Source organism: Oryx dammah, unplaced genomic scaffold, assembly GCF_014754425.2.
Source record: "Oryx dammah isolate SB20612 unplaced genomic scaffold, SCBI_Odam_1.1 HiC_scaffold_8, whole genome shotgun sequence".
Classification (NCBI taxonomy): domain Eukaryota; kingdom Metazoa; phylum Chordata; class Mammalia; order Artiodactyla; family Bovidae; genus Oryx; species Oryx dammah.
Window position 1 is genome coordinate 15,799,379 of NW_024070192.1, and position 72,089 is coordinate 15,871,467.

At 36.2% G+C, this 72,089-nt stretch overlaps 1 protein-coding gene and 2 long non-coding RNA genes across 3 annotated transcripts; all 3 read right to left on the reverse strand.

Moving 5' to 3' along the window:
- Positions 1-25,438: 25,438 nt before the first annotated feature.
- Positions 25,439-27,625, reverse strand: LOC120866981. Its single transcript, XR_005721788.1, has 3 exons — positions 27,528-27,625; positions 26,697-26,750; positions 25,439-25,546 (listed from the first exon to the last, which is right to left on the reverse strand). It is a non-coding gene; the product is annotated as an uncharacterized LOC120866981 (long non-coding RNA).
- A 1,321-nt stretch (positions 27,626-28,946) lies between these two features.
- LOC120866983 lies at positions 28,947-30,865 on the reverse strand. The gene is made up of 3 exons (XR_005721790.1): positions 30,814-30,865; positions 29,563-29,667; positions 28,947-29,001 (listed from the first exon to the last, which is right to left on the reverse strand). It is a non-coding gene; the product is annotated as an uncharacterized LOC120866983 (long non-coding RNA).
- Positions 30,866-32,864: 1,999 nt separating this feature from the next.
- LOC120866570 lies at positions 32,865-43,291 on the reverse strand. The gene is made up of 8 exons (XM_040244361.1): positions 43,285-43,291; positions 40,713-40,817; positions 40,075-40,128; positions 39,394-39,498; positions 35,486-35,539; positions 34,736-34,840; positions 33,610-33,663; positions 32,865-33,064 (listed from the first exon to the last, which is right to left on the reverse strand). Exons 1-8 carry the CDS (start codon positions 43,289-43,291, stop codon positions 32,865-32,867), a joined length of 684 nt encoding a protein of 227 aa, XP_040100295.1.
- Between the last annotated feature and the right edge of the window lie 28,798 nt (positions 43,292-72,089).

Sequence of the window (72,089 nt, forward strand, 5' to 3'; positions counted from 1 at the left end):
TCAAATTCTTAGCTAGACTAACCAAATAAAAAGAGATAAGACAGATCAAAATCAGGAGACCAACACTAACTTTGCAGAAACTAACAGGATTATAAAGAAACACTATGAATAACTTTATGTCAACAAATTAGACAATTTAAATTAAATGGGCAAGTTCCTAAAAAAGGCACAAATTACCAAAATAACTCAACAGAAAGAAGGCTAAAACTCTAACGCCTGGTTTAAGGTTCTAGTCTTGGCAGCTTTCCTTTTCAGCTTGTTTTCTGCAACTTTATGACATGAAGTGTATATCCTGCTGCTGCTGCTGCTAAATTGCTTCAGTCATGTCCAACTCTGTGTGACCCCATATCCTAGCCATAGAGAAATTCTTGTTAGTTCCCTAACCATGTGATTTTGCATGATTTTATGCTTTTTCATGCACTGCTTTCCTCATCTAGGATTTTTTTTTTAATGAAGAATTCCTACACACCTGATAAGTTTTCTTTGATCTTTTTCTTGGCAAACTTAGCTTTTCCCTCCTTTAGAATCTTAATGAAAACATTTTTATTATTATAACACAACCACATAGCCATTATGAGGACTTGTTAACATGCAAGCCTTTTTACTAGACTGTGAACTTTTAGAGGACACTGTCACTTTTATATTTCTAATAGCTTATGTATAGCACCCTTCATTTTTATATTTTTAATAGCTGAATTGATGCTTTTGAATTGTGGTGTTGGAGAAGACTCTTGAGAGTCCCTTGGACTGCAAGGAGATCCAACCAATCCATTCTGAAGGAGATCAACCCTGGGATTTCTTTGGAAGGAATGATGCTAAAGCTGAAACTCCAGTACTTTGGCCACCTCATGCGAAGAGCTGACTCATTGGAAAAGACTCTGATGCTGGGAGGCATTGGGGGCAGGAGGAGAAAGGGACGACGGTGGATGAGATAACTGGATGGCATCATGGACTCGATGGACATGAGTCTGAGCGAACTCCGGGAGATGGTGATGAACAGGGAAGCCTGGTGTGCTGCGATTCATGGGGTCGCAAAGAGTCGGACATGACTGAGCGACTGAACTGAACTGAACTATGTATATTAGGCACTCAGTAAGGTCCACTGCACAAATTGATGCATTCTTGAGAACTGGGCCCTTATCTATTGTTTTTTAGTATATCTGCACAGCTTTAAATATACTCTCAGCAATTCTCATATATGAATCAAAAGTTTCACCAGGAGCAGCTCACCATCCACGGGCAAGTTGTTTAGCAGGTCTTTATGTTCTTCTTCTTCAATCTTAAAGCCCATATTTTCCATGAAGGAGTCCAGCTTATTAACATTAAGATCCACTCCTTAGGTAAAAATAAAATGGGAATGAGAAAAACAAACAATGATGACAAAGTGAAAAGTGCTAGACATATCCATGCATTAATTAGAGAGTAAAAAAATCAAAGGAACAATAAAGTTATTTAAGAATCAAGAACAGAATTTATGCCTCATTTTTGTCCAGAGGATTTGATTATAGTTCTTATGCAACATTTATAAGGAAGAAATTAAAAAATTAGGCAAATCTGGTGAATTCTGGTAAGAAACTGCCTTTATAGTTACATTCAGAAAATAGAACTTGAAATGCAGTGATAGAAACAAAAATAATTTCTTCAAAGCTAGTTATGTTCAAAGCAGTAAACAATGAGACAAAAACACTTGATAAATGAACATGTTAGACTGACAAATTTGTTACCACCAAAAAAATAAATACGATTTTTCAAAAAAGCAAGTGAAAATCGTGAGGAGTCCCAATTTCACCTGCGTTTTCGCCCACCTTTGAGAGACTTTATGCCATCCAAGAGCTTATGTTTGTACAGCTTTCCAGCAGCTGGAACATAAGGAACAATACAGTAACTGATGAAATCAGCTGAACTAATTCAAAAATCCTGGCAATTTAAAAAAGAACATTCTTATAATTTTATTCATTTTTTCTATTTATATGCCAACTAAGAGACAAATGGGGAAAAACTTTTAAGATAGTAAATCGACTCACTTTTCTTTTTTTGGCAAATGAAACAATTATTAGTGTTACCTTGCCACAACTTTCTCATCTCTCGCTCTCTTTTTTCATCTGATTTTTCCTTTTCTATTCCTCTGCTTAAGCTCAAGCATATTAATGTTCCCAAGGATAGCATCAGATATTATGAGACTTGTGAATGAATGAATAGTAGCTGATTCCTGAGCTAAAACAACTGATGAAGACAGGCTGTCTTTGAATGGTAGTACTGAACATTTCTCCATATTTTCATGTGACATCAAATGGATATTGTTTTAGATATTTTCATTGACAAGCCAATGAACATAAACTCTTCTGCAAAGAAATCCCTAGTGAAACGTCATCTGTTATCATCACAGGCTTCATATGTTACATAAATTCAAAGATTGATTTCTATTTTAGATGGGGAACTAGCATGGATATCTGACACCCTCTCCAGAAATCAGCCCTGGAAAAAACTGAAATAAGAGTGAAAAGTGGATTTTAGGAACTAAATGAAAAGTCACAGCAAAATCTCTTGGAAAATGGAAAAGTGTACCGGTGTGTGTGTGTGTGTGTGTGTGTGTGCGTGTGGGTTTTACAGCCTACATTGGAAGGCCTACTAGAGGTGACAGTTAAAGGACCAATGGGTGAAACATTAAAAATGTCTGTCCTTGTCTTTATTATGATTCTTAAGTTATCATTGTCTACCCCTTTCACCACAGAAAGCAGCAGGAAAAGCCTAGACTGCAGGTGAAGGATCTAGATGGTACTATCAGGGCAGTACATAGACTTATAGACTTTAGGAGAGAGGATCTAATGTACACAGGTGAAGATGGACAATTTGCCTTCAGATATTTAATCATCCTCTTCTCAGCCTTGAGGGCTGATGGACTGCAATCTAGATAGACTTTCTTCCAATTTTGTTTCTTTCTGAGTTTAAAGATGAAACTCTGACCAGAGGTGCTGCTTGAAAGTGTCAACTTGGGAATATGATCAACAATGTCTGGGTCTCTCTGCCCTGGGGTTCATCCATTCCCTTCTCTTTAAACCCAACAGAGGCTAATATAGACTGGAGCCTAACCTTAGACCCTTACTGAAGGTGCATTTCCAAACACATAATGATACTCCAAGAGAGAAAGAACTTATGGGACCAAAGTAAGTAGCCTTCTGAGATGTACAACTACTTCAAAAGAAAACAAGTTGGATAACATATACCATTTGAATCAGAATTATTGGAATAAAAGGACCAGGAATTTAAAGTAAGTGTGGCAAATATACTTAAGGAAAGAAGATATTAAATGAAATAATAAGAATAATAAAGTATAAAAAGAATCAATGGAAATACTAGTTATAAAAGATTAGGTACAAAACATTTAAATACAGAAATATAATAGATGAGATAGAGTACAATGAAAAGAGCTGAAAAACTAATCAGTGGGCTGTCCAACCAGATTGAGGAACCCCCAGAAGGTAGCAAGGAAGGATAAAAAGGTAGAAAATGGAAAGTTACAAGATATGAGTATAGAAGTAAGAGTGCTAATCTTTGGGTAATAGGCATTCTGAAAGAAGAGAAAAAAAATATAGCAAAAGGAAATTATTTGAAGAAGTAATGAATTGAAATTTCCAGGATCAGAGAGAGATTAAAGACCTTATATTAGAAGGACTCATACAGGTTAAAATAGAGGAGATAAGGAAAGTCCCAATCTGAACACATAATCAGTTCGGTTCAGTTCAGTCACTCAGTCGTGTTCGACTCTTTGGGACCCCATGAACCACAGCATGCCAGGCCTCTCTGTCCATCACCAACTCTCGGAGTCCACCCAAACCCATGTCCATTGATTCGGTAATGCTATCTAACCATCTCATCCTTTGTCGTCCTCTTCTCCTCCTGCCCTCAATCTTTCCCAGCATCAGGGTCTTTTCCAATAAGTCAGCTCTAGCATCAGGTGGCCAAATCACTGGAGTTTAAGCTTCAACATCAGTCCTTCCAATGAACACCCAGGACTGATCTCCTTTAGGATGGACTGGTTGGATCTCCTTGCAGTCCAAGGGACTCTCAAGAGTCTTCTCCAACACTGCAGTTCAAAAGCATCAATTCTTTGGTGCTCAGCTTTCCTTATAGTCCAACTCTCACATTCATACATGACCACTGGAAAAACTATAGCCTTGACTAGACAGACCTTTGTTGGCAAAGTAATGTCTCTGCTTTTAAATATGCTGTCTAGGTTGGTCCAGGAGCTGACTGTGGCTCAGATCATGAACTCCTTATTGCCAAATTCAGACTGAAATTGAATAAAGTGGAGAAAACCACTAGACCATTCAGGTATGACCTAAATCAAATCTCTTATGATTATACAGTGGAAGTGAGAAATAGATTTAAGAGACTAGATCTGATAGACAGAGTGCCTGATGAACTATGGACAGAGGTTCGTGACACTGTACAGGAGATAGGAACCAAGACCATCCCCAAGAAAAAGAAATACAAAAAAGCAAAATGGCTGTCTGAGGAGGCCTTACAAATAGCTGTGAAAAGAAGGGAAGTGAAAAACAAAGGGGAAAAGGAAAGATATACCCATTTGAATGCAGAGTTCCAAAGAATAGCAAGGAGAGGTAAGAAAGCCTTCCTCAGCGATCAATGCAAAGAAATAGAGGAAAACAATAGAATGGGAAAGACTAGAGATCTCTTCAAGAAAATTAGAGATACCAAGGGAACATTTCATGCAAAGATGGGCTCAATAAAGGACAGAAATGGTATGGACCTAACAGAAGCAGAAGATATTAAGAAGAGATGGTAAGAATATACAGAAGAACTGTACAAAAAAGATCTTCATGACCCAGATAATCACGATGGTGTGATCGCTGAACTAGAGCTAGACATCCTGGAATGTGAAGTCAAGTGGGCCTTAGGAAGAATCACTATGAACAAAGCTAGAGGTGATGGAATTCCAGTTGAGCTATTTCAAATCCTGAAAGATGATGCTGTGAAAGTGCTGCACTCAATATGCCAGCAAATTTGGAAAACTCAGCAGTGGCCACAGGACTGGAAAAGGTCAGTTTTCATTCCAATCCCAAAGAAAGGCAATGCCAAAGAATGCTCAAACCACCGCACAATTGCACTCATCTCACACACTAGTAAAGTAATGCTTAAAATTCTCCAATCCAGGCTTCAGCAATACGTGAACCATGAACTTCCTGATGTTCAAGCTGGTTTTAGAAAAAGCAGAGGAACCAGAGATCAAATTGCCAACATCTGCTGGATCATCGAAAAAGCAAGAGAGTTCCAGAAAAACATCTATTTCTGCTTTATTGACTATGCCAAAGCCTTTGACTGTCTGGATCACAATAAACTGTCGAAAATTCTGAAAGAGATAGGAATACCAGACCACCTGACCTGCTTCTTGAGAAACCTATATGCAGGTCAGGAAGCAACAGTTACAGCTGGACATGGAACAACAGACTGGTTCCAAATAGGAAAAGGAGTACATCAAGGCTGTATATTGTCACCCTGCTTATTTAACTTCTATGCAGAGTACATCATGAGAAACGCTGGGCTGGAAGAAGCACAAGCTGGAATCAAGATTGCCAGGAGAACATATAATAGTGACTTTAAAAATATTGAATAAAAATAAAATAAAGAATAAAATTCTAAAGTCCTTCAAAGAGAAAAATAATTCATCTATAAAAGAATAAAAATCAGATTTCTCAACAGTAATTCTAGATGCTGAAAGGCAATGGAGCAGTTATTATTTGAAATATTAAAAGAACTTTGAACTTACAAATGTTACTTAAGTGTAAGGGCATAATGAAAAAATATTCTCAGGTATTCAACGTTTAGTATTAATCCTACAGAGACTCATATTGAAAATAGTTTTTAAAGTAAGCTCTCAATAAGTAAAGCAAATGTAGGAGAGAATACAAGAGGTATGGGAAGAAAAAAATCTTTAGATATTTTGGTTAAGTCTGTTGCAGATTTACAAAAAATCTAGGTACAGATTGCTTCCCTGGTGGCTCAGGTGGTAAAGAATCTGCCTGCAATGCCAGAGACCTGAGTGTGATCCCTGGGTTGGGAAGATTCCCTTGGAGGAGGAAATGGCAATCCACTCCAGTATTCTTGCCTGGAGAATCCTCATGGACAGAAGAGCCTGGCGGGCTACAGTCCACGGGGTTGTAAAGAGTCAGACATGACTAAGCAACTAAACTCAGCTAGGTACAGAGGAAAAGGAGAAAGAATATTATCCATAATAACTGACTCTTACACATCCTGGATAAATATCAATATGATTGGGATAGGAAGCAAGTTAAGTTGACAAATCGGTCATGAAAGTGTGCTAAATCTTTGTCTTAACTGGGGGAAGATATAGATTGACAAGTTTAAGGAATCATTAGGGTAAATGGCCATGAATATGTCTCAATAAGGACAACCACTATAACTTTTCAACTTCCAGAAGAAGATTCAAGGAATATAATGGAAATTATAAAAGTTGAAAAAAGTAACAAAAATACTGCAAACTATGAAATATGATAGCAGAACTATGTCCTATGTTACAGTAATTATAATAATCATAAATGAGTTCAACTCAACAATTACAAAACATAAACTGTCAGAGTATGCTGAAAAACAAAATCAAATTATATGTTGTCTACAAGAGACACAGAGTAAAAAGACATAGAAAAGTTGATAACAACAGCATGGATATGAACCAAGACAAAGCTGGGGTAGCAATCGTCTTACCTAAATAGGAATTATGGCAAAATACCTCAAAGGATAAAGAAGGATGTTATTTATCTATAAAAGGATCAATAGAACAAAATATATTTTCACCATAAATATGTACACACCTAACAATGAGGCCTGCAACTATTAATATATAAAGCAACAACTGACAACTGCAAGGAGAAATAGTATAATTATAGTTGGAGGTTTTTTGCATCCCTATTTAGAAACACACACCAAGCCAACAAAAATAAAATACATATTGAAGATTTGAACAATGCAATTAATGTTTAAGCACACTTACTAACAGAATGTATATATTTTTGGAAGAACACATAGAATACTAAAGAAAACAGACTATGTTTTCAGTAATAAAGGTACCCTAGAAAAATTCCCAAGGGATCAATATCACATATAATGTATTTTCTGACCAGAATATAATAAAGTTAAAATTTAATAACAAAAGAATTGCTAAACACTAGACATACCTCAAGAAGATAAGAGTGTACATCTTTCACTCAGTCCATTAAAAAAACTTTGTGTCCTTACCTCACAAAACCTCGAAAGTAAAAAAAAAAACCCAAATCTTGAAAGTACAAGGAACTTCAAACAAGCCTTTCTCTCTTTGGTCTGTCATTACTAATGACCTGAGTCTGCTTCTTCTTCTTTTTTTAAATTAATTTATTTTTAATTGAAGGATAATTGCTTTACAATATTGTGTTGGTTTCTGCCACACATCAACATGAATCAGCCATAGGTATACATATGTTCCCTCCTCCTTGAACCTCCCTCCCACCTCTCACCCCATCCCAACCCTCTAGGTTGTCACAGAGCACTGGTTAGAGCTCCCTGATTCATACAGCAAATTCCCACTGGAGATCTATTTTTAAATATGGTAGTGCCTCTCCATTTGTCCCAACTTCTTCCCACTCCCACTGTGTCCACAAGTCTGATCTCTATGTCTAAGTCTCCACTGCTGCCTTGTAAACAGGTTCATCAGTACCATCTTTCTAGATACTGTACATATGCATTAATATATGACATTTGTTTTTCTGCTGAGTCAGTTTCTTGCTTTTAGACTTTCACACGAGAATCAGTCACTAGCCTTTGATATTACCCAACGGTCTTTCTTCTGTAAAATGTGAGATTTTTTTGTCTCTTCCCCCCCCATACTTTTGCCCTTTCTTGTTTTTCCATTATGATTAAATGACACTTTTGGGGGGGGGTTGGTAATTGAGATTAACTGCTCATTATTATGACTATATAAATATTATAACTAAGCCACATAATGGATACTTCCCATTCCATAATAGGTTATAACTATTAATACATTTCCTTTCATATTGAAATTTTTGTCTTTCTTGCAATTAACGATTGACTTTTTTTCCAGTTTTTTTATTGGCGTAAAATTAATTTACAATGTTGTGTTAGTGTCTGCTGTACAACAAAGTGAATCAGCTATAGGTATACAGATATATGCTTTCCCTCTTGGGCCTCCCTCCCACCCCTCATTCCACCCATCTAGGTCATCACAGAACACTGGGCTGAGCTCCCTGAGCTATTATACAGCAGCTTCCCACCGGCTAGCTACTTCACACAGGGTGGTGTAAATATGTCAATGCTACTCTTTCAATTGTCCCACCTTCCCATCCCCGCCCCTCTCCAGTCCACAAATCTGTTCTCTACTACTGTGTCTCTATTTCTACCCTGCAAATAAGTTCATTAGTGACGTCGCTCAGTTGTGCCCGACTCTTTGCGACCCCGTGGACTGTAGTTTATAAGGTTCCTCTGTCCATGGAATTTTCCAGGCAAGAGTACTGGAGTGGGTTGCCATTTCCTTCTCCAAGGGATCTTCCCGACCCAGGGATTGAACCCAGGTCTCCCGCATTGTGGGCAGACGCTTCACTGTCTGAGCCACCAGGGAACAATGTCTTATTTTGCTTAGTTTCCAATGTGTCTATGTAGTTAATCTCTAACTCTCAAACAGAACTGAAAAATCTCCTCTCAATATGTTCAAATAATGTTAGATAGTCTATCAGTCCCTAGACTACCACTTTTTTTGGAGACAATATTCTTCTGCTCTAAATTAAACAATTTCTCTCATCTTTAAAAAAAATAATTTTTATTGGAATATATCTGCTTTTCTATGTTGTGTTAGTTTCCATTGTGCGGCAAAGTCAATCAAGTATACATATACATATATCTTCTCGCTTTTGGATTTCCTCCCTCCAGTTTAGGTCATCACAAAGCACTGAGTAGAGAGCCCTGAACTATTCTGTAGGTTCTCTTTGGTTATCTACTTTATACTCTCCCTAGTCTCGATGCACAGCTGTTATGTTGAGATTTTCCTTTATCATTTTCCTGAAAATTCTCTTAATTTCACTCTTTTTTATACTTATTTCAGCAAAATATTTTATTTTATTATTTTTCAAATTGACATATAATTGCTTTATAATGTTTCAGGTGTACAGCAAAATGATTCAGTTTGCATACATATATACTTATATATTCTTCCCAGATTTTTTTCCTTTACAGGTTATTACAAAATATTAAATATAGTTCCTTGTGCTATACAGTAGGTCCTTGCTGTTTATGTATTTTATATATAGTAGTGTGTATCTCTTAATCACAAATTTCCAATTTATCCTTTCCTCTCCCTTTCTCCTTGGTAACCACAAGTTTGCTCTCTGTGTCTGTGAGTCTATTTCTGCTTTGTAAATATGTTCATTTGCATAATTTTTAAATATTCTATATTTAAGTGATATGATTGGTCCTCTGTCTGACTTACTTTACTCAGTATGATAATCTCTAGTTCCATTCATGTTGCTGCAAATGGCATTATTTTATTCTTTTTTATGGTTGAATAATATTCTATTGTGTGTATATATATATATATATATATATATATATATATATGCACTACATCTTCTTTATCCATTCATCTGTCAATGGACATTTAGCCTGCTTCCATGCCTTGGCTATTGTAATAAATAGTGCTGCTATGAACATTGTGGTGCCTGTATCTTTTCGAATTAAAGCCTTCATCTTTTCTGGATATATGCCCAGGAGCAGGACTGTAGGATCATATAGTAAAATTCTATTTTCAGTTTTTTAAGGAACCTCCATAGTGTTTTCCATAGTAGCCGAACCAACTGACATTCCCACCAACAGTGTAGGAGGGTTCCCTTTTCTTTACATCCTCTCCAGCATTTGTTATTTGTAGACTTTTAATGATGGTCATTCTGACCCATGTCAGGTGGTACCTCTCTGTAGTTTTGATTTGCATTTCACTAATTAAAAATCTAATAACTAACATCTTTATTATATGTTTTAAATACTTTAAAGCATTTTCATATTTTCACAGCCATCATTTTATCTTTACCATCATCACTGTACAGATGGATTATATCTGAATTATTGATTTGAGTTAGCCAAATTAACAAAGTATTTCTCCACATAATGTGAATACACTGTGTTTTCTATACTATATCAACATGGGATTTTACATGGTCAGTTGTACCTCTTTGTTCTTTTTTTAAAAAATAAATTTATTTATTTTAATTGGAGGTTAATTACTTTACAATATTGTATTGGTTTTGCCATATATCAACATGAATCTGCCACAGGTATACACGTGTTCCCCATCCTGAACCCCCCTCCCTCCTCCCTCCCCGTACCATCCCTCTGGGTCATCCCAGTGCACCAGCCCCATGCATCCAGTATCGTGCATTGAACCTGGGCTGGCGACTCCTTTCATATATGATATTATACATGTTTCAATGCCATTCTCCCAAATCATTCCACCCTCTCCCTCTCCCACAGAGTCCAAAAGACTGTTCGATACATCTGTGTCTCTTTTGCTGTCTCGCATACAACACTTTCAGATTTTGTTACCTTCTACTATCAAACCTTTCAGCACTGTGTGAACTGATATACACACTGTGAAGAGTCTCCAAGAATAGTTGTTCAAAATGTCCTTTGTACTTCCACAGCAGTGCATACTTATGAACATAGAGCACTTACCATTGTGTATACTATTTGTTTCTTTTCTTTGTTTTTTTTTGGGGGGGTGGGGCGTATGTGCTCTCTCTACCTTGACTACTTTTAGGAACTGGACTTTTGTTTTATTCATCTCTGTGACTCAGAGCCTATTATAATGTCTAGTACCTAATGGCAACCAATTCACTTTCACTGAATGGATGAATACTTCTTTGGTAAATTAAATGCTCACCATCGAGTGGCAAACTTTTCCCCAACACAGAATTCTCCTTCAGTTGGTCTCTTAACCCTATGTCTTTCAGAAGATTTCCCAGATCGTTATGGTCAAGTACCTCCCCTTAAAAAATAAAACAATGATAAAAGGTCAAACTTTAAATAATAATAATAGTAATAAAAATACAAATAATACCACTACTACTACTAATATCAACTGTTTGTGTAGCATCATCCACAAATATAGGATAAAAAGCAATGGAAAGATTAAGTATTGTTTAATTACTTAGAATTAGAAGGGGGATTCAGAAATAGTTTCTTTCTGGTAAAATGGAGTTCTTCAGTGTTAGGAACAAGTAACAAACACAGCACGCAGAAAACCAGTATTTCTGTAACAGCTCATTAAATTTTCTGGTGCAAATAATTCTGCCAGCATGTAGTATTTGCTCTATTGTTTTATTTTTGCCTGAATTATGAGCTTCTTCTCAGTGGTCATATTACCTACATGTGTAATTGGCCTTGTCATTTTGCTTTTAGAACAGCAGGAAAATAATAATATTATTGAGAAAAACCAAGGCATAAAAGGTTTATTGTTGAGGCATTATACTTTAGCCTTTAAAATAAGAAGTAGGTAACAATTAATTATAATAATGAATAACATTTAGCTTATAAAGCTGTCTTTTCAGTTATGTATACATTACCAATTAAAACAGATGTAGTAGCAGGATTAATATGTCATGGACAGGCTAACAGAAAATACTTTAAAAATAACTTCTTTTGTTAAGTATTGAGATTTTAAAAATTATTCCTTATTATTTCTTCTCACTCACCAAGAAGTTCTTGTACTGCATCTAGAAGTCTATCCAGTTTAACTTTTCTCTCAACTACAAAATAAAACAAAATTTAGATATAATCCTGCTATGACCTAAATCATGTCCCCTTAATTTCATATGTTGCAGCCCTACTCCCCAGTGTGACTGTATTTGGAAATAAAGTCTTTAGGAGGTAATTAAGGTTAAATGAGGTTGTAAGGGTGGAGCCCTAATCCAATAGGACTGTGGCCTTTTAAGAGGAAGATTTTTTTTTTTCTCTCCACTCTGCCATGTGAAGACACAGTGAGCAGGCAGCTGTCTGCAAGCTAGGAAGAAAATCACCAGAAACCAAATAAAATGACATGGTGATCTTGGATTTCCCTGCATCCAGAACTTGGAGAAAATAAATTTCTCTTAAGTCATACAGACTATAGTATTTTGTTATGGCAGCCTGAGCAGACTAATACAGGTCCCAATTATATAAAATTCTTAAACTGTGGAGTAAAATGGAAGAATTTTGCAGTTGCCAAGAGCTTTTTTTTCCTTCTAGTTAGATGTTTTATTTGACTCTTTGCATTCCTATGGACTGTAGTCCGCAAGGCTCCTTTGTCTGTGGCATTTTCCTGGTAAAAATACCAGAGTGAGTTGCTATGACCTCCTCCAGGGGATCTTTCCAACCCAGGGATCGAACCCATGTCTCTTATGTCTCCTGCATTGGCAGGTGAGTTCTTTACCACTAGTGCCACCTGGGAAGCCCTATATAAGCATAAGCTTGGGGGAAAAAAGACTCTAAGTATGACGAACACATTTATTCCATTTCTTCACCTTTTACTTTTTGTATTCCTCACTCACTAGACTGGGAGAGAAAAAAATTCTTCCCTAGTTTTGTCTTGTTTTCTATTTCAGCTTTATAGCTGACCAAATTGTAAGACATTAAAACTGTACACTGTGATTATTTTATATATATACATTGTGAAAAGTTGCCCCCATCTAGTTAGTTAGTATCTCTCACTATATAATCTATCCATCTATTAACTATCTATCTATCTATATGTTTTTGGTGAGAACATTTAATTCTCTTAGCAAATTTCAATTAAGCAACACTCTGTTATCAACTACAGTAACCATGTTTTACATTAGATCTGTTGATCTTATTTATCTTACAGTTGAAAGACATTTCCTGGAGAAATTTAGGCAGGAGAAACAACATGATTAGTTTCTTGTTTTAACAACAGCACTGCTGGGACTTCCTGGTGATCTAATGACTGAGACTCTGAGCTCCCAATGCAGGGTGTCCAAGGTTCCATTCCTGGTCTAGACTAGATCCTGCATGCCACAACTAAAGATCCTGCCTGCTACAACTAAGACCCAGCACAGCCAAATAAATAAACTTTTTTTTTTTTTAAAACAATATATCTCTGGTTTTCAGGATTTGCTCTCTATAGGCTTCTGGCTTTTTCCAAGAAATTAACAAGTATACTTCAGATATTTCTACAGAGAAATAAAAAAAAATTTTTACAGGGCACTGGGTACTTGAAGTGCTTACCATCAATTGGCAGGTGACTGCATAGTTCGTCAATGTCTTCCTCATCAAGTAGGAATCCCATGTTCTTAAGAGCATCATCTATTTTGTTGATATTAACCTTTCCTCCTTATGAAAAAAAGGGATAAAGGAAATTTGTGATTATGTTAAAGAGGAAAAAATGCCTGGTCATATCAATCAATCAACATAAATGGAAGCAAAAAGTAACAACACCATAAAACTCTTGAAGTGATTAAAAAGAATTAGTTGAGGAATTAGAAATAGAAAAGTTCTTTTCAGTGTTCCAGGAAACACTGTTACAGCAATTTACAAGGTGAATTTACCTAGAAGGAAGAGATGAGTATTAAGACTAATGAATTGGGGTACACGTGTCTCTTTCAATTCTGGTTTCCTCGGTGTGTATGCCCAGCAGTGGTATGGGGAGGGAGGTGGGAGGGGGGTTCAGGATTGGGAACTCATGTACACCCGTGGCAGATTCATGTTAATGTATGGCAAAACCAATACAGTATTGTAAAGTAAAATAAAGTAAAATTAAAAAAAAAGACTAACAAATTATAGCAGAGACAATGCACATATTATTACCATTTAGTAAAATTCGAAATTTGCCACACTGACAAAATAATGTAGCTATTTCTTTAGATTGTGTACAACTAAGAATGTCAGCTCATTAAAAAACTAGACTAATACAATTAGCAAACCAATCAGTGAGAAATAAAAGAGATTGTAGAAAAGTAAATGCGAAAGCTTGAAGATCTATTTTCTCTTTTTGGCAGTCTTCTCACTCACCTCTGTATTTCTTTACTCCATCCATCAACCTGTTTTTATACACCATTTGATTTTCTGTAAGATAAGAGTCAATTTAGTTCATAAATAAGTGGCAACTCAGAAAGTACTATTTGTTTGTAAATTTTTATAAATTTTTAATTAGTTAAAATCCCAAGAAGGAAACAAAGAAGTGAATAAGATTCTCAAGGTTAACTATGCATTCTCTGGCATCTGATGTACTTTTAGTGAAACTCTAACATGTAAACAGATTTTTTTTCTTTTTTTTTTCTACAGTGTACCTTCCTTCCTTTCCTCAACTCTTCTGATTACCACCTTTCCCTACTTTTAGTTTTAGAGTTGTTATAGATGTTGGTTCTAACATTTAAAGCTATTTTTCCGTAACAGCAGTACCCCACAAAAGAGCATTACATTCCAAGTAAGGATTTAAATGGTAAGAACTGAATATTATATATTATAATAGGTACTTTTGACATTAATTTTTCTCTTAATTAAAAAATGAGATATAAATGAAACAGGGCATTGTATAAGTTTAAGGCATGAAACATACTGATCTGATACATTCATATTGCAATATGAGGGCCATTCTATAATTAGCTAACACCTCTGTCATTTCACATAGTTATCATTTCTTCTTGTGCTGGGAACAATTAAGATCTTTTTTATAATACAGTTTTGTTGTCTATAATCACTATACTGTGTATTAGATCTCCAGGACTGATTTATCTACTGGTTTCAAGTATGTATCCTTAAATAATATTTCTCTCATCCTTCACCCCCAACCAGCCTCTGGTAACCACCATTCTACTTGCTCTTTTTTGAGTTAGTTTTTCTAAAGATTTCACATAGAAATCTTTTGCATTTCTCAGCATTTGCATTTCTCAGACTTAATCTCACTTAGCATAATATCTTCAGAGTCTGTGTTGTTGCAAATGGCAAGATTTCCTCTTTACTCATGACTGAATAGTACTCCATTGTATATAATATATTTCCTTTAGACATTTATTCACTGATGACTACTTGTTTCCGTATCTTAGATATTGCGAATAATGCTGCAGTAAGTATGGCAGTGCATATATATCTCTTTGATAACCTGTTTTCATTTCCTTTGGATATATGCCCAGAAGTGGGATTGCTGAATCATATGATAGTTCTATTTTTACTTTGTTGAGGAACTTCATATTGGTATCCATAGAGGCTGAATCTGTTTATAATCCCACCAACAGTGTACAGGGTTCCCTTTCTCTACATCCTTGAACACACTTGTTGTCTCTTGTCTTTTTGATATAAGCCATTCTTATAGGTGTGAGATAATATGTCATTGTGGATTTGATTTGCATTTTCCTGATTAGTGATGATTACCACTTTTTCATGTACCTGTTGGCCATCTGTATGTCCTCTATGGAAAAATGTCTAATCAGATTCTCTGCCCAGTTTTAAGTTGGATTTCTTTTTTGTTATTGAGTTGTATGAACTGTTTATGTATTTTAGATATTGAAAGTGAAAGAAAGTGAAGCTGCTAGGTCATGTCCGACTCTTTGCGACCCCATGGTCTGTAGCCTACCAGGCTTCTCCCTCCATGGGATTCTCCAGGCAAGAGTACTGGAGTGGGGTGCCATTTCCTTCTCCATTTTAGATATTAACCCCTATCTGATCATGGTTTGCAAACATTTTCTCCCATTTCACAGGCTGCCTTTTAATTTTGTTGATTGCTTCTCTTTCAGTGCAGAAACTTTTAAATCTGATGTAGCCCCATTTGCTGAGTTTTTGTTGTTGTTGTTGTTGTTTGTGCTTTTGGTGTCATATCCAAAAAAATCCTTGCCAGGAGCAATGTTGAGGAACTTCCTCCCTAGGTTTTCTTGTATGAATTTTATGGTATTAAGTTTTAATATTTCATTATTTGACCCATTTTGTGAAGTGTGTAAGGTCGGGGTCCAATTTAATTCTTCTGTATGTGGTTATCCATTTTCCCCAACATCATTTGTTGATGAGATAATCCTTTCCCCATTTGATACTCTTGGCTCTCTAATTAAATATTAGTTGACTATATATGCAAAAATTTAGTATTAGGCTCTCTATCCTGTTTTGTATATGTCTATTTTTATGCCAGTACCATACTTATTTAATTACCTTAGCTTTGTGGTAGCTAGTGGTCAGGAAGTGTGATGTCTCCAATTATGTTTTTCTCTCTTATGATTGCTTTGGCTATTTGGGGTCCTCTGTAGTTCCATATAATATTTAGAGCTTTTTTTCTATTTCCATGGAATAGAAATTTCAATTTAAATGGAATTTTGATGGGAATTACATTTAATCTATAGATGGCTTTGCTGCTGCTGCTAAGTCGCTTCAGTCATGTCCGACTCTGTGCGACCCTATAGATGGCAGCCTACCAGGCTCCCCTGTCCCTGGGATTCTCCAGGCAAGAACACTGGAGTGGGTGGCCATTTCCTTCTCCAATGCATGAAAGTGAAAAGTCAAAGTGAGTAGCATGGAATTTTTAACAATATTAACTTCCAATCTATGAACACAGGATGTCTTTCCTTTTGTTTATGTCTTCTTTGATTTCTTTCAATGAAGTCTTGCAGTATTGTACAAAATTTTCATGTTCTTGGATAAATCTATTCTTAAATATTTTATTGTTTTTGATGCTATCATGAGTGGGATAGTTCTCTTTACTTCTTTTCCAGATGTTTTGCCATTAGTGTTTAGAAGTGCAATTGATTTCCGTGTATTGATTTTATATCCTGCAATGTCACTGAATTCATTAATTAAATTCAATAGTCTTTTAGTTGAGATTTAGTTGGGATTTTCAATACACTGGATCCTTGAAAAATACAAGGTTGAACTGCATGGGTCCACTTACATGTGAATTTTTCTTCTTTTAAACTAGTGCTTCCCTACTGGCTCAGTGTAAAGAATCTGCTTGTCAATGCAGGAGACATGGGTTCAGTCCCCGGGTCAGGAAGATCCCATGGAGAAGGATCGTCTCCATGTATTCTTCTCCAGCATTCTTGCCTGGGAAATCCCATGGACAGAGGAGCCTGGTGGGCTACAGTCTATGGGGGGTCACAAAGATTCAGACATGACATAGTGACTGAACAACAATAAAACAACACACATCTACTACAATACTACATGATCCATGGTTGGTTAAAACTGGGGTTTGGAACTGTGGATTTAGATTACCACTGGTAAAATTAGTTTTTTCAACTGCAGGGAGGGTTGGTGTTCCTAACTGCCATGTTGCTCAAGGGTCAACTGTATGTATGTATGTATGTATATATATGTATCATATACCTATAGGTATATATCATATACCTATAAATAACAATTTTCTTTCTTTCTATCTTATTTGGATGGCTTTTATTTGCTTGTCTCACTTGATTGCTCTAGCATATTCATCAGGGATATTGGCCTATAGTTTTATTTTACTGTAATGTCTTTATATGGCTTTGCTATCATGATGCTGGCCTTGTAGGATGACTTTTTTTCTTCCTTCCTCTTCAATTTTTCAGGCAGCATTTGAGAAGGATTGGTGTTAATTCTTATTTAAACATTTCACAGAATTTGCTAGTGAAGCCATCTGGTCTTGTGGTTTACTTTTTTGAAAAGTTTTCTCACTACTGATTCAATAGGTTTACTTGTTATTAGTCTTTGGATTTTCTATTCAATATTTCTTCTTGATTCAGTCTTGGTAAGTTGTATGAGTCTAAGAAGTTATCCATTTCTTCTAAGGTATCTAATTTGTTGCACATAATTTGCTTCTGGTAGTTTCTCATGATCCTATGTATTTCTGTAGTGTCAGTTGTAATTTCTTTTTCATTTCCTTTTTATGAGATGTTTTTCAATTTTTCTTAGATTTGCTAAAGTTTTACTGATTTTTGTTTATCTTTTGAAAATCCAACTCAGTTTCATTAATATTTTTTATTGTTTTTATGGTCTCCATTTCAGTTTTTCACTGTGATCTCTCTTATTTTCTCCCTTTTGTTAACTTTGGGCTTGTTATTTTTCCCCTAGTTTCTTGAGGCATAAATCTAGGTTGTTTATTTTTGATCTTTATAATGTCTTATTACATGTGTCTGTCACTCTAAAATTCCCTAACAAAAGGTTTTAGTATGTAGTGTTTCCATTTTCATTTATTTCAATATATTCTTTGATTTCCCTTTTGATTTCTTCTTTGACCCAAGAATATGTTGTTTAGTTTCTACATATTTGTAGATTTTCTACCTCCTCATGTTGTTGCTTTTTAGTTTCCTATCATAGTGTTTATACAGTGCATTTGCTATAATCAAAATCATCTTAAATTTTAAGAATTGTGTTCAATCATATGATTTAACCTTGAGAATGTTCCATATGTACTTAAGAAGAATGTGTATTCTGCTGTTTGATAGAATGTTCCATAGATGTCTGTTAGGCCCATTTGGTCTAAAGTATGGTTCAAATCCATTGTTTCCTTTTTGGTTTTCACTCTGGATGATTATCACTCTGGATATCTACCCATTGTTTAAAGTAAGGCATTCAAGTCCCATAATATGTTAGTAGTATTACTGACTGTTTCTCTTTTCAGATCTCTTGGTATTTGGTTAATATATTTCAATGCTCTGATGCTGGATGTATACATATTTCTGATTGTTATATCTTCTTAATGAATTTACCGCAATTATGCATCATGACTTCCTTCGTCTCTTGTTATGAGTTTTGGCTTAAAGTTTATTTTGTTTGATACAAGTATGACTACCTCCACTTTCTTTTGGTTTCTGTTTGCATGGAATATCTTTTTACATTTCTTTACTTTGAGTCCATGTGTGTCCTTAAAGCTGAAGTGAGTCTCTTGTAGGCAGCAAATAGTTGGGTCTTGTTTTTAATCCATTCAGCTACACTTTGCCTCTTAATGGTGAATTCAATCCATTTACATTTAGAGTAACTGATGATATGTAAGGATTTACTAATGCCATCTTATTCATTTGTTTTCTGGGTATTTTTCAGTCCATTTTTTTCCCCCTCTGTTTCTGTCTACCTTTTAAAATAGGTTATTTTCTGTAGTGATATGCTCTGTTTCCCCTTTGACTGTCTATCATGGGTCTACTCTAGGTTTTTGCTTTGTGGTTACCATGAGACTTCCATAAAACATCTTATAGATAACAGTTCATTTTTGACTCTCAGCAACTTACCTCTGATTGCCTGCAAAGACTGCAATCTTTTACATTTCATTCTCTCTTTTACATTATTAATGTCATAATCTACCTCCTTTAAAATATGTATATTTGTTAACAATTTATAGTAGCTATAGTTATTTTTGGGGGGCTTCCCTGATGGCTCAGATGGTAAAGAATCTGCCTACAATGTGGAAGACCTGGCTTCCATCCCTGGGTTGGGAGGATCCCTGGGGGAGGGTATGGCAACCCACTCCAGTATTCTTGCTTGGAGAATCCCCATGGACAGAGGAGCCTGGTGGGCTACAGGCCACGGGGTTGCAAAGAGTTGGACACAACTGAGCAACATAAGCACAAGCACACCATAGTTATTGTTTACTATGCTTTCTTTTAACTTTTCTACTATAGTTCAGTGCTTAACACACCATGCTATTTTGAAGAACTGGTTTTCTAAGTCTGACTGTATATTTTTCACCTTAGTGTGTTGTGTACATTTGTGTGTTTTCATGTCACTGAGTAGTATGTTTTCCTTTCAGCTTGAAGAACTCCTGTTAGCATTCCTTGCACGGCAGGTTTAGTGGTGATGGACTCTCTCAGCTTTAGTTTGTCTGGGAAAGCCTTTATTTCTCCTTTGTATGTGAAGGATAACTTTACCAGATAAAGTACCTTTGGCTGAAATTTTTCTCTTTCAATACATTGCATATGTCATTCTACCCTCTCTTGGCTGTAGTTTCTGCTGTGAAATCCACTGATAGCCTAATTTGGAGGGGGGGTCCTTTCCCATTTTTTCCTGCTGCCTTTAAGATTTTTTTATCATTAAAAAAACTGAAATATAATTGACAGAAATTTATATTACTTTTATGTACAACCTAATTTGATATTTGTATATACAGCTGACCATTAAACAACATGGGTTTGAACTGCACATGTGTGCAAGCTCAGCTGCTCAGTCGTGTCTGACTCTTTGCGACCCCATGGACTGTAGCCTGTCAGGCTCCTCTGTCCATGGAATTTTCCAGGTAAGAATACCAGAGTGGGTTGCCATTTCCTTCTCCAGGGGATCTTCCCCACTCAAGGACTGAACCCACTTTTCTTACGTCTCCTGCATAGGCAGGTGGATTCTTTACCACTGAGCTATGTGAGAAGCACCTGAACTGCACAGATGCACTTAAGTGTGGATTTATTTCTTCTTTATTTTTTTAAATTGTGAAAGTATGATAATACATTTATAGGAGACTTGAAAAACATAGAACAAAGCTACGTACAGCCCCACTATATATTACAATTATTTTTTAAGTAGATAAATTAGGATTTTTAGTTGGAGTTTCAATATCAAACTCTCAAAAATTAATGGAATGAATAGACAGAAAAATAGGATACAGTAGACCTAAAAAACACTATGAGCCAGTTCAATATAACTAAGATTTACACAGTTTTCACACAATAGCAGGATATGAATTCTATTCAAGTTCCCATAAGCTATAAAACCAGGATACGCTGGAACATATTCAGGGACATAAAACAAGGTGCAAAAATTTCATGGTGTACAGATACTGAAATCATTCAGAGTCTGTTCTCTTATCACTGTGGAATTCTTATAAATAAATATCAAAAGATACTGCATGTGGATTTTTTTCAATAGGAAATATTACAGAACTACATGATCCATGGTTGATTGAGTCCCCTGCATATATGGGGGGCTAATTATAAATTATACACAGATTTCCAACTGCATGGAGAGTTGGGGCCCATAACCCTCATATTGTTCAAGAGTAAACTCTGTGGTGAAAAGATCATCACAATAAGTCTAGTTAATATCATTATTTCTGATAGTTTCAATATGTGGCTTGGAGAAAGTCTCTCTTCAGTGAAATGATAGGGTGATCTATTAGCTTTGTGGACTTGTATGTGCAAGTCTTTCTCCAGGTTTAGGAAGGTTCTCAGCTATTATTTCTTTAAAGAAATTTTAAAGAAATTTTTAATTCTAATATTAGTCTTTTGATGGAATTCCATAGCTCACATAGGCTTTCTTTGCTCTTTTAAAGTCTTTGTTCTGTCTTCTCTTCTCTGTTATTTCAAAATTCCTGTCCTTCAAGTCATTTTTTCCTTTTCTCCATCTGGTCTGCCATGCAACTGATGCTTTCTACTACTTTCTTCATCTCATTCACAGAATTCTTCAGCTCCAGAATTTCTTTGGTTCTTTTTTTATAATTGATTCTTGGTAAAGAGCTTATTTTGTTCATATATTTGATTGCTGATGTTATTGAATTTTCTTTCTGAGTTTTTTTGGTATGAATTTCTTCAAAATAACTTTTGAATTCTTTAAAATCAATTAGATTGCAATATTCATGGTTTTGAGCTTGGCTGCTTGAGAATTACCATTTTTCTTTGTAAAGCTATATTCCCTTGGTTTTTCATTATCCTTTTAGTTACGTGTTGCTGCCTTTGAATTTGAAGTAGAAGATATCGCCTTAACTTTTCTTTTTTTTTTAAATTTATCTATTTTTTATTTTACTTTACAATTCTGTATTGGTTTTGCCATACATTGACATGAATCCACCACGGGTGTACACTTTTCTTGTTACCTTCAGATGGGGTATTATGTTCTATGGTGTTACTATCTGAGTTTTTCCATTGTCTTTGTGAAGGTATGCAGGCTTCCCTCTTGTGGCCAAATTTTGGCAAGAATACACAGAAGATCTGTACAAAAAACAGCTTCACGACCCAGATAATCACGATGGTGTGATCACTCACCTAGAGCCAGACATCCTGGAATGTGAAGTCAAGTGGGCCTTAAGAAGCATCACTAAAACAAAGCTAGTGGAGGTGATGGAATTCCAGTGGAGCTATTTCAAATCCTGAAAGCTAGTGGAGGTGATGGAATTCCAGTGGAGCTATTTCAAATCCTTAAGAAGCATCACTAAAACAAAGCTAGTGGAGGTGATGGAATTCCAGTGGAGCTATTTCAAATCCTGAGCTATTTTGCTGTGAAAGTGCTGCACTCAATATGTCAGCAAATTTGGAAAACTCAGCAGTGGCCACAGGACTGGAAAAGGTCAGTTTTCATTCCAACCCCAAAGAAAGGAAATGCCAAAAAATGTTCAAACTACCGCACAATTGCACTCATCTCACATGCTAGTAAAGTAATGCTCAAAATTGTCCAAGTCAGGCTTCAGCAATACATGAACCATGAACTTCCTGATGTTCAAGCTGGTTTTAGAAAAGGCAGAGGAACCAGAGATCAAATTGCCAACATCTGCTGGATCATGGAAAAAGCAAGAGAGTTCCAGAAAAACATCTATTTCTGCTTTATTGACTATGCCAAAGCCTTTGACTGTGTGGATCACAATAAACTGTGGAAAATTCTGAAAGAGGTGGGAATACCAGACCACCTGACCTGCCTCTTGAGAGACCTATATGCAGGTCAGGAAGCAACAGTTAGAACTGGACATGGAACAACAGACTGCTTCCAAATAGGAAAAGGAGTCCGTCAAGGCTGTATATTGTCACCCTGCTTATTTAACTTATATGCAGAGTACATCATGAGAAATGCTGGGCTAGAAGAATCACAAGCTGGAATCAAGATTGCCAGGAGAAATATCAATAACCTCAGATATGCAGATGACACCACCCTTATGGCAGAAAGTGAAGAAGAACTAAAGAGCCTCTTGATGAAAGTGAAAGAGGAGAGTGAAAAGGTTGGCTTAAAGCTCAACATTCAGAAAACGAAGATCATGGCATCTGGTCCCATCACTTCATGGCAAATAGATGGGGAAACAGTGGAAACAGTGTCAGACTTTATTTTTTGGGGCTCCAAAATCACTGCAGATGGTGATTGCAGGTATGAAATTAAAAGACGCTTACTCCTTGGAAGGAAGTTATGACCAACCTAGATAGCATATTGAAAAGCAGAGACATTACTTTGTCAACAAAGGTCCGTCTAGTCAAGGCTATGGTTTTTCCAGTGGTCATGTATGGATGTCTCGAGAGTTGGACTGTGAAGAAAGCTGAGCGCTGAAGAATTGATGCTTTTGAACTGTGGTGTTGGAGAAGACTCTTGAGAGTCCCTTGGACTAAAAGGAGATCCAGCCAGTCCATTCTAAAGGAGATTAGTCCTGGGTGTTCACTGGAAGGACTGATGCTGAAGCTGAAACTCCAGTACTTTGGCCACCTCATGCGAAGAGTTGCCTCATTGGAAAAGACTCTGATGCTGGGAGGGATTGTGGGCAGGAGGAGAAGTGGACGACAGAGGATGAGATGGTTGGAAGGCATCACCGACTCGATGGACTTGAGTTTGAGTGAACTCCGGGAGTTGGTGATGGACAGGGAGGCCTGGCGCGCTGTGATTGATTCATGGGGTCGCAAAGAGTCGGACACGACTGAGGGACTGAACTCAACTGAACTGAAAATTCACCTGGCCGGCTACTGTAAATCTTTTGTTTCCCAGGAGGTGGCGCTATAGCTCTTGTGGTTTCTCCCTTGCTCACAAGCTGTGATTCCTGGTCGCACTGGGGACAACCTTCCTTCAATGCACTAGAAGCCGGCAGCAGACTGCAGGTAGGAAAAGACTTTAGTACTTAGACCTTGGGGATGCCTGAGAACCCCGTAGAGAGATCCCTGGGTGTGGTACTCCCAGAGGCTCATGGGTAGACTTCCTCCTGAGCTCAACTCTTTTAATTTTTGAAACCCTTTTTTGCCTTTTCCCCAATAATCTCCCCCAGAGTCACAGAGCTCCTGCTTAGCACTAGTGAGTCTAGTGGGGAATAGCGGATTTCTCTGGTGGTCCTGCCTTGCTGGAGTAGCCAGGTACCCACACAAACCTTTTTTTTTTAATATAAATTTATTTATTTTAATTGGAGGTTAATTACTTTACAATATTGTATTGGTTTTGCCATACATCAACATGAATCCGCCACAGGTATACACGTGTTCCCAATCCTGAACCCCCCTCCCTCTTCCCTCCCTGTACCATCCCTCTGGGTCATCCCAGTGCACCAGCGCCAAGCATCCAGTATTATGCTTCGAACCTGGACTGGCAATTTGTTTCTTATATGATATTATACATGTTTCAATGCCATTCTCCCAAATCATTCCACCCTCTCCCTCTCCCTCAGAGTCCAAAAGACTGTTCTATACATCTGTCTCTTTTGCTGTCTCACATACAGGGTTATCATTACCATCTTTCTAAATTCCATATATATGCGTTAGTATACTGTATTGGTGTTTTTCTTTCTGGCTTACTTCACTCTGTATAATAGGCTCCAGTTTCATCCACCTCATTAGAACTGATTCAAATGTATTCTTTTTAATGGCTGAGTAATACTCCATTGTGTATATGTACCACAGCTTTCTTATCCATTCATCTGCTGATGGACATCTAGGTTGCTTCCATGTCCTGGCTATTATAAACAGTGCTGTGATGAACACTGGGGTACACCTGTCTCTTTCAATTCTGGTTTCCTCGGTGTGTATGCCCAGCAGTGGGATTGCTGGGTCATAAGGCAGTTCTATTTCCAGTTTTTTAAGGAATCGCCACACCGTTCTCCATAGTGGCTGTACTAGTTTGCATTCCCACCAACAGTGTAAGAGGGTTCTCTTTTCTCCATACCCTCTCCAGCATTTATTGCTTGTAGGCTTTTGGATCGCGGCCATTCTGACTGGCGTGAAATGGTACCTCATTGTGGTTTTGATTTGCATTTCTCTGATAATGAGTGATGTTGAGCATCTTTTCATGTGTTTGTTAGCCATCTATATGTCTTTTGTTGTTGTTGTTCTATCCAGTGATGTGCTGGGGTTTCCCTTCTGGAAAGCTAGACTTCTGCAAGTATGCTCCTGTATGTGTGCCTGCGTGGCTCAACACTCACCCGATTTTTGCCCAATTTTGACAGTGGTGAGAGGGGTCTATGCAATTTTGCTGTTTCTGTTGGTTCTACGGCCCAGACAGAGGTTGTCCAATGGGCAAGACTCTTCCAGGGTCCTTGGGAGTAATGTGCTAGGTGCCAAAATGCCCACAAAGGCATTATGGTTCATGCGTGGATGTCTAATTCATTGGTTAAAAAGGGGAGATAAACGGAGGAATGATTTACATGCCACACTGCTGATGTCACCTCTTAACTTTTAATATGATGTTAAACAATTATACTTCTAGAATTTAATGCACATAATGCATAACTCTATGATTCTCCAAAATTCACTGCAATGTCTGAAATGCTTACCATCCAATGGCAGTGTGTCCAATAGCTCCTGACTTTCGCTCTTTGTTAATTCAATACCTATATTTTCCAGATAAAGTTGTGTGTCCTTGGCATTAATCTTATTACCTTTAAAATGATGGGAGACATGATAAGTGAACAGTTTCATATATAACAATTCTAAATTAAAAAATTATAATAAAACAACAGTATCTTAACTTGCTACAGATGTAACTGCAGAGGAGAAAGGATACAATGAAGCTTTTGTAACTGCAGAGCATCACAAGAAGGAATTAAAGTAGATGTTTCCTTTAAGCCTTGCCAAAAGAATGCTTCAATTAGTGCTCTTAAAACAATGAGGGCAAGCCAGCCAGCTTATAATAAAATAGATTTCTTTTTAAAAAATGATACTTCTAAAACTGTAGATAATAATAAATATATATATACTTGAAAACAAACATCAATATATTGGTAAAATGAGATGTGTGTAATTTCAGAATATTCAGTTCAGTTCAGCTCAGTCACTCAGTCGTGTCCGACTCTTTGCGACCCCATGAACCACAGCACACCAGGCCTCCCTGTCCATCACCAACTCCCGGAGTCCACCCAAACCCATATCCATTGTGTTGGTGATGCCATCCGATCATCTCATCCTCTGTCGTCCCCTTCTCCTCCTGCCCTCAATCTTTCCCAGCATCAGGATCTTTCCAAATGAGTCAGCTCTTCCCATCAGGTGGCCAAAGTACTGGAGTTTCAGCCTCAGCATCAGTCCTTCCAATGAACACCCAGGACTGATCTCCTTTAGGATGGACTGGTTGGATCTCCTTGCAGTCCAAGGGACTCTCAAGAGTCTTCTCCAACACCACAGTTCAAAAGCATCAATTCTTTGGTGCTCAGCTTTCTTTATAGTCCAACTCTCACATCCATACATGACCACTGGAAAAACCATAGCCTTGACTAGACGGACCTTTGCTGGCAAAGTAATGTCTCTGCTTTTTAGTATGCTGTCTAGGTTGGTCATAACTTTCCTCCCAAGGAGTAAACATCTTTTAATTTCATGGCTGCAATCACCATCTGCAGTGATTTTGGAGCCCAGAAAAATAAAGTCAGCCACTGTTTTCACTGTTTCCCCATCTATTTGCCATGAAATGATGGGACTGGATGCCATGATCTTAGTTTTCTGAATGTTCAGAATATTGGAATATATAATTAAAATATGATATGTACATATGGCAAAATATCTTGATTTTATATCTTTTCATCATCACTTCTCACTCACCAGAAAATAAACTTGCTATATTCATCAAGGAGTTCAGAGGAACTTTTCCATTATCTGAAATACAAAGGATAATCAGATATAGACAAAATATTTATTGCTATTAGGTTTAGGATCACTTTTTCCATGAAATTTTCTAAGTTGTCATTATTTACATAGAAAAATTTTGTTGATGTTTAAATGTTTTTCTCATATCCAACTATCTTATAGAATTCTAAAGAAGGTGTTTTAACATGCTAAATCAGATCTTTAACGCTTTTCCTAAATGGTCTTTTTAATCTAAAAGATATCTCTCTGCTGCCATATTATTGGTCTCAAACCAGATATCACTGACTATTTCAACCTGATACTCGTATTTGCTAAATGGAAATATGATCATCTCTCTTTGTATATTACCTGTCAAACAATTCCAAATCCTGTTTACCTTCTTTGTCAATCTCCGACCCTTTTCAACATCTATTTCAGTAGCTTCTGCTATTTTTTCCTGAAGTGTTTCTTTGTTTTTCCTAGTTGAATCTTAATCTACCAATGACCCTTATTGGATCTCTGACAATACTGAGAATAATAATCAGAAGCCATATTTCTCCTCCTTGAAAATCATAACTCTATAAGAATTTCTTACTTTCTAAGTAAAATTGAACAAGTATACTGGGGTTTAGACATGCTTGCTGATTTAAGAAAGCCCTGTGGGGCCTCCTGCTTCCCTACATCTGAACTGGCTGCCCTGGCTGTCTGGGATGTGATGCTCGCTCACCAGATCTCGCTCTGGGATGCTACAAGAAGACTTCAAAGGCTCGTCTGAAAGGAGTCACAAGTGGTAAATTAAATACTCACTGTCAATTTCCAAATAGTTACGTAGATCATTTAATTCTTTATTTTCAAGTTCATAGTTCAGGTTTGTCAAAGTGGTTCCTAGTTTATTTTCTAAAACATGTCCTCCTTGATTAAGAGATGAAATGAGAAAAGATTAAAATTATGCCTAAAATAAAAATGGTTTAGTTAAGTGTTATGCACCAAACCCTAATGGGAGGGAGAAAAGCAAAGTTGCAATGCAGATGTTTAAGGAAAATAGAAAACCAAGGTGGCAGAGGATAGGGTGGGGACTGTGAAGAAAAAACACCTTCTTTACATGTTATGAGGCATTCTGCTAAAATTTGTCATAAACATCTAAAGCAAATGAATGAGACTTATTAGTCATCATTCATTTATTATCAATAATAGAGAAACATGTCTGAAATGCTAGCCATAATTTTGGCTACTGAGTTTGAAACTTGTCATTATAATAGTAAATTATCTCCCAGGAAGTAACCTAGTGGTTATCTAAACTTGAACTGTAAGTCATAAAGGGGAATAAAAAAGATTAATAACCTAACTGTTCAATATAATAGTGTGGTTAAGAAAGTGAAAGTGAAGTTGCTCAGTCATGTCTGACTCTTTGCGACCTCATGAACTGTAGCCTACCAGGCTCCTCTGTTCATGGCGCTTTCCAGTCAAGAGTTCTGGAGTGGTTTGCAATTTCCTTCTCCAGGGGATCTTTCCATCCTCAGTCATGTCCGACTCTTTGCAACCTCATGAACTGTAGCCTACCAGGCTCCTCTGTCCATGGGGTTTTCCGGGCAAGAGTTCTGGAGTGCCTTGCCATTTCCTTCTCCAGGGGATCTTCCCATCCCAGGGATTGAACCCAGGTCTCCCGCATTGTAGGCAGATGCTTTACCATTTGAGCCACCAGGGAAGATCCCCTGTTAAGGGAGCAGTTAAGAATGTAGGTTCAAATCATGATCCTCCCAAGTTCAAATGGAGTGACCTTAGGCAAGTGAGTTAGCATCTCTCATCTGTAAAATGGTACCTAACTTAGGAAAAGTACCTAGTGTGTGTGCTCAGTCACTCATTTGATCTGACTCTTTGCAGCCCCATGGACTGTAGCCTTCCAGACTCCTCTGTCCATGGGATTCTCCAGGCAAGAGTACCGGAGTGGGCTGCCATTTCCACCTGCAGGGATCTTCCCCACCCAGGGATTGTGCATTCCCTGCATCTCTTTACCACTGAGCTACCTGGGAAGCCCCAAATAAGCTAACTTACAGATTTCTGTGAGGCTTAAATGAGTTAGTAGATGTAAAGTATTTAGAACAGTGGTTGGCACTACACTCAAGAAAAATTAGCTATTACTACCATTAAGTAATTAAAAGGACTTCCAAAAGGAAATACAAAGGTCAAAAACTTCATTTTCACTTGACTTATTATTCTTAACACTCACCTTGGAAAGCCTTTAAACCCTGTAGCAACCGTTTTTGATAGTACTTTCTGTCATCTACAAGAGAAGTCATTATTGTTAACAGAGAAATGTGATACAGCAATTCACAAGAGAATAGATTATTTTATAAAGACAATAATGTTACATGATTTGCCTTTTAGATTTATCTAATTTTCCATCCACACATCCTTATCTCCCTTGGTTTTAAGAATAAAGTTAAAGGGTAGAGAAAGTTCTAAACTTTCTTTACTAGGCTGAAACTTTCAGTCTCTCTGATTTGACCCTTTTTAACCTGACTTCCTCTTTTTCCCCCTTATTTTTTTATTAGACATTTCAAGATTAAAATCCTAAATTAAATTTAAAACAATCAATTTAAAAATCTCTATTCATTTATGATGTTCTCAAGCTCAATCCCAATGGAGTAAGCTCTATCTCTGACAATAGCCTCCATGAAAGCAAGAACTTCTGTCTTTAATTCTATAACCTAAGAAGTGCTCATTAAACATGTTGAATATAAATATACACTGAATAAAGGTTTAATGATTCCTACCTACCCCAACAATAAATACGCTCACACTAAGCTCCTCTGAGGACAAAAACAGTATCATAAATACTCACAAGTAAGTGGTAGAGTTTTAAGCAGCTTCCAGCGTTCCTTGGGTGTGAGTTCTATCCCTATGTTTTTCAAAACACCATCTACTTCATCAGCATTAATCTTGGCTCCTTGGAAAAGATGAAAATAATGACTGATGAAAAACTTAAGCATGATGAATGAGTCTAAATTATGAACATCATCTAAGTTTAATTGCAAGATTAAGAACAGGGTTGGCCAATGCTAAGTCAAGACTAAGGAAATATCAGATAGAACTCAATCTTAATTCTAGAGAGACAAGTTTTTTGAATACGCTAATAAAAATGGGATAAATCGACACTCTGAAATGGTAGCTGTATAGAGGCCTAAAACAACTAATATAAATGGCTATAGAAATAATTCTGTAATGACAGTGTTCATATTACTTTTAATTTGCCCATGTGATAAAAAAAAAAAAGTTAAAAGTGTTAGCTGCTTAGTCATGTCCAATTATTTGCAACCGCAGGGACTGTAGCCCACCAGACCCTTCTGCTCATGGAATTCTCTAGGCAAGAATACTAGAGTGGTAGCCATTCCCTTCTCCAGGGGATTTTCCTGACCCAGGAATTGAACCTGGGTCTCCTGCATTGTAGGCAGATTCTTGACTGTCTGAGCCACCAGGGAAGTTCCTGTGTAATGTTATTCATAAAAAGATGTATGCCAATGTTTTTTTCTGCCACTTATTGTGATAACATAGATTTCTGGCTGTTTAAACGGAGAAGGCAATGGCACCCCACTCCAGTACTCTTGCCTGGAAAATCCCATGGATGGAGGAGCCTGGTAGGCTGCATGCAGTCCCTGGGGTTGCTAAGAGTCGGACACGACTGAGCAACTTCACTTTCACTTTTCACTTTCATGCATTGGAGAAGGAAATGGCAACCCACTCCAGTGTTCTTGCCTGGAGAATCCCAGGGACGGGGGCGCCTGGTGGGCTGCCGTCTATGGGGTCACACAGAGTCGGACACGACTGAAGCGACTTAGCTTAGCAAATGATGGAAAAGTGATATGCATTATTGAAAAAATTCAGAGAATACAGGATATTTTACCAAGACATGATAAATAATAGTTGTGCTAAAAAGTATACACCCTAAACTAATGTGGATCACAGAATGAAAGATACCATTAATATACTAAAAGAACTAACAATGTCAGTATGATAGGAATAAAATATTTAAAAGCAAAACAGAAAAGCATCAGCATATTGTTATAATGATTTTTCTGTATAAACTTTCACTCACCTTTGAATGACTCAGCATTTTCCATAAGAGTATTTGGTTTAACCTTTTCTTCTGTAGGATAAAGTACAAGTAAGACACAGATTTTTCATTAGACCCAGAAAATGTTACAAAGACCTTATATTGTGGAACAAAACACTGAAATTCAGAAGTTTACCCTGAGTTGTTCTATAAATAAACCCCAGCTGAGCATGGAATTGAAGAATTAAGTTCTATAAATGATAAATATATAGAATAGAAGACAAAATTATAGTATAAAATATTAAATTCTATACACAATGGTGATAGGAAGTTTTAAAAACATTGCTTGACTTACTTTCCACTTGGTCTATTCTACTTTAGAATCTAGGAGTACTATGATGCTTGACCACCTTACTGTTAATATTACAGGATTCATACACAATAAAAACTGCCTAAAATATTGTAGCTGGCTACTTCCACATGCAACCCTTACACAGCACTTTCTTCATGTTTCCAACTCTACACCCAGCAAAACTTCCAATCTTTGCTGACTCCTTCATCTAATTTGTGTACTTTTGTAGTTGTTTGGTCGTTCAGTCATGTTCGACTCTTTGTGATTCCATGGACTGCACACCAGGCTTCACTGTCCTTCACCATCTCCCGGAGTTTGCTCAAACTTATGTTCATCGAGTCAGTGATGCCATCCAACTATCTCATCCTCTGTGGTCCCCTTCTCCTGCCTTCAATCTTTCCTAGCATAAGGATCTTTTTCAATGAGTCAGCTCTTTGCATCAAGTGGTCAAAGTATTGGAGCTTCAGCTTCAGCATCAGTCCTTCCAATGAATATTCAGGACTGATTTCCTTTAGGATTGGCTGGTTTGATCTCCTTGCAGTCCAAGGGACTCTCAAGAGTCTTCTCCAACACCACAGTTCAAAAGCATCAATTCTTTGGCACTCAGTTTTCATTGTGGTCCAACTCACACATCCGTACATGACTACTGGGGAAACCATAGCTTTGACTCTATGGACCTTTGTTGGCAAAGTCTCTCTGCTTTTTAATATGCTGTCTAGGTTTGTCATAGCTTTTCTTCCAAGGAGCAAGAGTCTTAACTTCATGACTTCAGTCACCATCTGCAGTGATTTTCGAGCCAAAATAAACATAATCAAGTCTATTACTGTTTCCATTTTTCTCCTCATCTATTTGCCATGAAGTGATGGGACCAGATGCCATGATCTTAGTTTTCTCAATGCTGAGTTTTAGCTAGCTTTTTCATTCTCCTCTTTCACTTACCAAGAGGTTCTTTTGTTCCTCTTTGCTTTCTGCCACAGGGGTAGTGTCATCTATAGATCTGAGGTTATTGATACTTCTCCTGGCAATCTTGATTCCAGCTTATGCTTCCTCCAGCCTGGCATTTCTCATGATGTACTTTGCATATAAGTTAAATAAGCAGGGCGACAATATACAGCTTTGACCTATTACTTTCCCAGTTTTGAACCAGTCGTCGTTTCATATCCAGTTCTAACTGTTGCTTCTTGATCTGCATAAAAATTTCTCAGGAGGCAGGTGAGGTGGTCTGGTATTCCTATCTCTTTAAGAATTTTCCACAGTTTGTTGTGATACACACAGTCAAAGGCTTTAGTGTAGTCAATGAAATAGAAAGTAAAAAGTGAAAGTGTCAGTCACTCAGTTGTGTCTGACTCTTTGCTACCCCACGGGATTTTCCAGACAAGAATACTGGAATGGGTTGCTGTTTCCTTCTCCAGAGGATCTTCCCAACCCAGGGATCAAACCTGGGTTTCCCACATTGCAGGCAGATTCTTTACTGTCTGTGCCATCAGGGAAGCCTTAATGAAGCAGAAGTAGATGATTTTCTGGAGTTCTCTTGCAACTTTATGGTGATTTAAGAGACTTTTACATTTTTTTTTTCTGACTCGTTTTTAAATTTCTTCTTTGGCTTTTTTTTCTTTAAAGTGCTCCTCCGTTTCATTTCTCTACCTGCTTCTTAGGTCTGTCAATTTTCTCACTGCCATCAAAATTTAGCCCTTCATGTGGGAATCACTGTTTAACAGATTACTGATCTTTGATTTAAACATTAATAATCAGAGATAATAAAATTCCCCAGATGAACACATCTGCAAGTTTTATGAGAGGAGCTCAGTTTCCCTAAAGCCATGACTACATGCTCACCATCAACTGGCAGGTGGTTCCTCAGATCCTCAACTTCCTCATTTTCCAGGTCATAACCCAAGTTTTCCAGGATGGTTTCCAGTTTAGAGACATGACACTTCCCACCTTAAGAAAGAATGAAGTGATAAAAAAATAGGAACTGGTATTTTTAAAAAATGCTGGTTATATTCATGCACCAATTGCAACTAGATGAAACAAATCCATTATTGCATAATGACCAAAAAAAAAAAAAGAAAACTGTTTATGGTTACATGTGAAATGTCTTCAACACTTTCCACAATAAAGACTTACTGTGGAAGTCAAGAATATATTTGTGGTTCATTTCAGGGGCCCTTTCTATAGTTTTCAAGAAAGGTGTATTTAGAAGGAACTTAATTATATATTATGTAAATTATATACAATTTTATTTATATATTAATCCCAAATGCTATTTTTATGTATTATAAGTTGCACATGTATATATGAAACTTATTGTGTCAGAGAACTATAAATGATCACATTAGATGTAATTCCATCTAAAGGAGACCTATAGGTTAATGGGATAATAAGATCAATGATCTAATTATTGTGGAATGATAAGCCTTTTGAAAATTAAGGTAAAATCTGCAAGTCTTAGTTTTACTTTCCTTCTTATTATGATTTTCACTTACCAGGAAAAGCCTTGATATGATTGAGCAAATCATTTTTCTCTACCTTTTTATCATCTGTAAAATAAGACATATTTAAGGTAAAATAGAGTTACATGGACAGTAAAAAAAAAAGGTAGTAAGAACATAATTTCATAATTACATACTTTAAAAATTTGTCTTAAGTTATATTCCTACATTTTCTACATCCATGTTCTTCACGGAAACAGATGTTACCTCTTTCCTCACTCTGAGTTCTCCTTTTTCTTTCTCTGTGTATGCTAAGTTACTTCGGTCATGTCTGACTCTTTGCGACCCTATGGACTGTAGCCTGCTAGGCTCCTCCGTCCATGGGATTCTCCAGGCAAGAATACTGGAGTGGGTTGCTATGCCCTCCCTCCAGGGGATCTTTCTGACCCAGGAATCCAACCCATGCCTCCTGAGTCTCCTGCACTGCAGACGGGTTCTTTACCATAAGCACCACCTTCTTGCTAATTTAGACTTTTCTTTCACATTGCCCTATTAATGCATCATTCATTTCTGAGTAATATTTAAAAAATTTTTTAATTTATTGAAGTATAGTTGATTTTAAATGTTGTGCTAATTTCTGCTGTAGAGCAAAGTGATTCAATTGTACATATATATATTCTTTTTCATATTCTTCTCCATTATCAATTATTACAGGATATTGAATATATTTCCCTGTGCTGTACTGTAGGACCTTGTTGCTTATCCATTCTGTATGTAATAGTTTGCCTCTGCTAATCCCAAACTCCCAATCCATCCTTTCCCCTTTGTCACCTCACCCTTGGCAACCACAGTTTGCTCTCTATGTCTGTGAGTCTGTTTCTGTTTCATAGATACATTCATTTGTGTTATATTTCAGATTCCACAGATATTAGTGATGTCATATGGTATTTGTCTTTCTTTTTCTGATTTATTTCACTTAATGGCAGGACTCAGGTTTGATGCTATAGCTTTTCAAAATGAGAAACCTAAATGTTAAAGGCCTAATTTCTTTATAGCTAAAGATTGGCATTTTTGTGTTTTAGATTTTTATACAAAACTAGAATGGCCCATTTTTATGAAGTTCTCACAATGAAGTTTATACAAGCACAGAGATACATACACAGATACATCAAATACCTACCAGCAAATGGCAACATTTTCAACAGCTCCCAGATTTCCCTATTTGTGAGCTCTATTCCCAGGTTTTTTAGTGTTTTGTGTATGTCCTTGGCTTCAACTTTTTCTCCTTTAAAAGATGGGAATGGTTACAGATGAGAATTGTTTACTGACTCCAAATGATGAACTGTCTAAAGCTTGTACAGGGTTTTCTACGGTTTTTGGAAGTTATTTCTTTAATTCTAAATAAAATACTTATTTCTAATGCTCTTAAGGACCTCAAAGAAGTTAACCCAACTCATGGTAAAGGGATAGACAGGAGGCAAAGTGATCTAAGTTATGTACAGGCAGTTACCTAATCTAAATTGTATTAACCATCAGATAGAATTTGTGTTTCTCTAACTTTGTCTGAATTATAAGATGAATTATCTTCATTAACCGCATTATTTGTATTACTATCAAAATTTTACTTTAACATTTACTGGGTTACAGTAGATGTGAGATAAGTATTTTGAATGAATGAATAGGTGAGTTGGCCACTGAAATAAATCACAAAATAAAAAAGTTTCAGAGAATACAGAACTTGTTATAGAGAAATAGTGATATGTTTTGCTAAAACATAATCCAATATAATCTTCATGTCATTAGAGTCAACTTTGTTACAAAAACAGAAGTTAAAAATCAATGACAAAATAAGAAAACAGCTTTACATCTGTATGTAAACATGGAGTATTTGCATTTTAGTTTTATAACTTTTCACAAAATGTATGCTCACCTGTTATTTTCTTTATTTCTTTTAGCAGTTTATGCAGATCAGTCTTGCCAAACACTAAAAAATAAGCCACAATTTAGACAGACACAATTGTAGACTGATTTTAAAAGATTATTAAAATATTTAAGATTAATTTCATTATTTATTCTCTTCTCCCTCTTATCTCAGTCTCTGCGTGCATGCATATGAAAATTTCCCTTCTCAGGTTTGTTCTTGTGGCTTTACACAATCTACTATATCAGATTCCAGCAACAAGAGTAAAAACTTTCAGTTTGGAACTTTAAGTCTACCTGTTTCCCCACTTAACACTATCCTATACTATCATCCCCAAGTTAGCTTAATCTACTGCATTTTTTTGTAGTAGTAATATTCATTACATAATCAAAGAATTGAGAGTCTTTAAATTAAAAAATATGTCTATTTATTCTGTATCACATCCAGACAAGTTAGGGTTGCCCATAGTAATATTAAACACTTTCAAATTAAACAGTAGAATGGAACATAATGAGAATTATCTCTTCAATCAGCATAATTTCCCAGAATTGCAGATGTAGTACATTTGTAGGCCAAGAAAAAAAAAATCTAGAAACTATGCACATTATTGGTATTTTCTTACCAAAAAAACAGTATGCTATTTATTATTATGGAATCTTATTCTTCCTTTGGGGTAGTTTCCAGTACATTCTCCCCATACATTTAGTTATCAGATTTATGCTTTGGGGTCTCTTGCTACATATAGGACAGTGTAATTTTACATTAAATTTCCCTGTTGATGATAACAGTCAGCTAACACCTATTGATTAATACAACTGAAAATTCTTGCTGAGAGTCTTGAGTAGTTGCTAAATTAACATATTATCTAGTTAATTCTATTTCTCATCACTCAACAAGTATTTATAGATGTCAAAGATCTGCACTCATTGTGCTAGTTACTGAGGGATACAATAGCCCATGGGGTTGCACAGAATGAGACACAACTGAGTACACACACACACACACAACGGTGAGCAGCATAGAAATGGTTCCTGTCCTCACAGAGCCTTCATTTATTACTGATTTCAATAAGTCTAGGTGAGAAAAAGGTTTTGATTTTTCTTTTAGCTTTCCTATCAGAGAGAGCAAGGAAAATGTGTTCTGGTTTCACAGATTCAACACCAAAGGTATAACAACTAATTATGTATAGAAAGATAATGTGATTCATTGAAGAAAATAGAATACTATCTGGGTTTACAAATGCTTATCTTTGCTCTTTATGTACATAATGAGGGTGTCTCTAGCCTGAGGATTAAAAAGCTTTACACCTTTCAATTTTTGAATGGTAATCTCAGCCTGCATTCAATTATTTAAATTTGATCAATTAAATTAAGTAGGATGGCTTTTCAAAATGCTTTTACTACCCACAAGTATTTATTTCCTCCTCTCCTTGAACTTCACTAAAATGATAGGAAAGTAATAATAAATGTACTCAAAAGACATTTATGGGAGACGAAATCTTCATGAACAAGAGATTTCACAAACATTTGAAAATTAGAAAGCAAGTAGGAGAGTGGTAACTAATTCAGCAGAACTGAGGAAGAAAGAAAGTGAAAGTGAAGTCGCTCAGTCGTGTCCGACTCTTTGCGACCCCATGGACTGTGTAGCCTACCAGGCTCCTCTGTCCATGGGATTTTCCAGGCAATAGTCCTGGAGTGGATTGCCATTCCTTCTTCAGGGGTCTTCCCAACCCAGGGATCAAACCCAGGTCTACTGCATTGTAGACAGACCCTTTACCGCCTGAGCCACCAGGGAACTTAAAAGCCTATGAGGGTTATCGTTACCATCTTTCTAAATTCCATATGTTGATGTATGGCAAAACCAATACAATATTGTAAAGTAATTAACCTCCAATTAAAATAAATAAATTTATTTAAAAAAAGCCTATAAGGGGACACTAATGAAAAGCGGCATAATTCACAAAGAAGAATCCTAAAAAGTTTCAAGATACAGAGTATCGGGTAAGGTGTAGAAATGAACATCAAGGGGACTGCTAGCAAGTTAGTACACACAGGCAAATTAACAACATTCCCCTCCTCTGCTAGTTATTACCCTTTCTTTTATTCCCATTTTGTCCAAATTCCACTCCACCATCACTTCTCCTCTCGGCCCTCTGACCATTCCCTAAAAACCAGAAATTTATTCTCTAGAGACATGGACACAAGAAGTTCTGGACTCTGGGAAGGTAGGCACAGTAAATGTTAGGCAAGAGGATTAAAATGGGGCATTATATGAATGTTAATAAACTGAAGTGGAAGGGAGGGAGGCTCAAGAGGGAGAAGATATATGTATACTTATGCTTGATTGGGGCTTCCCTGGTAGCTCAGCTGGTAAAGAATCTGCCTGCAGTGCAGGAGACTCTGGTTTGATTCCTGGACTGGGAAGATCCCTTGGAGAAGGGAAGGCTATCCACTGCAAAATTCTTGGGCTTCCCTGGTGGCTCAGACAGTAAAGAATCCACCTACAATGTGGAAGACCTGGGTTCGATCCCTGGATTGGAAAGATCCCCTGGAGGAAGGCATGGCAACCCACTCCAGTATTCTTGCCTAGAGAATCCCCATGGACAGAGGAGCTGGTGGGCTACAGTCCATGGGGTCACAAAGAGACGCAATTAAGCTACTAAGCACACACATGCTTGATTCACGCTGTTGTATAGCAGAAACCAACAGAACGTTGTGAAGAATTATTCTCCATTAAAATAAATAAATAATAAAAAGAGTACTTCCCTGGTGGTCCAGTGATAAAGAATCCACCTCCCAATGCAGGGGATATGAGTTTGATCCCTGGTCTGGGAAGATCCCACAGGCCATGGGGAACTGAGCCTGCAAGCCACAACTACTGAGCCGGTGCTCTAGAGAGCCTGTGGTGCTCAAAAAGAGTAGCCACTGCAATGAGAAGCCTGCGCACCATAATAGAGAAGCTCCTGCTCACAGCAACTAGAGAAAGTCTGAGCACAGCAACAAAGACCCAGCACAGCGACAAGTCAGTAAATAAAATGAAGATAAAATATTGCTGTTTAAGGTTCTTAATGTAGACAGAGATAAGGTCAGGAATGAATAATGTGAGCGCGTGCCAAAACACAGGGGAAGGGATAAGGAAATTGGTAATTTGCAAGTGTATAAAGGAATTGTTGATTTGAAACCTAAGGAGCTTCCCAGGTAAAATCTGAAACCAGCCACCTGTACACTGAGGGCAGGGGGAGACCAAAGCAAGAGCAGACCACTCCAGACTGGTGGCTGAAAGGTTTCTAAGCAAGGAAACTTACATATGAGGCTTGCCTTTGATGACCACAAGACAAGTAGATCTCTGCACTGCCCTCCAGAATCTTAAAAGTTTATATAGAGACTTTAACTGGGTTTAGTCATGTATACTGTCCAGATGGGATTCAACAACACATTGCTCTCTCAAGGCTCTTTCCTTGAACACAACTCTCATTGTGGGAACAGTGGACACGGTAGATGTTCTAAGTACAAGGGAGGTGGTGAGGATCCTCCAATTGTCTTGAGTCCAGTTTGCAGGTCAACTGGCAGTCATGTTCTCTCAATTACCCCCTCCAACAGGAATGTATAGCTTGGTGACATGATTTTTAAAATAAATTTAAATCATATACTTAATCTGAAATTAGCAACCTCTTCTCTGTGGGTAATAAGCCCTTCTTCAGCTTCTTTCAAGTAAAGGGTTAAACTCCCTACCATCATGCATACTGAGATCACTGAAAACACACTAAGTCAAAACAGTCTCTTATGTTAGGACTGGGCTCTCTTCAAAGATTTAAAAAGTGATATTATCACCAAACAGATTTAGTGCCAGAAGTTTTCAAACATAAGATTATAAGTCTAAATTTCTTTAAAAGGTCTAATATCATCTGTGATGCTCACCATCAACTGGTAGGTTTTGTGACAAATCTTTGAGCTTGTTATCTGGGAATTTGATTTTCATTTTTCCCAAAACCTTTTCCAGATTACTGACATCAACCTTCCCACCTAAGGAAACATTTGGGAACACAAGGGAAATTTAATGACTTCTCCAATAGAGAACATTTCAGTCAATTTCCATACAACCAGGACTATCCGCAAAAATATCACTGGTTCAAAATGTTCAAGTGTACAATGTGAACAAAATAGAATTAGAATTGTAATTTCTGCTTGGTCTTGAGGACAATCTTAACAAGGTACAAATTCATTCTCCAGTGAGTTACAATGATGGAATGCCCAGAACTACTGCCAATTCTTTACTTCACATTTTCTATATAGACCCAACTTTAGATTTGCTTTGCAAATAAATTTAATAAAAGCCAAAGTTTACTAAGCAGGAAAGACTATTTGAAAAAAGCACATACATTCAAAACAAATAAAAAATAATCAGTTTCTCACTGGTGGAATTATAATTTGTACAAAAATATTTGGCAATATTTAATAAAGCTGAAAGTATACTTAAAAAATAATAATCAGTTTATGTGAGAGGTGGTAAGATACACAAGAGAATAATTAGACAATAATATTAATGCAAATGTAAGGCAGAAGAATCTTATTTATCTTTCTTCTCATCATGCTTCTTACCATTGAAAGATTTCACACCATCTAGCAATCTATTTTCATATATATTCCCATCATCTGTAAGAAAAGGCACAATGGACATCACAGATAAAGGGATATAGAAATTGAAACAAAGGTATAATTTCACAAAAATGCTTTAAAGTGATTTGTCTTAGAAATAACTTTGATTTTTGCCCTCCAGTGATTTTGAAACTATGGACAAAGAAAACTCTCAGAGTTCTGTGTCTGGCTGTATAACCAATAATTAGCGGCAAACACCTTAACTGGAACATCAATATGTCTTTCCTTCACTTTTCTTTGACTTTTTTCTTCATTCTCCTACTCTTCTATCTCTCCCATCCTCACTTTCTTCCTTACATCTCTCTTTAACTTTTAGTTCTGAGGGTGGAACCAAATATAATAAAAGGAATTTTTGTATCCAATGGCAGGATTCAAGAAAATAGACTTGGTATTTAGAGTTTCCCAAAGAAAGAATTACATTTTCCAAAGGAAGGACAAAGTCACACTAAAATTTTTTACATTCTTTTTGCTGTGGTTTTTTAAATTAGGATATCTAGTAGGTATAGTTTTTTTTTTTAAGTTATTTTAAACACCTAAGACTAACCTTTCTCAAAAGTTCTAATCTTGTTTGAAATGCTTACCATCAACTGGCAGATTTTTCACCAGTTCCGAGTATTCTTTAGGTGTGAATTCTATCCCAAAGCCTTCCAGAATATTTTTCAGATCTTCTACATTAATTTTTTCTCCTTCAAAAACAGAAATGGTGAGTACAGTTGACAATATTAATAACTATCTAACTACTTAAAGATATGAAATAAAATTGTTCATGTTCATACATCATTATCCCCAGCTGCTAGGTAAAAGATAAAGGCACAATAAAATCTGCCTAGTGGAGTCAAGAGTGGGCAGAGAATTAGAACTTATACCCCTTAAGGAAAGACTTGCTTTCATAACACTGAGAGTAAGAAACCACAGTTCTCAGTAAACTGAAGATTTAGATAGTTGCTTTGCAAACTAGAATGGAAAGTTAACCTAATTTTGCTCTGCTTTTCCCAAAATTGCTAAAGTGTTTGACCATTATCCTAATTTTTATCATTTCACACAATGGCTATTTAGCACTGCTGCTGCTGCTGCTAAGTCACTTCAGTTGTGTCTGACTCTGTGCGACCCCATAGACAGCAGCCCACCAGGCTCCGCCGTCCCTGGGATTCTCCAGGCAAGAACACTGGAGTGGGTTGTCATTTCCTTCTCCAATGCACGAAAGTGAAAAGTGAAAGTGAAGTCGCTCAGTCGTGTCCGACTCCTAGCGACCCCATGGACTGCAGCCCACCAGGCTCCTCCATCCATGGGATTTTCTACAACAGTGGAATTGAGTAGCTGCAACAGAGACTATATAAGCTACTCAATTCTGCTGTTGTAAGCTGCCATCTATGGGGTCGCACAGAGTCAGACACAACTGAAGCGACTTAGCAGCAGTAGCACTAAAATAGCCATTGATAATGAAGAAGACTGTAACTGTGTTCTAGCTAAACTTTCTTTATAAACAGAGGGCTAGATTTGGTCTATGAGCAGTAGTTTGTTTATCCCTGATATTATTTTTTACTTTTCAGTGGTGAACATCTGAAGTATATCATTATTAGAAAATATTTTATAAGATATAGGAATTGCTACTAAGAAATGAAAAAAATTAATACCGATAATACAGACTGACTTTGGACAACTAGACACAAACTCTTAATAATAACAATAAACTGTGGAAAATTCTGAAAGAGATGGGAATACCAGACCACCTGACCTGCCTCTTGAGAAATCTGTATGCAGGTCAGGAAGCAACAGTTAGAACTGGACATGGAACAACAAACTGGTTCCAAGTAGGAAAAGGAGTACATCAAGGCTGTATATTGTCACCCTGCTTATTTAACTTATATGCAGAGAACATTATGAGAAACGCTGGGCTGGAAGAAGCACAAGCTGGAATCAAGATTGCTGGGAGAAATATCAATAACCTCAGATATGCAGATGACACCACACTTATGGCAGAAAGTGAAGAAGAACTAAAGAGCCTCTTGATGAAAGTGAAAGAGGAGAGTGAAAAGATGGCTTAAAGCTCAACATTCAGAAAATGAAGATCATGGCATCTGGTCCCATCACTTCATGGGAAACAGATGGGGAAACAGTGGAAACAGTGTCAGACTTTATTTTTTGGGGCTCCAAAATCACTGCAGATGGTGATTGCAGCCATGAAATTAAAAGATGCTTACTCCTTGGAAGGAAAGTTATGACTAACCTAGACAGCATATTAAAAAGCAGAGACATTATTTTGCCAACAAAGGTCCGTCTAGTCAAGGCTATGGTTTTTCCAGTGGTCATGTATGGATGTGAGAGTTGGACTATAAAGAAAGCTGAGCGCCAAAGAATTGATGGTTTTGAACTGTGGTGTTGGAGAAGACTCTTGAGTGTCCCTTGGACTGCAAGGAGATCCAGCCAGTCCATCCTAAAGGAAATCAGTCCTGGGTGTTCATTGGAAGGGCTGATGTTGAGGCTGAAACTCCAATACTTTGGCCACCTGATGCAAAGAGCTGACTCATTTGAAAAGACCCTGATGCTGGGGAAAGATTGAGGGCAGGAGGAGAAGGGGACGACAGAGGATGAGATGGTTGGATGGTATCACCGACTCAATGGACATGGGTTTATGTGGACTCCGTGAGTTGATGATGGACAGGGAGGCCTGGTGTGCTGTGATTCATGGGTCGCAAAGAGTCGGACAAGACTGAGCGACTGAACTGAACTGAACTGAACTTGTAACAACACCCTCATAACTACCACCTAGGTAAAGAAATAGAAAAACGTTTCCCACTCCAGAAGGCTATCTTTCTCAAATCCTATTCACAGTATTATACCCTTAAGAGGTAATTATACCCTTAGTTTTTGGACAATGATTTCGTTTTTCTTTTGTTTAATATCAAAGCACAGATGACTTTATTTACATGAATCATGAACATTTTAAAGGCAATTCTATTTAGAGAAACATTTTCTTTAATCGTATAGTATATGAGAGATTTTTAGGATGGTCTCTGAAAGTGAACTCAAAGGAACTTTTGTGTAAAAATAAAATGATGGTTTGGGTTTCAGTTATTATATATCTATACCTAAACCTAGAAATCAATTTGGAAGGAAACACAAAAGTTCCAGAATTGGGTTAAAACTATTCACCTTTCATTGTTTTCCCCAAACTTGGTTTGATGTAGATTGGTCGTAAGTACTATTATGTAGCACATGGTCCCATACTTTCTTAAATGGAGGCTACTAAATATAATTTAGTATTTTTCTAGATATTCCAATGTCTTTGAAGTTAATGGGAATGACTGCATTATGCTATACTAACTATAATACAAAAAATTTTTTTTTGGAGCTATTTACTTACTTTAAAATTTTTTATTGGAGTATAGTTGATTTGCAGTATTTTATTACTTTCTGTTGCATGGCAAAGTGAATCAGTTATATATATATCCACTCTTTTTCAGATTATTCTCCTATATAGGTCATTACAGAGTTGGACAATGATTTCTTGCTTTTCTTTATGCATTTATCATCTAGTTGGCATGCTTAATCACTGTCATTTAGCTCTGTTTCTTTTCAAATCTTATAAATGAAATCATACACATATTATTTTCACTAACATATTGGGAGGATAGGGGCTGTAGGAGAGGTCCACCCTGGGAGCAGGTCATAGGGGGTATATTATTTGTAGAGATCTTAGAAATAATAATACCACCAATTAAAAGTAAGTCTACCTTTTACTATCACTTCAGGCTCACATTTCAAATAATGTCATTTTAAGTACTTTATCCTATCAGACTAGATTGTTTCCACTGCATCTTCCTATTTTTGCTTTTGTGGCTGGTTGATTTTTTTTAATTGAGATGAAATTCTCATAATGTAAAATTAACTATTTTAAAGTGTGCAATTCAGTGGCAGTTAGTATATTCACAATGTTGTGAATCAACTCTCTCTAGTTTCAGATATCTTTATTGCCTGTAAAGGAAACCCCATGTTCAATAATCATCAGCCACTGTGCCCTCCTTTCAGTTCCTAACAATCATGAGCCTACTTTCTGACGCTATGGATCTATTACCTCTTCCTATTAATGGAATCATATAATACGTGACCTTTTATGTCTGGATTATACTCCTTAGCATAATGTTTTTGAGGTTAATCCACAATATCAGTACTTAATTTCTTTTTAAGAAAAGATAGATACAACAGACGTGTTCATCTTTTTAAGTTAAAAAAAATTTTTTTTTGGCTGCTCTAGGTCTTCGTTGCTGTGGGTGGGCTTTCTCTAGTTGCCATGAAAATTGGTTACCCTTTAGTTGTGGTGCATGGGCTTCCCATTGCAGTGGCCTCTTCTGTTGAAGAGCATGGGCTCCAGGCATGTGGGCTCAATAGTGTGGTGCACAGGCTTAGTTGCTTTGTGGTACGTGGGAATCTTCCTGGACCAGGGATCGAATACGTATCCCCTGCATTGGCAGGCGGATTCTTAACCACTGGACCACCACAGAAGTCCTCATGTCTTTTTGAAGCTAAATAATATTTCATTTTATGAACCAAATTGTGTCCATTTAGTATTTATATGTTGCTGTTCTTAGTACCTTGTAATGTGACTGTGTTTGGAAGTAGGAGTCCTCTGCACTGGACTGAAGCTGATCCTGTTGTTTTGCTGTTAGTGGTAAGCCCTACTCTTCTTTATTCTTAGCTGTCTCTGTATATCTCAGTTTTGCACCTCTCTGGGTCTCTGGGTGGAATGAAAACAAAGCAAGTCCTGTGATTTTTGTTCATTTGTTTTTGTAGCCGAACCATGTGGCATGTGGGATCTTAGTTCCTGACAGGGATGAAACATGCAGTGGAAGCCTGAAGTCTTAACCACTGGAACTGCCAGGGAAATTTCCTTTGTGAAGTTCCCTGAAAGGATGGAGAAGCTAGTCATCTACCCTATTCTTCTCTTCCTGCTAGGAGAACTCTTTCTATCTGGGGAGTTCCCTCTATGTGCTGACAGTGCCACCAAGGGGATATGCTGATACAGGCAAAATCAAGTTGTTCTTACCCCTTTAACATAGTTATTCTCAGGTTTAAATTCCACTGGTTGCTTTAATTTCTTAAGTGGACTCCTGAGCTCTCCTAGAACTGCTCTGTTGGTGGATATCTAATTAACTGTTGATCTTCACGGAGGGATGGAGAGTGTGGTCCCCTACTTTATCATTTTGGTGATACCAAACTCCAAACGCAACTGATTTTTATATGTTGATTTTGCATTCTGCAACTTTACTGAATTTACTAGTTCTGACAGTTTTTGGTGGAGTCTTTGTGGTTTTTTATATATATATATATATAAAAAACAAGATCACCTCATCATCAAAGAGAGACAATTTTACTTCCTTTCCAATTGGGATCCCTTTTAATTTCATTTTCCTGCCTAACAATATAAATATTCATATACAGGAGACTGGATAAATTATGGCATATTTGCAAATAGAACATTTATATAACAATGAAAATAAATAAACCTCAATAATAAACTACAAAATCATAAATAAAAAATGAGATATAGAACTTGTTTTAGGGTTAGAATGTTATTAGGGTTAGGATTAGGGAATACTGTGCATTTATGAAAACATTTTTATAGTGTCGAATGAAGCAAAATGAAAACACTCTGTCTGTTGCATTATCACCTAGGTAATAAAGCTATGATTTTTCAAAAGAAGAATAAGCAACATAAAATTTAGGATATACCTGTCTCAAAAAGTGGGAAGGCAGTGTGATGGAACAGGGGAGTTAGGATTTTAATCTTATAACTTTTAACTTGCCTGTAACTGCCTTGATATCACTCATCACTTTTTTCAGAGGAACATTTCCATCAGCTGTAATACAAAGCATAAAAATTCAGACAATGACACAGAACTTAGAAAAACTGTGATCTAGACCACAGTGAAAGTCTATATATTCTACTAAATTATTTGTGTTCACCTTAAATTTATATTTCCTGTTGAATGATTGATTCATTATGAGTAAGAAAAACAACAGTGTTTGTCCCATGTCCTTCTAACACAGTGTCTGACCATGACAAATATATTATTCAGTTCTTAGGTCTTCTTATGCTTTCTTACAAGCGTGGTAAAAATGCCATTTATAAACAGTCAGGGTTTTTTGTTTGTTTGCTTTTTCGGTGAACCTTACATCTGGCACTGATACTGAGGTAGGGGCTTTGAATCTTCCATCTATTCTCAATCAGCTTTCCTTTAATGTTTTCAACTTATTTATCTATCTCTAAATGGTGATGACATGTGGTTGTTAGATACTTGAAGAAATATTAAGGATGTTCCACTACTCCCCATTATGGATATCTTTCTCTCAGTCATTTCTGGCTCTCTCTGTTATTCATTCATTCATTCATTAATCCCTGCTCCCAAGTTTGTTTCTCCCAGCCATTCTCTGAGCTGATAAAACCATTGTGAATATCCCCTCAAAACTATTGATAGTTGAGCAGGATGACAATTTCAGATGAATAAAAATGACAAAAGACAGGATTTCTTCATAGTTTAAGACAAGTTCTTCATGATTCTTAAAAGTGTCTTTAACTCCTCAAATCAGTCTAGTTTTAGAAATTCAATGCTTACCATCAATCGGTTGCTTTTCCATTACACTTTTAAGTTCCTTATTTCTGAGCCTGATCCCCATGCGCCCCAGAACTGGATTCAGATTATTGAGATCAACTTTTCCACCTTAGGAAAAAGACATAAATGTGCGAAAAACTCAGTAAAGATACAATAAGAAAAACACTTCTTGTCCTGATGAGTTAAACCAGCTCTCAGCTCTCAATACGTCTGGCTGCTGGTAAGAGTGTTAACTGGAATTAGCTTATTGGAAAGTGGTTTGGCAATAACCATCACAATTCTTTAAAATGTTCATAACCCTTATCCCACTAATTTCACTTTTAGAAATACAGAAAAAGCTCATGTCAAAGGGGACAGGTAAATGTTTATTATAATCTTAGTTACAATAAATGGAAAAATAAAAAAGTACCCTGAATTTAAATATCTAAAGATAAGAGATATTGTGAAGTAAACCATTGTATTTTCATTCCACAGAAAGTTACATAGCTGTAGTGTTACAAAAAATGGGTACCACAGGGAAAAAATGCTTTTTTAATAGGGTATAATTATATCAAACAATCATTTAACTTATATGAATTAAAATCACATGCCCAGTATAAATGAACAATGAAATAATTCATGTGATTCTCCCTGACATTCCAGGAGCCACAAGCACTTAAGTAGAGAAAACTCCAGATGAACATCAATTTACTGTTCCATCAGATGGACTAAATTCCACTAGGCCTATCATACTGTGAGCATCTTGACTCAATGAAATTCTAGTATGAGATATATTTTTGTATATTATGGCTCTTAGGCAAGCCAGCTAGTTCAGCTAATTGCTTAACTGTAGGAATAACAATCTATTCCATATCATTGGAAGAAAAAGTGACTATACCAGACTTATCAAGACTAGAGTGTTGGTTTTTTTAATGGAGTCTTCCAATGAGATTTTAGAGCAATTTTGACTATATGAAACTTTTGCTATTTTAACATTAAGGGCTTCAAAATATAAAGAGTGGTAATGATTCAGCAGTAGCAATATGAGTGATGATTTTTTCTTTAACTTTTATATTTACTGGGAATGACACCTTTTATACTGAAAAAGGAAAGGCAAACTAACAATTCATAGCTGTGCATTGTGATGGTATTTTCAGCACTATGAAAACTAAAACTCCAACTTGACCTACTCAAGTACACAAAAAGAGAACTGTGGAGATACTTAGGACTGGTTCCTTTGAATCTGACCTTGGGATCAAGTCTACACAGCATACACTCAAAAAACAAAACAAAACTATAGCATCAACATTTAAAAGGGGTGGCAGAGGAATCATGATCTAATGACTAGGAAAAAGTAAATACAAAGATTGAGAATCTCAGTCTTGTGTACTTTCTCATTACATTTATTACCCACCTTTAAAAGACTTCAAAGCTGCTAGCAGTCTATTCTGAAAAACTTTCTTATCACCTGTAAGAAAAGGCATAATCAGGACAGAGAATGACTCACAGATAGAACTTAAGGATCAGACTTTCCTCTGTGACTGACTTTATAAATCTATCCATTTTTACCTTCAAATTATGATGAAGTTAAGGAATGAAAAAAGTTGGCATTATGGTATAGAGTGGTAGTCTGGTGTAAAGAGTCCGGGTTCAAATTCTTGCTCTGCTACTGACTAACTTTGTGACCTTACGCAAATTACTTACCCTTTCCATGCCTCAGTTTTCTCCACTATAAAATAGGGATAAGGTGTCATCATTGTATGTGGTGAGGACAGAACTTGGCTCATCGTAATAAATTCTGGTATTATTAATAGATCTACTTACTCTTTCACATCCACAGAAACTACCAGTTTATATGCTACAGAGCTAAAACTCACCATCTTTTCCTATTCTATTATAAATTCTTTTCATTCCTTGTTTCTATCACATTTCCATTCTGTTTTCTTTACTTCTTGCAGTTCAAGTTTGACTTGTCAGTGGCCTAATGAGTAACAGCAGGAATTTGCTTCATCCTATTTTCTCTTTTTCAATAGCACTTTCTTCTCTAAAAGCAGGTGGTTATTCCTCTGTGTTCTGCATCTCGATTCACTTCCTGCAGATGTTCTCTTGTTTCTTGAGAGAGGAATCATAAACGCAGGACGGCCTCTGCCAGAAAATGTCTTCACTAAATAAAGAGAACTCTGTCCTGCAGAAATTTGAGTTTTTATATCTTCCAAACTTTTGCATAATTAACAAATCCTCTGAGAAACAGGAGAAAACCTAAAACCAGAAACACCCACCACAGACAATTCTGACCATCAAAATATCCAGGGAAATAGGTGGAAAACCTGACAACAAGGATCTGCTAGGTTAGAGAGAAGCAAAATCCTGAAATGGCCTCATACTTTTCTGCAGTTGAAGTGGCCAGGAAAGCAGACAGGAAATACTCAATCTGGTTTTTTTTTTCACTTCTGTATTTTATTTATTTTTTTTTAATTTTTATTTTTACTTTATTTTACTTTACAATACTGTATTGGTTTTGCCATACATTGACATGAATCCACCATGGGCCAATCTAGTTTTAAAGAAGAATGCCATAAAAAGTTCACATGAAAATCCTGTTGTTGCCTAAACTAAGTTGGTCAGCATTATCAAAGTCATCCTGACCCACAAAATACTCATCTCTTCCAGAAACTGAAGGGATAGTAGTTTCATGCTTGATTCTCTTGCCTTCATCATAACTGGGTAGTGTTGTTCAGTTCAGTCACTCAGTCATGTCCAACTCTTTGCGACCCCATGAACCATGGCACGCCAGGCCTCCCTGTCCATCATCAACTCACGGAGTCCACATAAACCCATGTCCATTGAGTCGGTGATGCCATCTAACCATCTCATCCTCTGTTGTCCCCTTCTCCTCCTGCCCTCAATCTTTCCCAGCATCAGGGTCTTTTCAAATGAGTCAGCTCTTCACTTCAGGTGGCCAAAGTATTGGAGTTTCAGCCTCAACATCAGTCCTTCCAATGAACACCCAGGACTGATTTCCTTTAGGATGGACTGGTTGGATCTCCTTGCAGTCCAAGGGACACTCAAGAGTCTTCTCCAACACCACAGTTCAAAACCATCAATTCTTTGGCGCTCAGCTTTCTTTATGGCCCAACTCTCACATCCATACATGACCACTGGAAAAACCATAGCCTTGACTAGACGGACCTTTGTTGGCAAAGTAATATCTCTGCTTTTTAATGTGCTGTTTAGCCAGGTAATATAATAACATGGAGGCTTTGCAAACTCAGACTCATCTTTGTACTCAAAGTATTCTGCACTCTTTGCAGAGATGCTGCTTTCAGGTGGAAGACTGTAACCTGCAGCCTGTTCAGGTTTCTTCAGGCTCTTCTTCATGATGCAGCTGCTGGTACTGGATGCTACAAAGCTCATGCTTGAAGGTGTTGTTAACTTCTGAACTGACATAATACAGAAAACACTAATTCCTTGGCAGCTGGTATAAGATTTACTTACAGGGATACATAGAACTTTGCTGAGAAGATGCTTTGTTGAGAAGCTATCAGAAAGATGTTGAGCTTTTGTACTTAAAGGAAGAAAGAAACTTTCTTCTGAGGACTTCTGTGATGCTCACTGAGAGAGACAAAATGTAAATTCCACTCCTTCCTCCCCCTTTTCAAAATCATCAGTAACATCTTACCTTCTCAACATTGATTTTTTGGAAGAGGATTCTTTTGACATTTGATCTCTGTCCTTGAGTTGGCACAGAGAAATAGAGACACTGTTCATAAAAAGCAAGAGCTGTAGGGTGGGGGCAGGTAAATATAAACACGTGACACTTCAAAGTATAAACATCATAAATAGAACCATAAAACTCAATGCTTTGGAGGTCACAGTAACCCAAATGCAGCTCACCATCAACTGGCAGTAATTTAAGCAGTTCCAGACGTTCCTTATCATTGACTTCTATCCCCATGTCTCCAAGAACATTTTTCAGATCACTGGCATTAATCTTTTCTCCTTTGAAAAGACAGAGTGTTTACAGGTGAAAACTTTAGAAATTTTATTCAATGTTTTAAAGAGGTTCACTAGAACATGATATTAGCCTATGTTGCATGTATTTTTAAAGATACATTTATAATAATTTATATGGCATCATTTCCAATCTGTGGTTAAAAAGCAGAGGCAAAATGGGATATGGAAATTCAGCGTGTCAATAGAAGTCAAAGTAAATTTGCTCTTATAATATTGAGATAGTGAGGGCTCTCTTAAAGTTGGGAATAATATGCAGAATGAAATCTAGTTATCAGATTGGATAATGAATTGCCAAAAGAAATAATTATGAGAGGAGATATTATGTGGACTTATGTAACTGTTCACACATACACACACAAAAATATATTATCTTGCACTTTCCAAGGCTTTGGCTTATTTTTTCACATGCTTACCTAAAATTTAACTTCACATGCAGGCAAAGACAGACCTATATAATACCTCTACCATAGATAGAACTTGTTATGAGAACAAAGTCTGTGGTTTCATTTTAATACATAGATAACCAGAGATTGAGTGGATTTTTTCAGGTAGAAATCTTTAATGATAATTGGGTAAATGTCAAAATTAATATGAACAATAGACTACTAGACAAGAGCCTCTAAAATATGATTTATTATAAAGCATTATGATTTCAGTGTCATAGAAACTCACCAGTAAAGTCTTTCATACTCAGTGTCACATTTTTTAGATCAACTTTCCCATCCACTGTAAGACACAAAGCATTCATATACAACAATGAGACTGTTCCTTATGCTTTCTCAACCTATGATTCCTGCCCTCAACTAGAATGTTGATATCAGCTTACATTTTAGTTCTATTCTATTACATTTTATATAATAAACAGTTACTTAGACATAAGAAAAAATTGTTTTAGTCCTTTCCTCTACTTTGTTTCATGCATCCCACTATTTCCTCCTGTATTCACACTTTTATTCTTTATGTATAAGTCTTATTTTAAATCCTACTTATAAATTCCTCTTTGTTCCCAATGTTATAAAATTTTGGGTGGGATGATTTGGGAGAATGGCATTGAAACACATATAATATCATATATGAAACGAATTGCCAGTCCAGGTTCGATGCATGATACTGGATGCTTGGGGCTGGTGCACTGGGACGACCCAGAGGGATGGTATGGGGAGGGAGGAGATAGGGGGGTTCAGGATGGGGAACATGTGTATACCTGTGGCGGATTCATGTTGATGTATGGCAAAACCAATACAATATTGTAAAGTAATTAACCTTCAATTAAAATAAACAAATTTATATTTAAAAAAATTTACAAGTATTTTTTAGGAATAAGTTGAAAAAACTTTAATCCTGCTTAGCATTCAATGGCCCCTTTCAATTTAGGACTGCAAGAAAGAATATGAAGAAATGAAATGATAATGTATGAGTAATTCTAGAGGAGCAAAGTATGTAAAACAAAATAATAAGTTGGGAAAGGGGATTAACAAAATTAAAATAATCTAAGAATTTTGCACTGTCTCGAATGAAGATAAAAGCCCAATACAAAATTGGAGTAAGATAAATTAAGGACATATATTGTAATCTCTGAAATAATCTTTAAAAAGTCCAAACTATTAAGAAAAATAATAGAAACCCAAAAGCAAAGCAAGGATGGAAGAAAACAGAATGTTGAACAGGTACAAATAAAGGCATTGAGTAGTAGATTTAAACACAAATATGTTAGTAATATCATAACTGCTATTAGTAATACAAAAATAAAAAAGATGGATTCATATTGCTAATATTTTGTTTAGGATTTTTGCACATTTGTTTATGAGAGAGACTGGCTACTGATCTTCCTTTTTTTGTGTTTTCTTCATCAAGTTTGGGTATCAAGATTATTAAGATAGTTTCATAAATCAAACCAGAAGTGTTTCCGCTTTCTGTGTTCTTTGAACAGTTGATAAAGAAGGTTACTATATCTTATTTACATGTTAGGTAAAATTCAGCAAGGAAGTGATCTAACCATCTAAAATTTAAGAATTTAAAATATCTGAAATATAAGGCAGGTATAGACCATACAAATACTAAGCAAAAACAAAGTAGTGCAGTTATATTGACACCAAACAACATGGTCACAAATACATTAAAATTGCAAAGTTAGAAGGAGAAAAAGAAAAATTCTAAATTATGGTTGGATATTTTAATATATTTCATTGAGTAGTTAATAAAATAAGCAGAGAAAAAGCATTAAGACTACAGGAAATTTGAACTACAAATTTAACAAACTTGATTTAATGGACATATAGACAACACTGTACGCAATAATTTCAGAATGCATATTTCCTTTCACATAGGGAGCATTTACAAAAATGATCATATATTGCATTGTAAAGCCAAATATCAATAATTTAAAAAGTACTGAAGGGCTTTCCTAGTGACCCAGTGGCTAAGATTCTATGGTCCCATTGCAGTAGGCCTGGGTTTGACTCTTGGTCAGGAAACTAGACCCCACATGACGCAACTAAGAGTTCCCATACCTCAACTAAAGATCCTGCATGCCTCAACGAAAATCAAAGATTCTGCATGCCTCAAGTAAGAACTGGCACAGCCAAATAAATAAATCTTTAAAAATAAAAGTAATGACAATAAACAGTCCAAAATAATATTAAGAAAACAGTTCCATCTATAGTAACATCTATAGTATTTGTTTGAAAGAACAAATCACCTATCACTGAGGAATAAATTTACAAAAAAAAAAGGGACAAAACTCATACTTCAAACACTATAAAACATTATTGCAAGAAATTGATTGACTTAAATAAAGGGAAAGACATCCCATGATCATGGATCAGAACACTTAATATTGAAACGATGGTAATAATCTCTGTGACTATCCCCCACCCTCTCTCACATGCTGAATTGATCTAGAAACACAAGAAAATTTTAATCAAATTTTAGCTGGCATTTTTGCCAAATTTTAAGAGCCAATCTTAAAATTCATATGTAAATATAAAATATCTTGAATAGCCAAAACAATCTCAGAGAAAAGAACAAAGTTGGAAGACGTACACTTCCCAATTTCAAAACTTATTAAAAAGTGATAGTAATCAGTGTAGCGAAGTACCAGCAAAAGGCTAGATATATGGATCAATGGAGAGGAACCGAGAGTTCAGAAATAAATCACTGTATTTACTATTAATTGATCTTTGACAAGGGTACCATGACAGTTCAATGAAGAAGAGGAGACTTTTCAACAAATGGTGCTGAGGCAACTATATATCCACATGCAAAAGACTGAAGTTAGATCCCTTCTTCATACCATATACAGAAATAATTTCCAATGTATCATAGACTCAAAATTAAGAGCTAAAATTATAAAACCTTTAGAAAGAAATATAAAAATAAATCATTTTTATTGTGGATTAGGCAAAATATTCTTAGATATGACACCAAAAGCATAAGTGACAAAAGAAAAAATAGATAAATTGGACTTCATCAAAATTAAAAGCATTTGTGCTTCAAAGGACACCATCAAGGAAGTGAGGAACTCACAGAACAGGAGAAAGTATTTGAAAATCATGTGTATGATAAGGGAGTTTTATATAGAATATATAAAGAATTCTTATAACTCAATAATAAAAAGACAACCCAATTGAAAAATAGGTAAAGAATCTGAATAGATGTTTCTCTAATGGAAATATATGAATAGCCAACAAGTACATGAAGAGATATGCAACATCATTAGACATAAAATAAATAAAAATTAAAACTACCACTTCACACCACTAGGATGACTATAATAAAAAAGGGATAATAACAAGTAGTGACAAGGATGTGAAGAAATTGGAACCCTCACATGTTGCTGATGGAAATGTAAAATGATACAATTGTTTTGTAAAATAATTACAATTCCCCAAAATGTTAAACATAGAGTTATCATATGTTCCAGCATTTCCACTCCTAAGAATATGCCCAAGAATAATGAAAACATGTATCCATAAAAATTTACATGAGACTATTCATAGCAGCTTTATTCATAATAGCCAAAATGTGGAAACAAATCCCAAATGTTCATCGACTTATGAATGAAGAAACAAAATGTGGTATATCCATATAATGGAAGATTGCTTGGCAACAAAAATGAATGAAGTGGTGATACACGATATAAAATGGATGAGCCTTGAAAACATTATGCTATATGAAAGAAACCAGTCACTTATGATTCCATTCACATGAAATCTCCAGAACAGGCAAACCAGTAGAGATGAAAAGCAGATTAATGGTTGCCAGAGGCTGAGAAGAAGAGGAGAGAAGGGAGTGATTGTTAGTGGGTAAGAGGTTTCCTTTTGGGGTTTGGTAATGTTCCAGGCAAATAGGTGGGGAAACAGTGGAAACAGTAGCTAACTTTATTTTTCTGGGCTCCAAAATCACTGCAGATGGTGACTGCAGCCATGAAATTAAGACACTTACTCCTTGGAAGGAAAGTTATGACCAACCTAGATAGCATATTGAAAAGCAGAGACATTACTTTGCCAACAAAGGTCCATCTAGTCAAGGCTATGGTTTTTCCAGTGGTCATGTATGGATGTGAGAGCTGAACCATAAAGAAAGCTGAGAGCCAAAGAACTGATGGTTTTGAACTGTGGTGTTGGAGAAGACTCTTGAGAATCCCTGGACTGCAAGGAGATCCAACCAGTCCATCCTAAAGGAAATCAGTCCTGAATATTCATTGGAAGGACTGATGCTGAAGCTGAAACTCCAATACTTTGGCCACCTGAAGTGAAGAGCTGACTCATTTGAAAAGACCCTGATGCTGGGAAAGATTGAGGGCAGGAGGAGAAGGGGACAACAGAGGATGAGATGGCTGGATAGCATAACCGACTCAATGGACATGGGTTTTGGTGAACTCTGGGAGTTGGTGATGGACAGGGAGGTCTGGCGTGCTGTGGTTCATGGGGTCACAAAAAGTCAGACACTACTGAGTGACTGAACTCATTGACTGAATGTTCCAGAGTCCAAGCTGGGTTTAGAAAAGGCAGAGGACCCAGAGATCAAATTATTAACATTCACTGGATCATAGAGAAAGCAAGGGAGTTCCAGAAAACTGTCTACTTTTGTTTCATTGACTATACTAAAGCCTTTGACTGTGTGGATCATAACAGTCTGTGGAAAGCTCTTAAAGAGATGGGAATACCAAACCATCTTACCTGTCTCCTAAGAAGCTTGTATGTGAGTCAAGAAGCAACAGTTAGAGTCTGTATGGAACAACTGACTCATTCAGGATTGAGAAAGGAGTACGCCAGGGCTGTCTGCTGTCACCCTGTTTATTTAACATATATGCTGAGCACATCATGAGAAATGCTGGGCTGGATGAGTTACAAGCTGGAATTAAGATAGGCAGGAGAAGCATTAACAACCTCAGATATGCGGATGATACCACTCTAATGGCAGAAAGCAAAGAGGAACTAAAGAGCATATTGATGTCAGGTGAAGGAGGAGAGTGAAAGAGCTGGCTTAAAACTAAACATTAAAAAAACTAAGATCATGGCATCCAGCTCCATTACTTCATGGCAAATAGAAGGGGAAAAGGTGTAAGTAGTGACAGATTTCCTCTTCTTGGGCGCTAAAATCACTGCAGATAGTGACCGCAGTCATGAAATCACAAGATGATTGCTTCTTGGCAGGAACGCTATGACAAACCTAGACAGTGTGTTGAAAAGCAGAGACATTACTCTGCCAACAAAGGTCTGTATGATCAAGGCTACGGTCTTCCCAGTGGTCATGTACGGTTGTGAGAGCTGGACTGTAAAGAAGGAAGAGCACCAAAGAATTGACACCTTCAAACTGTAGTGGTGGAGAAGTCTCCTGATAGTTCCTTAGACAGCAAGGAGATCAAACTAGTCAATCTTAAGGGAAATCAAGCCTAAATACTCATTGGAAGGACTGAAGCTGAAGCTCCAGTATTTTGGTCACCTGATGTGAACAGCTGACTCATTCATTGGAAAAGTCCCTGATGCTGGGAAAGACTGAGGGCAGAAGGAGAGATGGCTGGATGGCATCACTGATGCAATGGACATGAACCTGGGAGATGGTGAGGGACAGGGAGGCTTGGCTGGGGTCACAAAGAGTCGAACATGACTGGATGACTGAACAAAAACAACAACAAAATTCTAAAATCAATTATGGTGATGGTCACGTAAGTCTATGAATATGCTAAAACCTGTTGAATTGAATACTTCAGATGGGCAAATTGTATAGTATGTAAATTATATATCAATAAAGTTGTTGAAAAATAAAATACAATAAAATGTAAAGAGATTAAAATCACAGAGTAGGTTCTTTGACTACCATTCAATTAACCTAGAAATAAAGCACATGGGAGTATCTGAGGGTTGAAAATAAATCACAACAGAACTAAGGAATATCTTAAACTGAATAACTAAAAAATATATCATGTCTCAAAATTCATCCCTGGTTTGGGAAGATCCCCTGGAGGAGGAAATGGCAACCCATTACAGTATTCTTGCCTGGAGAATCCCATGGACAGAGAAGCCTAGCAGGCTACAGTCCATGGGGTCACAAAAAGCTGAACACGACTGAAGCAACAGCACACACACACAAGGGTTGAGAATAAATCACAATAGAACTCAGAAATACTTTAAACTGAATAACTAAAAAACTGTCATATATCAGAATTAAAAATATATTAGAAAAGAAAAAAATTAAAAATTAATAAGCTAAGCATGCACCTTAAGTTAGAAAAAGAATAGCAAATGAAATCAAAGAAAATTACAAAGAGCAGAAATTAATGAAACAAAAAGGAATTAAGAATGTAGAGGTTTAATATAGTGAAAAGTTGGTTGTTTGGAGTGACTTTTAATACTTGTTAGACCCTTGGTAAGACTAACCAAGAAAAAAAGAGGAAAGGCATAAGTAACCAGTATTAGGAATGAGCAAGATTCCCATACTAATCTTGCAAACATTAAAAAGATAGTTATTAAATAATTTTATTTAAATACATTAAAAATTCATATAAAATTGACAAACTCCTAGAAAACCACAGTTTACCAAACTGACACAAGAAGAAACAGTCTTTTAAACTGGAAGTTAAAAATTCCAACAATCCAAACAACAATAAGCTAATAATTCAGACTCAAGATGTCTTCATTGGTTAATCCCACCAAACATTTAAGAATGAAATAATGCCACCTTAAAAAACTCTTTCAGAGAATTCAAACAAGAAATACTCTTCAACATATTTTTTTAACTTTGCTAGTAAAATTTAATGAAGACTGAAATAAGGAAAATCTCTTATAAACATGAATGCAAAAATCTTCAATAAAATATTAGTAATCTGAATCCAATAATATATGTGATAATCCATCATGATTAATATAGTCCAGGAATGCAAAGTTTTTTAATATGCAAAAATCAATCAATGTATTACCCCAGATTAATATATTTAAGGAGAAATACTATATAATCACTTCAATAACCACTTCATTACATGCAGTGATCAGGTATAGAAAAAACGAGCTGGATAAATGTCAACATCCAAAACAAAAATAGGAATAGAAGAGAACTCCTTTAATTTACTAAAGGTTATGTAAATAACCCCAAATCACAAAAAAAACCTTCAACAAAATAATATTTGCTGGTGAAATATGGAATTATTTCCCTTTGAGATTAAAAACGAGTTAGCCTTTGTTACGGAGAAGGCAATGGCAACCCACTCCAGTACTCTTGCCTGGAAAATCCCATGGACGAAGGAGCCTGGTAGGCTACAGTTCATGGGGTCGCAAAGAGTCGGACACGAGTGAGCAACTTCACTTTCACTTTTCACTTTCATGCATTGGAGAAGGAAATGGCAACCCACTCCAGTGTTCTTGCCTGGAGAATCCCAGAGATGGCGGAGCCTGGTAGGCTGCCGTCTATGGGGTTGCACAGAGTCGGACACGACTGAAGCGCCTTAGCAGCCTTTGTTAGTCCTGGCCATGGTTGGGGCTGTGAGAAAGAGGAAGGTGCAAGCCCAAGACTACCCTCACCCTGACACATTGCAGTAAAGAACTTCTTAAAGATAAGTCTGAACCCTGAACACAGTGGTGTGAAAGTTTGTGTCCAAACCAAGGGCTGAAATGGCTTTTCTTATATTCTAGAAGATATGAAGACAAAAGGAGACTCTGATGAAAAAGTTGTTTGAGATGGAGTCAGTCTTTATTGAAAAGAAAGCACAGCAATCCCTTTAGGAACAGAGATGGACTATGTTGAAGGCAAATTATCTTCTGAGCTTGTATTCAACAGCCCAAACATAAAAGGAATTTTGGCTGTGGAGAAAGCTTGATTATTTGAAACATCAGGACTAATCTGGCTGTAAGCTCCTGGAGACTAGTGGAAGCCTTCAATAAGTCCAGGTTTATGGAAAAAGTCTGTGACTGTTTTGTTCTTAGGGTTTATTATGTATGGCTGCCTTATGAAGAAAATAAAATTATATATTTTGAAAATTAAGCCTGTATGTTGGATTCTAGAAGTGACATTTGTATTCTTTTTAGGGAACAGAAAAGCAGAAACCATCTCTCTTTGTGTCAATTTTCTGCTATGTAAAAAAGAAAATATTGTATTTCTCACTGAACTCACTAGTATCCTTTCATTAGAACTAATTTCATTAAAGTTGCCTTTCTGGGAGGATTTTAGGAAATGTATATTTAACAGGTATGCTGTCATTGGATCTCTGTTGAATGGCTTGGCATTTTTTTCTAACCAGGTTGATGGCTTTTAAAATTTGCAGGCAAGAAGCCCTGACTGCAAGTTATGTACTGTTTCTAAATCCAAAATTGGCCTGATATTTTTTACATTTTTATAAAATTTTCATTGTCTGATGCCTCATTTGTTCAACCTTTAATATTACCAACCATTAGATAAAGTATCAGGCTACAATTTCCTTGTACTGTGGTACAGAAAAGTTCTGAGTGATGGCATCAAAAATAAATGCCTAACTCAATTGTTTTTTAATTTATTTCTTTGCCACCTAAATGTCTGCTCAAAGATGGGATCTCAAAGTAAAAAAAAAATTATAACAATAAATAAAATAAAATCTGGAAAAAAAAGATGGGATCTCAAGCTGACTTAGATTCTTTTAGTAGACAGGTCTCTCTCTTTTTTAAAAATCTATTTTATTTATTTATTTTACTTTACAATATTGTATTGGTTTTGCCATACATTGACATGAATCCAACAGGTCTCTTAAAAGGCATCTAGCTCACCCTCCTCAATTCTGTACTTGAAGAGGCAAATCCCCAGGGAAACTGAAAGGCTTTTTGCCCATACTCACACTGTAAGCTAGGTAGGGCAGAACTGAGACTCTACCTCTCTTCCCTACATTATACTACATGAATTCATACTCTGCTCTGAGATCCACATTATTTGACTGTAGAAACTTGGCACTATAGCAAGAAAAGATAGTACTGACGGTATATTCAAATATGCTATTGAAAAATTTGATATTCATATGGGAAAGAAAAGAAACTTAACTCCTACGGCATCCCATATACAAAAATCATGTCCAGGTGGATTGTTAGTTAAATTTGAGATGCAAAACAAAGAAATTTTAAAAAGATAATGTGGGACAATACTTTAATGACCTTAGGATAGGAAAAGATTTCCTTTATATGGTATAAAAGATACTAACCATCAGGGAAAAGATTGATATATTTGACTACATTTAAATTAAGAACTTTTGTTCACTGGAAGATGCCATTAAAAGAATGAAAAAGCAAGCCAAAGAGATAGTTATTTGCATTGCAAATTAGCCTCAAAGTTCCTATACAGAGAATATATAAACAACTTCCACAGTTCAATAAGAAAATAATCACAGTAGAAAGACAGGCAATATAATTGAAAAGGCAGTCCACAAAAGAGACTACACAAATAATTAATAGATATATAAAAAGGTCTCAACCTCATTAGTAATCAGAAAAATATAAACTTAACCTTCAGTAAGTTAGCCCTATACTCACTAAAAATAAGCCAGTGACAAAATGTTCCTTGCTGTGTGATTCCATTCATATGAAGTTCAAAATATGGGTGAACTATAAAATTTGAGATGCATATTTATGTGGTAAAATATGAATAAAACTGAAGTAGTGATTACCATAAGGATCATGGTGGTGATTAAATTGAGTGGGCAGTGTTGGGAAAAAGAACACACATTGGATTTCAGATGTTGGTGGAGAGTACACAGCTGTTTGTTTTATAACCATTAGTTACACAGGAAATTCATGTTTTACACACTTTTCTCTATGTATTATATATTTCTCTATGTACTAAGAAAAGGAAAAACATTACTCCAAATCCTATCTCCCATAGAAATAATCACTGGTCATTCCACAGACTCTCATCTATGAAGTTGCATAGGTAAGATAGATATAGAGAATTATTTTCAAAAAGTACTATATATATGGTTTTAAAAATAAGAATCTTCAATTTCTAATAAATATACCTCAGTACAAGAGATATTTATGAAGCTGTCCAGTTAATTTTAAAAGAATATGAAAAACAGAGGTGAAGCCATATTTTCAAACTTAATCTTTCAATTTTAAAAACTATCACCTGATTTCCTGCTATGAAAAGCATTTTCTCACTTCCTCCCATTTCCCCCCTCACTTCCATGTTTTTATTAGTTATGCTATCATTGTTACACTGACACATATAAACATGTTATTTTACATCTATCATCCCCACAATTGTCTAGCACTTGCTCTGTATTCAAACAGATTTACAGGTCACCACCAGTCTTTTCACTATTGTTTCCTTTTGCTCAATTTTCAGTTATTTCTTAACTATATTTCATCATCTTTTTTTCAAGAGGTGCTGAATTCATTTAGTTTTTCCCATGTTATTAAATGTTGGAATTTTATATTTATATATAAAATTTTTATGTATATTTGAATGACATCATAGTTATACATAATACTCTTTGTCACACTTTCTTTTTCACCTTTGTAGATACTCTGACATTCTTTTCTGGAGTTGAATGTTGCTTTGGAAACCCATCACTTCCTCTCCTCATCTGTTACCTGCTTTCTATCGTCTGTGTGTCTGAAAAATTCTCATGTTTCCTTAAAGTTCAGTAAGCAAACTAGAAAATATTTCACTGTAGGGCACTCTGGATCACCATTTTCTAGAGCCTGTTGTGACATTTTTGATCTGCATTCATTCCTTCATTTTATAGAAATTTCCTTTTTTAAAAACTATCATTGATTAAAAAGTTTTCATTGTTATACTCTCTTCTAAAGATATTTGATATTCTTATGGTGGATTTGATATTCTTATGGTGGATGCCTTTGTGAATCATCCATATCTACTAGATTTTTGATAACCTTAATCTTTTTTCTCTGTATTTACTGTACCAAGTCTGCTTATACTGTAATATGATTTTTAGCACTTTATATTTAAAATTTTTGATGTTTACAATTTACTTAATAATTCTATAATGACTTTTTGTACTTATTCTTTTTTAGTTTTTCAATTTACCTTTTTAATATTTATATGTTATGGTACCATCTCATTTTTGAGCTTTAGTTTTATTGAATCCATTAAAGTTGTCCTGTAATATGAATTAATTAAACAACCTCTTTTTCATTGTTCCTTAGGTTATATTTTCTACTTGATGGATTATTTGTCTTTTGCATGCTATCTTCCTTCATCCTATCTTCTTACCTTCCCTTTCACTTTTCTGTTTTTCTTCACTGTGTTAATGCTAGAATTGTCACCATATCCTTTTTTTTTTTTTTTTAATCTTGCATATGCTTTAGCAACTCTGTCCAGATCTTCATTTTATTCTCAGGATTTAATGTATCCTTCAATAGCCCTTTCTACAGCATCTGAGACCAGTTTGCTTTCTTCAGTTAGATGGCATTTGAAGAAAATTGTTCTACTCACTTTTATTGTAATCTAAGGGTGGAGTGAGATATGTCATGTGGTCTTATACTTGAGCCCTGCTCTCGTATCTGAACTTTGGTTAAATGTCCCAACAGGGGTCATTGCTCTGAGACCCTGGTAAAGACATTTCACCAAACCCCAGATCTGCCTATGGGATGGTATTCTTGGGCTTCAGATTAGACCCCCAATTCAGCCTATAGCTCTGAAGCTTTTACTTCCATCAGTGAGTGATTCCAATCATTCATTCTCTTTTTTTAATTAATTAATTAATTTATTTATTATTTTACTTTACAATTCTGTATTGGTTTTGCCATACATTGACATGAATCCACCATGGGTGTACATGGGGTGGGAGGGGGGTTCATGTTTGGAAACGCATTCATTTTCTCTGTTGTAGCCATTTCTTCCCAACAACTGTTTCTTCTTCTTCCTCATAAATGGAGAGAGAAAAAAGTTATGTACCCAGTTTTCTTCATCCCAGATCTGGGCGTTTTAGTGATAACTCTCTGGATTTCACCAATTTAATTTCTGCGGGAGGAGAGAGGCTCAGAGGAGCCTAGCTCTGTTGCAGTAGTTTCTACTTTAGAATCTTTTTTTTTTAATTGGAGGAAAATTGCTTTACAATGTTGTGTTTGTTTCTGCCATACAATGATGCAAATCAGTCATAATTACATATATACTCCCTCCCTCTTAAGCCTCCTTCCTCTCCTTCCGCTTTCCCACTCCTATAGGTTCTCACAGAGCACCAGTCTGGGCTTCCTGTGTTATACAGCAGCTTCCCACTCTCTCTCTATTTTACACATGATAGTGGATGTATGTCAATGCTACTTCCTCAAATCATCCCATCCTCTCCTTCCCCCGCTGTGTCCAGAAGTCCATTTTCTATACATATGTGTCTCCATTCCTTTTTAAATATTTATGGCATTAGATTGGTCTTTTTTTTATTATTTGATTGATGTTAAATTTCCTTTGTGGATTTTTTACTTTTTCATTTTTGTTGCTCCTTTGTTAGGTATTAGAGGAAATAAAAACTAAATGGATTTTGTTTTTCTCATCATCTTAAACTGGAGTCCTCTGGACAAGTTTAGCTAGCATTAAAATAAATAAGTCCTTGAAAATTTGAAGGAATTTATTCTCTGCAGGCCTGTCACCTTTTGTTGGAGTGATGGGTGGTGGTTGATAGGTATACTTATTTGATAGTTTTTTCCAACTATCATTATTGGCCTATTTATATTTTCACTTCATCTTTGATTAATATTGGTAACTAATTTATTTTACCCTGGAAAAATGTTCATTGTATTAATATATATAATACCCTAATCCCACATTATACCCAATAGTATCATTATGCTCTTTTAAAATTCTTAGTGTTTTTCTGCCTCCTTTTAATCTTCTGTTTATATCAGAACAATTGAGGCATACATTTAATTACTCCTCATTATAGGTTGTTTTTTTCTTCTGACTTATTTAAAATAGTTCTCATTCTATCTTCCTTCCTCTCCTTCATTTTTTGATCTGTTAGCATTCTCACCAATTTTTATTATTCACAGTGGAAAACACTTGTTGGTCTTGAATTAATGAAGAGACAAGGCTGTGTTTTCATTTGAGACCTGAGTTTGGCTACAAGCTGTTCAAAATGCCCTGTTAAACCAAATAAGTACTATCATTAATTTACAGATGTTCTCAAACCCAAGATGTCCTAAAGGGAATAAATTTTTATCTACAATGCTCACCATCAACTGGAAGGTTTTGTGAAAAATCTTCAAGCTCTTCATGTGAAAGCTCAATCCCCATATTTTCCAAAAATGTGGCCAGGTTAATCATATCAATCTTTCCTCCTTAGAAGAGGCAAGAAAGATACCAAGATGTGAGAAAAATCTGCATTAATTCATGTGTATTATAGTTAACATTTTAATCAACAAGACGTTAAGGTTCAGTAACACCCAGTCAAGAGTACAAGGAGAATCAACTGATAATTCGACTTCTTCTTTCATTCAATCAACAAAGTGCAAATTTTAAAAGAACTGGGTAATTTTCCAGGGATTTATGGCATAACATATAACACATGCATAATACTGAGAAAATACACATATGGGATTTTTAATGTAATGAAAAATAAGTTAGCATATATGAAAATATACAATAATATCTCAGATTTATTTGATTTCTCATCATACTTTTCACTCACTTTTAAGATTCTTCACACTGTCTAGCAACCTTTTTTGAAACACCTTTCCTTCAACTGTAAGAAAAGGCATAATTCATGTCAGAGAAAAAATAAAAAGGAGATTCACCTAAAAAATAATTCTTTAATTCTCCCCCTAATCCCATAATTTCAAAAAGAGAATTTTAATAATTCTTTTCTCCTGAAATGTACCTATTTGCTCTCAAATAGTAACAAAATTTGTTTGGAGAAAGACTTTAATGAGGCAAATCTATTAGCTCTTGGATAAAAACAATGATTATTGGTCTAAACCTTGTATAAAAGTGAAAGTTGCTCTCTCTGTCTTGTCCAACTCTCTGGGACCCCCATGGACTATATAGTCCCTGGAATTCTCCAGGCCAGAATACTGGAGTGGGTAGCTGTTCCCTTCTCCTGGGGATCTTCTCAACTCAGGGATAGAACCCAGGTCTCCCGCATTGCAGGCAGATTCCTTACCAGTTGAGCTACCAGGGACGTCCTAAACCCTGTATATCCCATTTGATTTTATCTCTGACTTCTTCCTTTGTATGCTTTACTCTTCCATTTTCACACCCTTTCACTTACTATCAGGCATATTAGTGGAATCAAGGACAGTAATACATATACTTTTTTGGTACAAATGAGTGAAACAGCTATTGCCTACCATAATATAAATTAAATGACCCAAATTTTCTTTGGCAAAAATCAAGTACTGAAAGTTTTCCAAAATGATTACACAAAGAAAAAACAACAACTTGCTAGCAATACGGAGTTATTTTAGAAGAAAACAATACAGTCAAGCACTCTAAAGCCATTTGAAGAATACATATATAATTTTAAAATCCTTACCATCAACTGGTAGAGTTTTTACTAAATTCAAGTATTCCTTATCTGTGACTTCTACTTTCATGTCTTTCAGAGCTTTTTTGAGGTCACTGACATTTATCTGCTTTCCTAGAAAAGACAGAAATGGTGATAAAAAGAATTTTAGAAGGAGAAAAATCAGTGAGTTATTACAACAAAAGCTGCTAACTAGTAACATTTTCACTCATGTACTATAATTTTGTGGGTACTTAAAAATAATGTGTTGTAAACAAACAAAAAACTAACATTTATGACCACCCTGATAATGTAAGTGGTAAAAACAAAAAAAAGCCAAATATTGGTTCTTTTCTTCACTAAACAGAAATTTAAGTATTTCTCCAGATAGTTTTGAAATTAGCATTATGTTAAGAGAAATGCAATCTTAGCTACATAAATTTCATCTAGAAAGGCATATAAATTATATGCCTTATATTAATTAATATAATGTATATAAAAACATGTATAGTTGATACTTGTTAGAAAGTATCTTTAAAAAAACAGGGACTCAGGCTTCCATAATAATTTTTGTTTTGCATTATTTGTATGGTAAGTAATTTTTTATTTATTTATTTTAATTGGAGGCTAATTACTTTACAATATTGTATTGGTTTTGCCATACATCAACATGAATCTGCCACAGGTGTACACATGTTCCCAATCCTGAACCCCCCTCCTACCTCCCTCCCCATACCATCCCTCTGGGTCATCCCAGTGCACCAGCCCCAAGCATCCTGTATCCTGCATCAAACCTAGACTGGTGATTCGTTTCTTATATGATATTACACATGTTTCAATGCCATTCTCCCAAATCATCCTCACCCTCTCCCTCTCCCACAGAGTCCAAAAGACTGTTCTATACATCTGTGTCTCTTTTGCTGTCTCGCGTACAGGGTTATCGTTACTATCTTTCTAAATTATATATATATGTGTGTTAGTATACTGTATTGGTGTTTCTTGTGGAGTCTTTAGGGTTTTCTATGTAGAGGATCAAGTCATCTGCAAACAGTGAGAGTTTTACTTCTTCTTTTCCAATTTGGATTTCTTTTACTTCTTTTTCTGCTCTTACTGCTGTGGCCAAAACTTCCAGAGCTATGTTGAATAGTAGTGGTGAAAGTTGGCACCCTTGGAAATGCTTTCAATTTTTCACCATTGAGGATAATGTTTACTAGAGCTAATCAATGAATATAGTAAAGTTGCAGGATATAAAATCAACACACAGAAACCCCTTGCATTCCTATACACTAATAATGAGAAAATAGAAAAAGAAATTAAGGAAACAATTCCATTCACCATTGCAATGAAAAGAATAAAATACTTAGGAATATATCTACCTAAAGAAACTAAAGACCTAAATATAGAAAACTATAAAACACTGGTGAAAGAAATCAAAGAGGACACTTATAGGTGGAGAAATATACCATGTTCATGGATTGGAAGAATCAATATAGTGAAAATGAGTATACTACCCAAAGCAATCTATAGATTCAATGCAATCCCTATCAAGCTACCAGCGGTATTTTTCACAGAGCTAGAACAAATAATTTCACAATTTGTATGGAAATACAAAAACCCTCAAATAGCCAAAGCAATCTTGAGAAAGAAGAATGGAACTGGAGGAATCAACCTGCCTGACTTCAGGATCTACTACAAAACACCAAATACAGTAAGTAATCTTTTGATTATTACTTTTATACTTTGCAAGCAAAAACAAATTTTGGTTTAGTTAAGTCTTTTGGTTTAAATCAGCAGAAAATGAATCTCTGAAAGTTTACTGTCTATAAAGTCTAGAATCCACAATTTTTAGTCAATAAATTAGATATGTTGCATATTTAAGTATGTATGTCCAGTACAGATTTCATTTATTCTGCTTGGGATTCACTTGGCTTCTTTAAATTGACACCCTTTCTCTCTTCTGGAAAGTTCTCTTCAAATATTGATCCTGTCTCATTCTCTCTCTTTTTCCTGGCATTCCAATTAAAAATAAGTTAGATTTTCTTATTATTCTGTATGTCTCTTAATCATTCTTTCACATTTTTCATTTTTTGGTCTTTCTGTGCTATATATTTTATAACTTAAGTTCCTTATTTCTTTCTTCAGCTTTTTTAAAGTTACCATTCAATCCATCTAATGTTTTAAATTTCTATTGTTTTCATTTCTTGAAAATCTCTTTGGTTCTTTATCAAATCTGTTTGCTCTTCCCTCACATATTCAAGGCCTCTTTTTTAATTCTTAGACTGTATTAAGAATGTTTATTTAACATTTTCTTGTCTGATAATTCCAAAATCTAAATCTGATTCTGCCATATGTTATTTATGATGGCTGTTACTCATCATGCCATACTTAGTTATTTATCGTGCCAATGTGTTTAGTAATTTTAGACCAGGAACTTCTGTGTATGTGAAATTCTTTGTTTGAGAAGATGAGTATCCTTCAGAATAGGAATACTTCAGAGGAGGATCAGAATTTGCTTATGTCAGTTGCCTGGGGCATTAGTCTTTTAGAATTCAGTTCAGTTCAGTTGATCAGTCATGTCTGATTCTATGTGACCCCATGGACTGCAGCATGCCAGGCTTCCCTGTCCTTCACCAAATTCTGGAGCTTGCTCAAACTCATGTCTATTGAGTTGGTGATCCAACCTCTGGTGATCTCATCCTCTGTCATCCCCTTCTCCTCCTTCCTTCAATCTTTCCCAGCATCAGGGTCTTTCCCAATGAGTCAGTTCTTCATATCAGGTTGCCAAAGTATTGGAGTTTCAGCTGCAGCATCAGTCTTTCCAGTGAATTCAGGACTAATTTCCTTTAGGTTGACTGGTTTGATCTCCTTGCAGTCCAAGGGACTCTCAAGAGTCTTCTCCAACACCACAGTTCCAAATTTCTTTCAGGATTACTTTAAACTAAATTCTCAGACTAAGTTAGTGAAAATTTGATAAGTAAACCTGTGTAAAGGTCATCTTGTGTTTATAAATTGAGTTAGACAGTCTTCCTTGTGGTCCAGAGACATATTTCTAATTCGCTCTTATGCTATATACATAGCTTTTCAAGTCTTAGCTTTAGGGCAGGTATGCTTAGTTGTTCAGTAGTGACTGACTCTTTGCAATCCTATGGACTGTAGCCCACCAGTCTCCTCTGTCCATGGAATTCTCCAGGCAAGAATACTGGAGTGGGTAGCCATTTCTTTCTGCAGTGGATCTTCCCGACCCATGGATCAAACCCACCATATTTTCTACTTTGGGTGGGCTCTGGGTTTTGCTTCTTTCCACTGAGTTCTGGCAGACTGTCAAAACTGCTTAGATTCACTTAGTTCAGCAAATGTTTAGAGACTGAAATGTGGCTTCAGGACTCTTCTTCTTTGGGTTCCAGGCTTTTGATATGAATATTCCTTAAGTATACACATTTATGGAAACATTTAAGAATCCTTTTAAAATTAGATTCTATCCACATTATTAGTTGTTTTCAACATCCAGACACATAGCACATCATGCTGCTAGAAATGGGAGTATTCTCAGAACGTATGTGAAAAGTGTATATGGGTAGCTACATACTTGTTTGTGTTCTACTGACCTTTTGTTTGTGTTCTACTCACCTTTTGTTTGTGTTCTACTCACCTTTTCTTTTGTTCTAATCCTTCTCATTTCTCTGTAATGAAAAGTAGTTATTTTATATGGCTATTCCTTTGTAATTCCAGAGATAAATGAGTTTCCTCTGATTATGTCAGCTTCAGAGCTTGGGAAAGATATATTACTGAATTTTTATGATAAAAATGGTCTTTTCTATTTCATTTATTATTGGATCTTCTTCTTTGCTGTTAATGAAACAAGCTGGAGCACTTCTACCATCATTTCCACACAACTGGGTCAAACAGAAGCCTACATAGGGTATGGCCAGAGAGCAATGGAGCCCACTCCATGGAGGAGGTAGGGCAGGGCAACTTGATGCAGCTTTCGTAGTGATAATTCCCTCTCTCATGCCCGGGGGTCCAACTATGCATATACGAGGAACAGAAGTGGATTCATTTTTCCTTCATTGTTCACTTTAAGGATTCACATAACTATTGAGAAGAAAAATGCACCCAAAGTCCTTTCTGAAGGACCTCTTATAGATCAGAAAAACAAGTGTAGGATCAGGTTCAAAGATTCCATTTAAAAGCACAAAATTCTACCTAATTTTGTAAGGAAGCTATTGGAATGATCAGGTTACAATATCAATGAGGATACATCTGGCAAAGTCAGGATTGCTCCTTAGTTGTACCAGATAAAATTTCAAATGGATACTTGCTAAAACACTACATAAAACAATGGACTGCTACAGAAATAAATTTGCCACATTGTTAAACACTGATTAGGACATTTGTGCATTATATCAGAGTACATGGCCAATTCACACCTCCTCTGAAACTAGAATAATTCTAGAAAACCTGTAACTGTGAGACTTTGATTAGAACCTTAAGGGATCTTTTGAACATATCCAAAAGGGTTTTATACAGTTGCTTCTGAGTTATGAACATGTACTAATAGTACGTTTATTTTCTGGGTGGATTTTTTTAAACTATTTATTTATTTATGGCTGCCTCAGGTCTTAGTTGCACCATGAGGGATCTTTCATTGCGGGTGTGTGGGCTCTAGAGTTCATGAGCTCAGTAATTGCGACACATGGGCTTTGGCGCCCCATGGCATGGAGGATCTTGGTTCCCCAACCAGGGACCAGGGATCGAGTTCATGTTCCTTGCATTAGAAAGTGATTTTTCTTAACCATTGGACCACCAGCAAAGCCTCCTGGATGGATTTTTAACATTCTCGTGTCAAAAATTCATAACACTCAGACTGGCTAACAAACTTGTAGATACACTACCCTACTATAACTACTTAGGGCATTCCAACTTATCTATTCAATTTTAGAGAATTCATTTTATTTTGGGGATCATTCATGACTATTTAAGATCTTCTGCGTAATATTTAGAAACTTCATTGTCTTTTGAACACCAAAACCTCTGGTGAAATAGAAGAGACATCGGAACTGGAACGTCACATCATTAAAGATCACTGAGAGCTTCAATAAGCAGGTTGTTGCTTCCTTAGTGGTTCAGATAAAGAATCTCCCTGAAATGTCAGAGACCCAGGTTTAATTGTGGGTTGGGAAGATTCCCTGGAGAAGGGAATGGCAACCCTCTCTAGCATTCTTGCCTGGAGAATTCCATGGACAGAGGAGCCTGGAGGGCTACAGTCCATGGAGTTGTAGAGTCGGAAATGTCTGAGTGACTAACACTTGCATTTTCACTTTCTCATGTAAGTCACTTGTTGACCCAAGATCCAAGCTCCACAGAAACAAAAATTACATAAAGTCAAAAGCTTCCACCCAATAAGAAAACACTGACTGTCAGTGCACTGTATACTTTTCATACATTTTTATTCTATTTTGTCATGTTTTTCTTTTTACTTAATTTCATACACTTCTGACTTAGCCAATCATAATCTCCCTTACTACTAATAAAAACTTATTGAAGGTTAATTTTATTAGAGACAATCACTTTACTAGAGTTAGAACAGTCCTAACTTTATAATTCAGCTTTTTACTGGCAAGCCAACTTAAAGAATTCTGGTTATGTTCTTGTGTTGTTCAGTTGCTAAGTCATGTCCTACTCCTTGCAACCACAATGGACTACAGCACGTCAGGCTTCCCTGTCCTTCACTGTTTCCTGGAGTTTGCTCAAACTTAGGTCCATTGAGTCAGTGATGCCATTCAGCCATCTCATCCTCTGTCACCCCCTTCTCCTTCCTCAGTCTTTTTCAGTATCAGTGCCTTTTCCAGTGAGTTGGCTCTTTGCATCAGGTTTCCAAAATACTGGAGCTTCAGCTTCAGCATCAGTTCTTCCAGTGAATATTTAGGGTTGACTTCCTTTAGGATTGACTGGTTTGATCTCTTTGCTGATCAAGGAACTCTCAAGAGTCCTCTCCAGCACCACAATTTGAAAGCATCAGTTTTTTGGTGTTCAGCCTTCTTTATGGCCCAACTCTCACATCCGTATATGACTACTGGAAAAACTATAGCTTTGACTATACAGACCTTTGTTGACAAAGTGAAGTCTCTGCTTTTTAATATGCTGTCTAGGTTAGTCATAGCTTTTCTTCCAGTGAGCATGTGTCTCTAATTTTGTGGCTGCAGTCACCATCTGTAGTGATTTTGGAGCCCAAGAAAATAAAATCTGCCACTGCTTCCACTTTTTCTCTACCTAATTGCATCATGATGGTACTTGATGCTGTGATATTAGTGTTTCAAATGCTGAGTTTTAAGCCAGCTTTTATAGAGACGATTCTAAGTGCATTTCTTTCAACAGTCTCAGTAGATCTTGTATCTTTATAAAGAGTCCAAAGGGATAGAAATTTTTCTGAGGAAATAGCTAAT

Coding starts and splice junctions, on each gene's coding strand:
- LOC120866570 (XM_040244361.1), bottom strand. Junction 40,129..40,712: donor GAAAAATCTGCCAGTTGATG/GTAAGCATTTCA, acceptor CTTTTCTTACAG/ATGATGGGAATATATATGAA. Junction 33,065..33,609: donor TCATATCAAGGCTTTTCCTG/GTAAGTGAAAAT, acceptor TTCTTTCTTAAG/GTGGGAAGTGTCATGTCTCT.